The 72,089-nt window shown below is 42.1% G+C and overlaps 1 protein-coding gene across 1 annotated transcript; it reads right to left on the minus strand.

Annotated features, from left to right (window-relative positions):
* Positions 1 to 14,591: 14,591 nt before the first annotated feature.
* Positions 14,592 to 41,480, minus strand: LOC135516911 (protein CutA homolog). The gene is made up of 6 exons (XM_064940979.1): positions 41,376 to 41,480; positions 35,182 to 35,330; positions 23,901 to 23,960; positions 15,228 to 15,273; positions 15,065 to 15,114; positions 14,592 to 14,925 (listed from the first exon to the last, which is right to left on the minus strand). Exons 1-6 carry the CDS (start codon positions 41,478 to 41,480, stop codon positions 14,823 to 14,825), a joined length of 513 nt encoding a protein of 170 aa, XP_064797051.1. The 3' UTR covers positions 14,592 to 14,822.
* Positions 41,481 to 72,089: the final 30,609 nt, after the last annotated feature.

The following is a 72,089-nucleotide window of genomic DNA, read 5'->3' on the forward strand; positions in this document are numbered from 1 at the left end:
GCTGGTTTCCTGGATGCCGTTTCATCTTGGTTTTGCCTGTAGCTCCCGTTCTAGGGCACGCACAGAGAATATCTTTGCAGTTCTGGAAACGTCAGAGTGTTTTCTTTCCAAAGCTATCAATTATATGCATAGTCGAGCATCTTTTTGTCACAAAATATTGAGCTTATAACGGGCACGTCTTTTTATCCAAAAATGAAATAGCACCCCCATAGCATCAAGAGGTTATTGTAGAGCTGGGTAGTATGAAAGACATTACATTAATATTAAGCCAGACAGTTAATTAAAGACTTATCTTTAAGATGGCAGGTAGATCTGTGTCTCCATGTGTGATTGTATGCACTGATGCCCCGTGTGATTTTCTCCAGCCACGAATGTCCCAGTAGTGATGGATAGTCTCCTTTCACACGCAGAGTGGCAACTTTTCAGTTTGCCCGTTCAACGGAACTCTGACCCCAGTGATGTCTCCCAGCAACAGATTCACCTGGATAAGTCTTCAACATGATATGTGCTGGCTGAAGTGGAAGGAGTTTCAATGTCTTTTTGTAGACTGTGTCTGACATAAGAGATACAGCTGCCCTATGTCAAACTCCATACGCACCGGCTGCCCCCTAGCAAGGTGCAGCTCCCCAGCTACAGTCAGTATATCCAGTGTGACTTCCTCGTCTGAGTAACTCACATCTGTGTTCTCCTGCTCAAGAGCATGAACACTTCTATTTTCCTTTCATTGGAATGTCTCTTTCTTTTTTTGTTGAGTCATTTACGTTTTCTCTGAGTTATTTTTGTTTCTGCAGGCTCGTTTGACGTGGCCCTTTAACCACGGGCTCAGCAATCCATGTCCTTATACCAGCATGTTACCTAATGTCCCGCTTTGCCACAGCGGAAGCATGAGCCTTGATTTCCCCGTCTCTGATTTTCAGTTGCAACTCTGCACTCGTCCTGACAAACCCAACTGCTGAGCCTCTTCAGCAGCTAGTTCCATGGACATACTGACTTCAATAGCCTTTGCTAAGGTCAGATTACTTTCAGTCAATAGTCTTTTTTGTGTAGCTTCACTCCAGAGCCTACATACTAGACTGTCTCTAATGGTGTCATTTAGAACATCATGAAACTCCCAGTGCTCTGATAGTTTATTTAATGCAGTTTCAAACATTGTCACTGATTCTCCCTCTTCCTGATTTCTTCCATGAAACCTAAACCTTTCAGCAATAACTAGTGGTTTTGGTGAAAAGTGTCCTTTCAGTATTTCCACAATATCCCCATATATCTTATTACCTGGCCTGTCTGTCTGTAGAAGGCTGCGTAGTAAATTAAATGTCTTTAGCCCCATTACACAAAAAAATGTAGGCACACTTTAGTCCTCATATGTCATATGCAAGAACAACATTTTCAAACTGTTTCCATCTTCTGTAACCTCCTTAGACATCTACCAACATACTAGCCCAACACATGATACATTTCTGAAATCCTCAAGTTGTTTCCTAATCACACACAAAACACATTTTTACATCATATTTACATTTACATTTAAGTCATTTGGTAGACGCTCTTATCCAGAGCGACTTACAAATTGGTGAATTCACCTTATGACATCCAGTGGAACAGCCACTTTACAATAGTGCATCTAAATCATTTAAGGGGGGTGAGAAGGACTACTTTATCCTATCCTAGGTATTCCTTAAAGAGGTGGGGTTTCAGGTGTCTCCGGAAGGTGGTGATTGACTCCGCTGTCCTGGCGTCGTGAGGGAGTTTGTTCCACCATTGGGGGGCCAGAGCAGCGAACAGTTTTGACTGGGCTGAGCGGGAAACCCATCATATTCACAGGAGTCAAAACCATATTTTTGTTGGCATTTGGTAGAGTGGGACAGCAGGTTAGATGAAATGAGACATCTTTATTATAGACCCAATTGTACCCCGATGACAATGAAAATGTGGGATTAGGGAACATCTGTGGATTTCGGAAATGTATCATGTGTTGGGCCAATATGTTGGATAGATGTTACAAGAGGTTACAGAAGACAGAAATGCAAAAGGTCTCCCACTTTTTCTGAATTCACTCAAATAACAGTACTAATAACAGTACTACAAGGAAAACATGTGCAGGATATAGTATTACATTAACCAGAGCCCTGCCTAACGTAAGTACAGGGGGCCCTAATGTAAACTGGATCTCTTTCCTCCATTGGAAAAGTCTATAATAAGACTGTCCCACTTTAGCTAATATATGCTGTCCTACTGTATCACTTTAGGTAACTATGGTTGGTAAAGTGGGACAACAACAAAACATTTCTGAATTACACAATTTAGACAATGTTGACAACCTTTTTATGTATTTTGATGCACGAGTATATAGTGTGCATATAGCAATTTGGCACAGTGCATTATTTATGACAGTTTTATTACCTTAACATCAAAACCTAAAGAAAAGGCTAAGCTTGAGAGATAGCATATTTATTTAATTTCATTTACGATTTTCATAAATAGTTAACATTACGTTACGCTAATGAGCTTGAGGCTATAACTGGATACAGGTTTTTTTCATAGCCAAACGTGAACAAAACGGAGCGATTTGTCCTACACAAATAATATTTTTTGAAAAACTGAACATTTGCTATCTAACTGAGAGTCTCCTCATTGAAAACATCTGAAGTTCTTCAAAGGTAAATGATTTTATTTGAATTCTTTTCTTGTTTCTGTGAAAATGTTGCTGGCTGAATTCTAGGCTTATAGCTATGCTAGCTATCAATACTCTTACACAAATGCTTGTTTAGCTATGGTTGAAAAGCATATTTTGAAAATCTGAGATGACAGTGTTGTTAACAAAAGTCTAAGCTTGAGAGCAAATATATTTATTTAATTTCATTTGTGATTTTCATGAATAGTTAATGTTGCATTATGCTAATGAGCTTGAGGCTATAAATAGGATCCTGGATCCGGGATTGCACGACGCAAGAAGTTAAAAAAAGCTGTGTGCTTCGGGGGGTGAGCATCTTGTTTGAAGCTTGCTCTGCCCCCCTTTAAGATATCTCAACAATGAAGTGATGTGATTTTTATCATGTGGAGACCAACCAGATTTTTGTTTTGAGAGCCCATGCTCTTACAATGGAAAGTATAGGGGCATATCCAAATCCAGCTTCCAGATTGTAATTCCTATGGCTTCCACTAGATGTCAACAGTCTTTGTTCAAGGTTTCAGGCTTGTTTCTTCCAAAATGAAGAAGAATAAGGAGTTTTAGTACTGTGATACATACTTGGAAATTCTTGAATGTGCACACGCGCGACGAAGAATAATAAATTAAATAAATATCCTTTCCCTTAATCACTGTATATTCCACCCTTTTTAATGATGTTGTTTTCTGCTCTGATGTCAATCTGAAATCCTTTTCTGCTGTCCATGACGATGCTAACTCTCTCTCCTAGATAGCTCGACTAGACACTTGCCTCTGCAATACACTATGCTAACTTCACCCTATTCACTTTCTACGTCTTCCACTAGATGTCATCATTCAGTAGAAAGTGTAATGGAGCATTTGCTGTGAACTTTGACCTAATGGAAAGGAAAGTATTTGGTGTCGCAAAAGGATGCCATTTTGTTGAGGTGCGTTTGCCTTTGAGTGATTCGGCTGTTCCAATCAGCCCCAGATGAAAACGAATGATCCGGTTGGAATGCTATTGGATATATATGATTATAACATCCTGAAGATTGATTCTGCACTTAGTTTGACCAGTTTCTTCGACCTGTAATATGTCATTTGGAAGTTTTGATGCAAAGTTATCCTGGACCAGAAGTCATTTTTTGGGCATTTGAGCTGAAAGTGGTAGCAAATGCTGCTACTTGGACACTAGAATTGAACATTATGAAACAAAACGATTGATTGTTGAACTAGGACTCCTTGCACTACATTCTGATGAAAGATCATCAAAGGTAAGGGAATATTTATGTTGTAATTTTGTATTACTGTTGACTCCAACAAGGCGGAGAAATGTTGTTACGTCTGAGCGCCGTCTCAGATTATTGCAATGTTAGGCTTTTTCCGTAACGTTAAAAAAAATGTGACACAGCGGTTGCATTAAGAACCAGTGTATCTTTAATTATATGTAGAACATGTATCTTTAGTCAAAGTTTATGATGAGTATTTCTGTTATCTGGCTATATAATTCCTCCGGATATTTTGGAGGATTTTCTGAACATGGCGTCAATGTAAACCGAGATTTATGGATATAAAATGCATATTATCGAACAAAACATAAATGTACTGTGTAACATGTCATATGACTGTCATCTGATGAAGATTTTCAAGAGGTTAGTGATTGATTTTTTTTATCCTGCTTTTGTGACTTATCTTTTGCTGGAAAAAATGGCTACGTTTTTTTCTTTGGTTTGGTGGTGGCCTAACATAAATAGATGTTGTGTTTTCGCCGTAAAACATTTTACAAATCTGACACGCTGGGTAGATGAACAAGGTGTTTATCTTTCATTTGAGGTATTGGACTTGTTAATGTGTGGAGGTTAAATATTTCTAAAGAATATTTTTGCATTCCCTGCGCCACCTTTTCAGCTGAACGGGGGGGGGGGGGTGTAGTTCCCGTAGGGGATCCCATCGCCTTAACAAGTTTTAAGTCATACCACAGATTCTCAATTGGATTGAGGTCTAGGCTTTGACTCGGCCATTCCAAGACATTTTCATGTTTCCCCTTAAACCACTCGTGTTGCTTTAGCAGTATGTTTAGGGTCATTGTCCTGCTGGAAGGTGAAACTCTGTTCCAGTCTCAAATCTCTGGAAGACTGAAACAGGTTTCCCTTAAGAATTTCACTGTATGTAGCGCCATCTATTGTTCCTTCAATTCTGACCAGTTTCCCAGTCCCTGCCGATAAAAAACATGCTGCCACCACCATGCTTCACTGTGGGGATGAGATTCTCGGGGTGATGAAAGGTGTTGGATTTGCGCCAGTCATAGCGTTTTCCTTGATGGCCAAGAAGCTCAATTTAGTCTCATTTGACCAGAGTAACTTCTTCCAAATGTTTGGGGAGTCTCCCACATGCCTTTTGGCAAACACCAAACATGTTTGGTGTTTACGCAGTGGCTTTTTTTGCCACTCTTCCATAAAGCCCAGCTCTGTGGAGTGTACGGCTTAAAGTGGTCCTATGGACAGATACTCCAATCTCCGCTTTGGAGCTTTGCAGCTCCTTCAAGGTCATCTTTGGTCTCTTTCTTGACTTTCTGATTAATGCCCTCCTTGCCTGGTCCGTGAGTTTTGGTGGGTGGCCCTCTCTTGGCAGGTTTGTTGTGGTGCCATATTCTTTTCATTTTTAATAATGAATTAAATGGTGCTCTGTTTGATGTTCAAAGTTTCTGATATTTTTTATAACCCAACCCTGATCTCTACTTCTCCACAACTTCGTCCCTGACCTGTTTGGAGAGCTCCTTGGTCTTCATGGTGCCAATTGCTTGGCGGTGCCCCTTGCTTGAGGGGGGGCAGCAGACTCTGGGGCCTTTCAAAACAGGTGTATATGTACTGAGATCAAGTGACAGATCATGTGACACTTAGATTGAATTTATTTAACTAATTATGTGACTTTTGAAGGTAACTGGTTGCACCAGATCTTATTTAGGGGCTTCAAAGCAAAGGGGGTGAATACATACGTACACAGTTTTTTCAGTTTAAAAAAAAAAAGTTTGATTTTTTTTTTCCCCATTTCACTTCACCAATTTGGACTATTTTGTCTATGTCCATTATATGAAATCCAAATAAAAATCTATTTCAATTACAGGTTGCAATGCAACAAAATAGGAAAAATGCCAAAGGGGATGATTACTTTAGCAAGGCACTGTAAAAACCTGACTTCTTCCGGAAAGAAAATTTCCTGTAGGTTGAAGACTTACTCGTCACTCATCTTTTGTCATATCTTGTGGGTTTCATAATCACGTCTTTATAACAATGGAATAATGATGAGACAGGAGAAATTAATCAGTTCAACCATTTATCTGGAACATGCTCATCTTAACACATGCAAAACTCCATGATGCTTTGTGACTCAACCCCAATAGTAGGAACTAGCACCAAATGCCCAGCTTCCTGAATCCCATCACCTATATGTATGAAAAGTACCTTGAGGGGGCAAGAAAAATAACACTAAATAAAATTATAATTATTGATGATGTTGATGATGTTACTGTCTGATGATGAAAAATATGATGTTGATTACGTTTACTTTTTAACATTACTTTTTGAAATCATTTGGCAGGTGACTGTTGTGGACGTAATTATTGATGATGTTGCTGTCTGATTATTTAGAAAATCTGATGTTGATTTACTGTTACTGTTGTTATCATTAGGCAGGTGACTGTTGTGGACACTGTTGGCTGGAGTGATTTTTCTGTGCAAGACACTGAGCAGCAGGAGATCAGGAGATGTGCTGAGCTTGCCCCAGACGCTGTGTTGCTGGTGATCCCTGCAGACCTAGTACCTGCGCTCAGTGGACCAACACCAGAGAGACACCATAGTGCTCTTCACTTTTAGAGACTTTCTACAACACCAGATCATAGAGCAACATAGAGGAGTTCTTGTGGAGGTTTGTTAGCATGTGGGAACAGGAACCATGCTTGTTACAAAAAGAGGAAAGGGGGTGAAGGACAAGTAGAATAACTATTGGAGAAGATCGACAACATGTTGTCAGAGACCAGCGCCGGGCATTCTGTGGTGATGGGAGACATTTCTCAGGTGCTGGAAGAGACACAACAAGAAGAAGAAGAGGCTGAAGTTATCCAGAAACAATCAGTAACACTCTTTAGGTGTGAGTACATTTTCTCACCAACTCAGTGGCCTTGTGGTTAGTGTCCGCCGGCCTTACGCAATGCTTACATTTTCTGACACACTACTGTTGCACTTAAGTGAAATATTAATATTTTTACAAGATAATTTTATCAGAACTCTTATCGGCAGGTCTCAGCAAACTGTTCATCACTAACAAAGAGGAATGTCCTAAAATGTTGACATTGATACAACCTTTTAGACTGAAAAGACACATTCTCATTACAGGTGCAGCTCAGCTGCTCTCAGAGTTGAGGATGGTGCTTCTGGGGGAGGAGGGGGGTGGAATGCTGTCAAGAGCTCTACAGGAAACACCATCCTGGGCATAAATGCATTTGGGCAGTGGACCACCAAGCACCAGAAGGCACAGGCTGAGGTGGTAGGAAGGAGAGTGGTGGTGGTAGACACTTCTGGCTGACAAAAGAATTCCACAGCTTTCTCACCTGAGCAAGATATTGTGGACTGGGTTTGTCAGTGTCCCCCAAACCTCATGCTCTCCTCCTGGTCATTAACGTGTTCATCATTCACAGACCCCCAGTGGAGTTCTGTGGAGCGACGAATGGGGCTACTAGGGAAGACCATGGTGCTGTTCACTGGAGCAGACATACTGCAGGGCACAATCATAGAGTAAAATAAAAACGCATTCAAAATCTTTTAAGAAATTGTGGGAACAGATATCACATTTTCAACTGTAGGAACAGGGGGAATAGCTCTCAGGTCAAAGAGCTACTGGAGGATACCGAGAAGATGGTCCTGAAAACATTGAAATATTCTGCCTCCTCTCTTTTCTGCCACAATGTTAGATTGTCTATCTTCTTCAGCAGCTCTTTGACTTGGGAGTAGTCTTCAAACATCTTCTTGCTGAAAACATGGTACCTGTCTCCACATCTACCAACAAGCCATTAGAGATCTTCACCCGTTTTCAATGTGCTCCTCTATAGTTTTGTCTCCCAGCTGATCCCTGCTGGTGAAGAGAACTATGTTGTTTATCCACACATTCTCTGTGAGGCAGGCAAGTTGCTCCTCTATTGCAGCTCTTTGTGTCTCTGTGACAGGACTTCTTAAGTCAACAACATTAAGGAATGTGTGGGGCCCAGGGCCACAGAGACACACTTCTATCTCTGATGTGATCAGTTCTGGGCTCTTGGTGAAAGCAGAAGGATAAGTGTGCAGTGAATTCTAAAAGATGAAAAGCCGAAATTAGTGTAACGTCCTGGCATTTAAAGCATACTCGATTTTCAAATTTCACATGCTATAAAACATTCAATTTTTGCATACCAAAAATGCCTACTATTTAGAATGCAAGTATGGGTATTCGGACGTGGCCATTATCTTTTTTCACCAAGAACATTATTTGAAGATAAATAACCATAGACACTCCAGTATTTCACATTTAAAAAACAGTAAGATATTTCCCTACTAATTATTAATTTGTATACTCAACTAAATACTATATACTTTACATATACTCTTGTGTACTATAGTTTTTAAACACTATGATTTGTCCCTTGAAGCTAATGTCACCCACTATATTGCACTTTTCAGTGGACGGAGATACTCCAGCCTCCTCAGAAGGACATCAGAAGGCCAAACCGGAGAAAACAGCAGGGAGATCACCACTTGGTCCACTTGGTGGACAATCTTCAATGGGGTCAGAGTACAGGAGTGAGATATAGGAGTAGAAACATTTAGGAGTGGGAGAGAGAGAAATGAGGAGCTGGAATGAGAGTTGTCATCAAATATAGCAGTGAGTTTTTGAGGTCATGTTGAGAACAGAGAGCTTACTGGAGTTGTGACTTGAAAAACTACTATCACCAGTATTAATATCATGTTCTTTGTTATTGTCAATGTCATTGGTCACCATACTGTTACTGGTTTAATATAGTGGCTCTATATGTCCTGTAAATATTGATTTCACTCAATGAATTTATTTGGAGGATAAATAATACACTGAGTTAGGAACACCTTCCTAATATTGAGTTGCACCACCTTTTGCAACCAGAACAGCCTCAATATGTCGGGGCATGGATCTACAAGGTGTCGAAAGCGTTGAAACAGGGAGGCTGGCCCAAATTGACTCCAATGCTTCCCACAATTGTGTGAAGTTGTCGGGATGTCCTTTGGGTGGTGGACCATTCTTGATACACATGGGAAACTGTTGAGCATGAAAAACCCAGCAGTATTGCAGTTCTTGACACACTCAAACCGGTGAGCTTGGCACCTACTACCATACCCTTTTCAAAGGCACTTAAATCTTTTGTCTTGCCCATTCACCCTATGAATGGCACATAATCACAATCCATGTCTCAATTGTCTCAAGGCTTAAAAATACTTCTTTAACCTGTCTCTTCCCCTTCATCTACACTTATTGAAGTGTATTTAACAAGTGACATCAATAAGGGATCATAGATTTCACCTGGTCAGTCATGGAAAGAACAGGTGTTCATAATGTTTTGTATACCCTGTGTATGTTTCTGTGAGGAAAAAGCTATATTCTATTAACCTATGTATTCAGTTATTATTCTGACAATTTTTTATTATTAATCTACAGCAAAACTAAAAGCATTTTCAAACCCAAACTTACTTCTTTACAAAAACTTTTCTCCCAAGCTTAGTATGGTGATTTGATGTTCATATAGAGCTTGCCAGCTTGTAGTCCTAGAAAACAGAAATCAGTTAGCATTTTATACATCTAGTTAGTAAAAGGATTTTGGAATAAACTCAGAAAATAAGGTCTGAGGTTAAAACCGGCTTGGGAAATCTTGTATGTTTTGTTCTATGAGATAATATCAGTCAGTTAACATGACCTTTATGAATTTTGAAGCTTTAGTGTGATTTATGTGCTTGTTTTGATTTACATAAATGCTTAGAAATTCCCAGTAGGTGACATTAGTTGATGAAGATAGAACAAAATGTATAATAAGATCTCCTAAGCCTGTGTTTTTTATATATCCTATTTTCGCCATTTATCCAAAACCCCTAAAAAAAATACCCATAGGCTTTGGCCAACGTGCCATAGCGGAGTTAGCCGCTATTAGTGCCTACCAAAAGAAGCCATTACTATTGCTCTCTATTGTGGTCCCATGTGGCTCAGTTGGTAGAGCATGGCATGTGCAACACCAGAGCTGTGTTCAAATACTCACACTATCCACACTAACCGTACTATTTGTGATGTGAATTTAGTATATAGTATGCTTATTGGTCATAGTATTGATATAGTTAGTATGTCAAAAATTCCCAGATGTCGTACTAAATTTGCCAAAATATGAAGTATACACGAGGAGGACACTATTTCTGTACTTTAGGGACCATAATGCAATTCTTCAGGAATTGGGCTTGGCGTCAAATCGTTTTCAGATTTGAAGAAAACAGCTAAAAATATGCAACTGAAGTCCAACGATAGCTGATACAATTTCATTGCTTTAACTACTATTTATGACAAATGTTAACAAAATGTTGAGCAATGTAATAAACTTTTCAAATAAATTAACACACACGTTATGTTGGCTGACAATTTGTTAGCTACTCTGTCCTTATGGCATATCATTACAGCAGTATGTACAGGTATGTTAGCTAATCACCTTACGTTAGTTGTTATGTATGGGCTATCTAACTAACTACCCAACGTTTTTGATTATTCCAGTCATTCTTAGCTTAGCTAAATGATATAGTCATTGTGCGTTCTCAATGGATGTTCGGAAGCTTTCATAAATTTGCTCTGGCTACCGATTTTGATTTCAGAGCCCTCATGCAGTGTTGCCAACTAATTTTCAGGGTAAATTGCTAGAGGCAGATTGATTTGTTGCTAAATTACGTTGTGATGTCATTGCGTGATAACGTAAAACTGTGTCATTACGTAGAATACACAATAACGTTACTCAAATTGACTGGCCATCACCACGAAAAATATGATTTGACATTTGTTCAGGTACAGACTCCCACTCTTTTCTGTTCTTCTGGCTGTACAAATTTGATTGAGACATGTTGTAAGTTATGTTCAAGATCAAACATTCGTGACAAACTATATTCATTGGGTTTGGCTCGTCAAACCTGTACTACTGCTGCTGCAGTCAGCCAACAATGATTTGCAATTTTCTGAAATTGCTGCTGGCCTGCTGCTGCCTGTGCACGTGCTGAGCGCCTGCTGCTGACGTCACTCACAATGCACTTTTGGAGCCAGGCACGTGTGTTGTGACTGAATGTGTGACAGAGAAAATCGTTTTTGTGTCATTTAGAGGGAAAATGCATGCATTTTAGCCACTTTTCAAAAGTTGCTAAAAGTTCAAAATACATTTTTAAAAGTAGCTAAATGTTGCTAGGTGCTGTTTGAAAAGTAGTCTGAAAAGGGTAGTCTGAAAAGTTGCTAAATCTAGCAACACAATTGTTAAATTGGCATCACTGCACTCATGTGAGCACAGAATACTGCACAGAATAATGAATTTGGCCGGTGTCAGATAGTCAGTGAAAAATAGTTTTTAAATTGTTGCCAGTAACACAGTTAATCACCAACGCTCTAGATAACATGAAAACTGCCTACCCTGCTCTGCTAGGGCGAGTAAAATGGTCAGAGTGATCACTCTCATTTGTGTCTGGAAGTGGCTAGCAAGCTAGCAACGTTAGCTTGGGTGCTTGACTGCCGTTGTAAGGTCAGAATGCTCAAATCAACCCTACTCCTCCGCCCGAGCCTAACGCTCTTTACAAACCGACAATCTGACAATGCACTGAATGTATGAGCGCACTCTGGCAACACATCCGAAGTCAGAAAATGTCTAACTAGTAATTTGTTTATGCTAACTAGCTAGCAAGAGGTTGCATAGCAACAGCATCAACTTCCGGTAGTCCGGAGAAGAGCTAGACGCTCAACTGAAAGGATACTGTTCCGTTTACAGAACACTAAAATTAACTAATAGTATATAGTATACAATATGTTAGTACAGTTATTCGAACACAGCTCAGGGTTGAGCTCAATTTCCGGGGGTGACCACTATGAAAAAAAAAACACAGAAATGTGTATTCTACTATTGTAAGTTGCTCTGGATAACAGCGTCTGCTAAATGACAACAAATGTAAAAATCTCTTAGGCAATATACCACTTAAACTAGAATAATATGTGAAGTGTTAGAAGTCCAAAGTTATTTGATGTGTGTGATGAGTACCCTACAGTAGCAGTGCCCTCTAATGGCATTGCAATATTACTGCAGCACTTGACAATTTCAAAATAGTGGCTGTAGTGTCCCCATCTAACCTACAAAACCCAGTCAGTCACTCATTCACGGACATAAATCAGTTAGGACATACTGACCCCTTCCACATCCATCTGCTGACCTTTGGGGTAAAGTGGATTATTGGTAAATCCACAGGAACAAAACCTTGCTTAGCAATGTCGGCATTTCCTTTGTGAGGCCTTGATGCCAGAATTGGGGACTAACCCCCATTCTAACTTCAGCGAGGTAAGCGAGTATGGCTGCATCAAATTATAGAATGGTTTAACCAGCATTGGTATGTAAGTCTCAGAGGAAGCAAACAAAACTTCCTCTGACAATTGTACCATGATAAGTCAATCCCCTCAGACTGGGCCTGTTTGAGAAAAACGTTCAGTCAGTCAGTGTACAATATATGTGTGTGTGTGTCTATAAACCAGAGCTCAGTACCATATCCAATGTAAACAGTGACAAGACTGCTTAAATGTGTGTTACCCAGTCCCTGCTTTCACCAGGCCCGAGTCCGTTTGGTACCTGAACAGCTGGATCTTTATTCTCTGTGCTCTATGTACCCAGGGGGATGTGTTTGATGTGGACACAGCTTCCTCTCTGGATCTAAGAGCCACAGATCACTGGCTAAAGATGCATAAACACAACAAACTACAGTATACATTGAATTTGAGTGGTAGTGCATGCTCCTAATCTCTTCTTCACGTAAATCAAAAAAAACTGAAAATATGGATAGGGTATATGAATGTGGAAATAGATTAAATATTTGTCTTTCAATAAACATTCTCTTTAAAAAAAATATGAACTGTAAAAGCTCCCACCCCTCCATCAAATTCAGACTTGTACGTGGTACGTACAACGTATACAGTTGAAGTCGGAAGTTTACATAAACTAGTTTTAATGACTCCAACCTAAGTGTTTCAACCACTCCACAAATGTCTTGTTTACAAACTATAGTTTTGGCAAGTCGGTTAGGACATCTACTTTGTGCATGACAATTTTTTCCCAAAATTGTTTACAGATTATTTCATTTATAATCCACTGTATCACCATTACAGTGGGTCCGAGGTTTACATACACTAAGTTGACTGTGCCTTTAAACAGCTTGGAAAATTCCAGAAAATGATGTCATGGCTTTAGAAGCTTCTGATAGGCTAATTGACATAATTTGAGTCAATTGGAGCTGTACCTGTGGATGTATTTCAAGGCCAACCTTCAAACGGAGTGCCTCTTTGCTTGACATCATGGGAAAATCAAAAGAAATCAGCCAAGACCTCATAAAAAAAATTGTAGACCTCCACAAGTCTGGTTCATCCTTGGGAGCAATTTCCAAATGCCTGAAGGTACCACGTTCATCTGTACAAACAATAGTACGCAAGTATAAACACCATGGGACCATGCAGCCATCATACCACTCAGGAAGGAGACACGTTCTGTCTCCTAGAGATGAACGTACTTTGGTGTCAAAGTGCAAATCAATCCCAGAACAACAGCAAAGGGCCTTGTGAAGATGCTGGAGGAAACAGGTACAAACGTTTCTATTTCCACAGTAAAATGAGTCCTATATCACATTAACTGAAAGGCCTATCAGCAAGGAAGAAGCCACTGCCCCAAAAAACTATGATTTGCAACTGCACATGGGGACAAAGATCATACTTTTCACATGGGGACAAAAAAAAACTGTTAGGCCATAATGACCATTGTTATGTTTGGGAGAAAAGAGGAGGCCTGCAAGCCGAAGAACACCATCCAACCACGAAGCCCGGGGATGGCAGCATCATGTCGTGGGGGTGCTTTGCTGCAGGAGGGATTGGTTCACTTCACAAAATAGATGGCATCATGAGGCGGAAAAATTGTGGAAATATCGAAGCAAAATTTAAAGGCGACGCTACCAAATACTAATTGAGTTTATGTAAACTACTGACCCACTGGGAATGTGATGAAAGAAATAAAAGCTGAAATAAATAATTCTCTCTACTATTATTCTGACATTTCACATTCTTAAAATAAAGTGGTGATCCTAACTGACCTTAGACAGGGAATTTTTACATGGATTAAATGTCAGGAATTGTGAAAAACAGAGTTTAAATGTATTTGGTTAAGGTGTATGTAAACTTCCGATTTAAACTGTATGTATCACCTTAAGGAATAAGGAACGTATTTGTGCCATCATATATTACAAAAAGTTATCCTTAGAACACAAATCTCAAACAGTGTTCAAGATTCCCTCTCAAAATGCAGTGCAATCAACTTTTTGGTTCACAGTGAAACTGTAAACAGGGGTGCTCTGTCATCTAGAGAGAAACCAGATAAGTAAAAGGAATGTGATTTAATCTAACATGAATCTGATGTTTTAGGAATACAATGCAATAAATTATTTTAAATAAACAGTCTAATGTAACTAATACCTTGAATCAACACTGAATATTATTATTTAATGTTTAATGTTTTTTCGAGATAATTATCTGCAGATCTGGAGCTACAAACTCTTTCAGCTCTGACAAAATGACATTGAAAGTTAGAGGTCATGTCAAGCTCGGAATTTCAATGGCAACAACAGAACCTGTATAAAACAGAGCCAAAACAACGGAGTCAATATCAATGTCATGGTGGGAAGAGCTAAACATATAGCATCTGTGGATCAAGTTCAAAAGCAAGAGTTTGAACTTGGAACCCCTCAAGCCAATCCAAAGCTTGCTGGTTCCCAGCCAATCGCTGTTGCCTTACTCTCCAGTAAACCAATAGATTGGAGATTCACGTCCAATAAGATCACAAGTCATTGAGAATATTCTCCCTCATTGGTCAGTCGTCAGGAACAGCCTCATCCACCCACTTCAAATAGGGCAGGCTCCCGTCCTCCACAGGGAAACTAAGCACCTCTGGAGTCTCATAGGGATGCACAGACCTGGGGAGGAGCAACAACACATACATTATGTAGCAGGTGCCTAAGTTGGCTTTGCTACTGCCTTCCTGAGACCTGAAGTTCTGTTTCCCGAGACCCAACTGCTTGGGATAATTTCTATAAAAAAACTAATGTAACTTACTTGACATAGTCTATGAGCCTTTGGGTCTTCGAGGTCCTCGTCTTCACCAACTACAATGCAGAAAAATCCGAGCTATTACTCTGGAAAGTTGGTTTCAACAACCAGTGTAATACTGAACGACCGGCCAGAGACATGAAAGCATAGCTATACTAAATAACTTTACCATCAGAATTTCCGTCGCATCTTGAATCTCCCCTTTCCAGTAATACCTATGGGACAAAAATAAAAACCCTTTGGGACATTCACAGTAGTAAACTGTACATGGGTTGTTCAATGAAACGAGTGCCTTTGACATTATAAGTAGATATTGAGCGCAAATATTGAATTTTAAACGCATGTTTTATTAAATGATGTGCCCTTTAATATAGACCACATGGAACATTCAATAAAATGCAGTATTTTGACATGTCCCTCTGTGACTTCTAGGAGGATTTTAACTCACTTAACCCCAACATTTATCCAAGTTTACACCATCATTGTAGTTATTTTGTTCCTTTGACAGTCATTTCTGAAGATTATTATTCATTTCATGTGATTCATAAAAAACAACAACAAAAAAACATGGCCCTCATTTTAAGGTTGACCCTGCTATATGAACTGTTATGTGAAATCATAGTGTAAAGCAGGTGAGCTGGTTTTACTCTTTCTGACCATTTTTTGGTGTTTTGTGGTGGGAAAATGAGCAGGTCAAGCATAACACATTAACCCTATTACACCTAGATAGACAGGCTACAGACACAGCAAACCTTCTTGCCACAGCTCGCATTGATGTGCCATCCTGGATGAGCTGCACTATATGAGCCACTTGTGTGGGTTGTAGACTCCATCTCATGCTACCACTAGAGTGAAAGCACTGCCAGCATTCAAAAGTGACCAAAACATCAGCCAGGAAGCATAGGAACTGAGAAGTGGTCTGTAGTTATCACCTGCAGAACCACTTCTTTATTGGGGGTGTCTTGCTAATTGCCTATAATTTCCACCTGTTGTCTATTCCATTTGCACAACAGCATGTTGAAATTTTTTGTCAATCAGTGTTGCTTCCAAAGTGGACAGTTTGTTTTCACAGAAGTGTGATTGACTTGGAGTTACATTGTGTTGTTTAAGTGTTCCCATTATTTTTTTGAGCAGTGTAATTTGGAATTTTTGTCTGCGTTGTTATGACCGCTCTTTACGGTGGATTCCTGGGCATAACGCACCAAACTAACGGAGGTATTTGGATATAAAAAATATCTTTATGGAACAAAATGAACATTTGTTGTTTCGAGCAGACCACCATAGTCCCTGTGCCCAAGAACACAAAGGCAACCTGCCAAAATGACTACAGACCTGTAGCGCTCACGTCCATAGCCATGGAGTGCTTGAAAGGTTGGTAATGCCTCACATCAACACCATTATCCCAGAAACCCTAGACCCACTCCAATTTGCACACCGCCCAAACAGATCCTCAGATGATGCAATCTCTTTTTTCACCTTTATTTAACCAGGTAGGCTAGTTGAGAACAAGTTCTCATTTGCAACTGCGACCTGCCCAAGATAAAGCTTAGCAGTGTGAACAGACAACACAGAGTTACACGTGGAGTAAACAATTAACAAGTCAATAACACAGTACAAAAAAAGGCGAGTCTATATACATTGTGTGCAAAAGGCATGAGGAGGTAGGCGAATAATTAAAATTTGCAGATTAGCACTGGAATGATAAATGATCAGATGGTCATGTACAGGTAGAGATACTGGTGTGCAAAAGAGCAGAAAAGTAAATAAATAAAAACAGTGTGGGGATGAGGTAGGTGAAAATGGGTGGGCTATTTACCAATAGACTATGTACAGTTGCAGCGATCGGTTAGCTGCTCAGATAGCACATGTTTGAAGTTGGTGAGGGAGATAAAAGTCTCCAACTTCAGGGATTTTGCAATTCGTTCCAGTCACAGGCAGCAGAGTACTGGAACGAAAGGCGGCCAAATGAGGTGTTGGCTTTAGGGATGATCAGTGAGATACACCTGCTGGAGCGCGTGCTACGGATGGGTGTTGCCATCGTGACCAGTGAATTGAGATAAGGCGGAGCTTTACCTAGCATGGACTTGTAGATGACCTGGAGCCAGTGGGTCTGGCGACGAATATGTAGCGAGGGCCAGCCGACTAGAGCATAAAAGTCGCAGTGGTGGGTGGTATAAGGTGCTTTAGTGACAAAACGGATGGCACTGTGATAAACTGCATCCAGTTTGCTGAGTAGAGTGTTGGAGGCAATTTTGTAGATGACATCGCCGAAGTCGAGGATCGGTATGATAGTCAGTTTTACTAGGGTAAGTTTGGCGGCGTGAGTGAAGGAGGCTTTGTTGCGGAATAGAAAGCCGACTCTTGATTTGATTTTCGATTGGAGATGTTTGATATGAGTCTGGAAGGAGAGTTTACAGTCTAGCCAGACACCTAGGTACTTATAGGTGTCCACATATTCAAGGTCAGAACCATCCAGGGTGCTGATGCTCGTCGGGCATGCGGGTGCAGGCAGCGATCAGTTGAAAAGCATGCATTTGGTTTTACTAGTGTTTAAGAGCAGTTGGAGGCCACGGAAGGAGTGTTGTATGGCATTGAAGCTTGTTTGGAGGTTAGATAGCACAGTATCCAAGGACAGGACGGAAGTATATAGAATGGTGTCGTCTGCGTAGAGGTGGATCAGGGAATCGCCCGCAGCAAGAGCAACATCATTGATATATACAGAGAAAAGAGTCGGCCCGAGAATTGAACCCTGTGGTACCCCCATAGAGACTGCCAGAGGACCGGACAGCATGCCCTCCGATTTGACACACTGAACTCTGTCTGCAAAGTAATTGGTGAACCAGGCAAGGCAGTCATCCGAAAAACCGAGGCTACTAAGTCTGCCGATAACAATATGGTGATTGACAGAGTCGAAAGCCTTGGCAAGGTCGATGAAGACGGCTGCACAGTACTGTCTTTTACCGATGGCGGTTATGATATCGTTTAGTACCTTGAGTGTGGCTGAGGTGCACCCGTGACCGGCTCGGAAACCAGATTGCACAGCGGAGAAGGTACGGTGGGATTCGAGATGGTCAGTGACCTGTTTGTTGACTTGGCTTTCGAAGACCTTAGATAGGCAGGGCAGGATGGATATAGGTCTGTAACAGTTTGGGTCCAGGGTGTCTCCCCTTTGAAGAGGGGGATGACTGCAGCAGCTTTCCAATCCTTGGGGATCTCAGACGATATGAAAGAGAGGTTGAACAGGCTGGTAATAGGGGTTGCGACAATGGCGGCGGATAGTTTCAGAAATAGAGGGTCCAGATTGTCAAGCCCAGCTGATTTGTACGGGTCCAGGTTTTGCAGCTCTTTCAGAACATCTGCTATCTGGATTTGGGTAAAGGAGAACCTGGAAGGGCTTGGGCGAGAAGCTGCGGTGGGGGCGGAGCTGTTGGCCGAGGTTGGAGTAGCCAGGCGGAAGGCATGGCCAGCCGTTGAGAAATGCTTGTTGAAGTTTTCGATAATCATGGATTTATCGGTGGTGACCGTGTTACCTAGCCTCAGTGCAGTGGGCAGCTGGGAGGAGGTGCTCTTGTTCTCCATGGACTTCACAGTGTCCCAGAACTTTTTGGAGTTGGAGCTACAGGATGCAAACTTCTGCCTGAAGAAGCTGGCCTTAGCTTTCCTGACTGACTGAGTGTATTGGTTCCTGACTGCCCTGAACAGTTGCATATCGCGGGGACTAGTTGATGCTATTGCAGTCCGCCACAGGATGTTTTTGTGCTGGTCGAGGGCAGTCAGGTCTGGAGTGAACCAAGGGCTGTATCTGTTCTTGGTTCTGCATTTTTTGAACGGAGCATGCTTATCTAAAATGGTGAGGAAGTTACTTTTAAAGAATGACCAGGCATCCTCAACTGACGGGGTGAGGTCAATGTCCTTCCAGGATACCCTGGGCAGGTCAATTAGGAAGGCCTGCTCACAGAAATGTTTTAGGGAGCGTTTGACAGTGATGAGGGGTGGTCGTTTGACTGCGGCTCCGTAGCGGATACAGGCAATGAGGCAGTGATCGCTGAGATCCTGGTTGAAGACAGCAGAGGTGTATCTGGAGGGCCAGTTGGTCCGGATGACGTCTATGAGGGTGCCCTTGTTTACAGAGTTAGGGTTGTACCTGGTGGGTTCCTTGATGATTTGTGTGAGATTGAGGGCATCTAGCTTAGATTGTAGGACTGCCGGGGTGTTAAGCATATCCCAGTTTAGGTCTCCTAAAAGAACAAACTCTGAAGCTAGATGGGGGGCGATCAATTCACAAATGGTGTCCAGGGCACAGCTGGGAGCTGAGGAGGGTCGGTAGCAGGCGGCAACAGTGAGAGACTTATTTCTGAAGAGAGTAATTTTCAGAATTAGTAGTTCGAACTGTTTGGGTATGGACCTGGAAAGTATGACATTACTTTGCAGGCTATCTCTGCAGTAGACTGCAACTCCTCCCCCTTTGGTAGTTCTATCTTGACGGAAGATGTTATAGTTGGGTATGGAAATCTCCGAATTTTTGGTGGCCTTCCTGAGCCAGGACTCAGACACGGCAAGGACATCAGGGTTAGCAGAGTGTGCTAAAGCGGTGAGTAAAACAAACTTAGGGAGGAGGCTTCTGATGTTGACATGCATGAAACCAAGGCTTTTTCGATCACAGAAGTCAACAAATGAGGGTGCCTGGGGACATGCAGGGCCTGGGTTTACCTCCACATCACCCGCAGAACAGAGAAGGAGTAGTATGAGGGTGCGGCTAAAGGCTATCAAAACTGGTCGCCTAGCATTGGGGACAGAGAATAAGAGGAGCAGGTTTCTGGGCATGGTAGAATATATTCAGGGCATAATGCGCAGACAGGGGTATGGTGGGGTGCGGGTACAGCGGAGGTAAGCCCAGGCACTTGGTGATGATGAGAGAGGTTGTATCTCTGGACATGCTAGTTGTAATGGGTGAGGTCACCGCATGTGTGGGAGGTGGGACAAAGGAGATATCAGGGGTATGAAGAGTGGAACTAGGCGCTCCATTGTGAACTAAAACAATGATAACTAACCTGAACAACAGTATACAAGGCATATTGACATTTGAGAGAGACATACAGCGAGGCATACAGTAATCACAGGTGTTGAATTGGGAAAGCTAGCTAAAACAGTAGGTAAGATAACAACAGCTAATCAGCTAGCACAACAACAGCAGGTAAAATGGCGTTGACTAGGCAACGGGGCCGACAGATAAAACATAAACGAGCAGAATGAGGTACCGTGATTAATGGACAGTCCAGCGTGCATCAGCTATGTAGCCAAGTGATCAGTGTCCAGGGGGCAGGGAAGCTGGATTAGTGAGTGTTATCCAGGTTAAAAAAACTAACAATGACTAAATAGCTTGTAGCTAGTTAGCTATTTAGCTTCTGGAGGTTCTTGAGTGTGTTCTAAAAATTAAAAATAGCGATTCCGTATCACATTGGGTGAGGCAGGTTACCGGAAGGTATAAACAAATTAAAAATCGGAAAGAGATAAGAGAGTAAATATGGGTCCAGTGAGTGTTTGGGACGAGGCGATTCAGACGGTTAGCAGGCCTGTGCTAACAAGCTATCAGTTAGTAGGCCGGGGCTAAACAAGGTAGCAGTTAGCAGGCCGAAATAGCAAGCAAGGAGATAGCAAGGGCTAGAGTTAGCCTTTGGGGGACGTCGCGATGGGGTGAGTCTGTTTATTCCTCTTCATGCGGTGACATCGATAGACCGGTCGTGAGTCCGGGTAATTGTAGCCCAGGAGTATGCTACGGTGGTAGGTATTGTAGCCCAGCAGTAATCGTCCGGGGTTGCGGTTTAGCTAAATAACTAGTTGTGAAGATCCAGATGTTCCGTTTGCGGCGGGAATCCGGGGATAAAAAATAAAAAAATAAATAGGTCCGTTATGCTCTGGTTAGAGTCGCGTTGTTCGAACTGGCGAGAGCTTTCCGAGCTAAAGGTTAGCTGATGACCGGTTAGCTGAAGACAGCTAGCATAGCTGGTAGTTAGCTGGCTAGCTTCAGTTGAGGGGTTCCAGTTCCGAAGTAAATATAAATACTAAATACTTTAGGAAAAAAAGAAAAATGGCTACGTTGGGTGAGGCGGGTTGAAGGAAAGTATTTGGAAGCTGAGGTTTAGCAAAATGTTTTAAAAGATATGTGAAGAAAAAATATGTAAAAACGAAAAAAGACGAAATATACACGGGACAAGGGACACGACACGTCTTACTGCTACGCCATCTTGGACGTCTTTAGCACTCCACACTACCCTTTCCCACCTGGACAAAAGGAACACTTATGTGAGAATGATATTCATTGACTACAGCTCAGCGTTCAACACCATAGTACCCTCAAAGCTCATCACTAAGCTAAGGATCCTGGGACTAAACACCTCCCTCTGCAATTGGATCCTGGACTTCCTGACGGGCCGCCCTCAGGTAGTAAAGGTAGGTAGCAACACATCTGCCACGCTGATCCTCAACACTGGAGCTCCACAGGGGTGCGTGCTCAGTCCCCTCCTGTACTCCCTGTTCACCCATGACTGCATGGCCAGGCACGACTCCAACACCATCATTAAGTTTGCAGATGACACAACAGTGGTAGGCCTGATCACAGACAATGATGAGACAACCTATAGGGAGGAGGTCAGAGACCTGGCCGTGTGGTGCCAGAATATCAACCTATCCCTCAACGTAACTAAGACTAAGGAGATGATTGTGGACTACAGGAAAGGGAGGACCGAGCATGCCCCCATTCTCATCGACTGGGCTGTAGTCGAGCAGGGGTTAGGGTTAGGGTTACAGTTTAAGTTAGGGTAAAGGTAAGGGGTTAGGTTTAGGGTTACAGTTTAAGTTAGGGTAAAGGTAAGGGGCTAGGTTTAGGGTTAGGGTTACAGTTTGGGTTAGAGTAAAGGTAAGGGGTTGGGTAACAGTTACCTTTACTCTAACCCAAACTAACAGTAACTGTAACTCTAACCCTAAACCTAAAACTGTAACTGTAACACTAACCCTAAACCTACTTACCTTTACCCTAACCCAAACTGCAACAGTAAGTGGTTAGGTTTAGGTTTAGGTTTACAGTTAGTGTTACAGTTTGGGTTAGAGTAAAGGTAAGGGGTTAGTGTTAGGGTTACAGTTTGGGTTAGGGTAAAGGTAAGGGGTTAGGTTTAGGGTTACAGTTTGGGTTAGGGTAAAGGTAAGGGGTTAGGTTTAGGGTAAAGGTAAGGGGTTAGGTTTAGGGTTAGTGTTATAGTTTGGGTTAGAGTAAAGGTAAGGGGTTAGGTTTAGGGTTACAGTTTGGGTTACAGTTTGGGTTAGAGTAAAGGTAAGGGGTTAGTGTTAGGGTTATAGTTTGGGTTAGAGTAAAGGTAAGGGGTTAGTGTTAGGGTTATAGTTTGGGTTAGGGTAAAGGTAAGGGGTTAGGTTTAGGGTAAAGGTAAGGGGTTAGGTTTAGGGTTAGTGTTATAGTTTGGGTTAGAGTAAAGGTAAGGGGTTAGGTTTAGGGTTACAGTTTGGGTTACAGTTTGGGTTAGAGTAAAGGTAAGGGGTTAGTGTTAGGGTTATAGTTTGGGTTAGAGTAAAGGTAAGGGGTTAGGGTTACAGTTTGGGTTACAGTTTGGGCTAGAGTAAAGGTAAGGGGTTAGGTTTAGGGTTAGTGTTACAGTTTGGGTTAGAGTAAAGGTAAGGGTTGGGGTGAGGGTTACAGTTAGTGTTACAGTTTGGGTTACAGTAAATGTAAGGGGTTTGGGTTAGGGTAACAGTTTGGGTTACAGTTTGGCTTAGAGTAAAGGTTAGGGGTTAGGGTTAGAGTAACAGTTTGGGTTACAGTTTGGCTTAGAGTAAAGATTAGGGGTTAGGGTTAGGGTAACAGTTTGGATTACAGTTTGGGTTAGAGTAAAGGTAAGGGGTTAGTGTTAGGGTTAGGGTAACAGTTTGGGTTCGGGTAAAGGTAAGGGTTTAGGTTTAGGGTTAGTGTTACTGTTTGGGTTAGAGTAAAGGTAAGGGTTAGGGTGAGGGTTACAGTTTGGGTTACAGTAAATGTAAGGGGTTTGGGTTAGGGTAACAGTTTGGGTTACAGTTTGGCTTAGAGTAAAGGATAGGGGTTAGGGTTAGGGTAACAGTTTGGGTTACAGTTTGGCTTAGAGTAAAAGTTAGGGGTTAGGGTTAGAGTAACAGTTTGGGTTACAGTTTGGCTTAGAGTAAAGGTTAGGGTAACAGTTTGGGTTACAGTTTGGGTTAGAGTAAAGGTAAGGGGTTAGTGTTAGGGTTAGGGTAACAGTTTGGGTTCGGGTAAAGGTAAGGTTTTAGGTTTAGGGTTAGTGTTACAGTTTGGGTTAGAGTAAAGGTAAGGGTTAGGGTGAGGGTTACAGTTAGTGTTACAGTTTGGGTTACAGTAAATGTAAGGGGTTTGGGTTAGGGTAACATTTTGGGTTACAGTTTAGCTTAGAGAAAAAAGGTTAGGGGTTAGGGTTAGGGTAACAGGGTAAGTGCAGCGTTTCCCCTTTTTGGTCCTGAGGAACGAGTTTGGAAAACCCTGGGTTAGTGGTTAGGTTTAGGGTTAAGGTTTAGGGTTAAGGTTGTGTGTGTGTGTGTGTGTGTGTGTGTGTGTGTGTGTGTGTGTGTGTGTGTGTGTGTGTGTGTGTGTGTGTGTGTGTGTGTGTGTGTGTGTGTGTGTGTGAGTCAGTTGGTAGAGAATGGTGCTTGTAATTCCAGGATTAGCTTCCCTAGGGGCAACCAGTACGGAAAATGTATGTAGTCACTACTGTAAGTCGCCCTGGATAAGAGTATCTGCGAAAATTGAAAACTTTGTGTGAACCAGACTGACACTGGCAGTACTTACATGGTGGAGGTCCTGGGCAGAATATTGATGCATGCTGCCATCCTCCTCTCCATAATGGCTCTGTTGGAGAGAAGAAGACGAAAGGGAGGAGAGGAGAGAGACAGCAACAATTATTTTATCATTCAGTTATTTTGCAGATGTGTTGTTATTATAAAGAATATTTGGCCTATTTAGTATATGGCCCAGGGCCGTACTCAGAGCTTTCAGGGGACACATGCTGAAACTGTACAAATGAATATCTCGAAATTCACAGCATACCAACAACTGCTTCTGTAGCAAAAATGTTACCATTTTTGAGAATAGGCCTTTTTAATTCTGCAACAGCACACTCACTCATCACAAATTGTAAGCAAGCTAGTTACAGTGCCTCCGAAAGACATGATTGACATCGGTGTAACGGCTTTCCTCTTCCTCTCCTGAAGAGGAGTAGCAAGCATCGGACGAATACACAGTGTGGTAAGTGTTCATCTTGGTTTTTAATAAGAAAACTGAACACAGTAAACAACAATGTGAAAAAACAAAACCGAAACAGTTCCGTGTGGAAACTGACACGGAAAATAAATCACCCACAACTCAAAAGTGAAACCAGGCTACAATCAGGGACAACGATTGACAGCTGCCTCTGATTGAGATCCATACCAGACCAAAAACAGAAATCACAAAACATAGAAAAAGGAACATAGACAACCCACCCTACTCACGCCCTGACCATTCTAAAACAAAGACATAGTAACAGAACTAAGGTCAGAACGTGACAATCGGGAAAAGATGGTGAGTTATCAATTGATCATTCATATTGATGTAAATCTGCTAGTTAGCTTGCTCAATTTGTTTTTTATAATTGTGATTTATCGCCAATGCTCTTAAATAATAACTTCATAATATACACTGAACAACATCCAACAATTTCAAATATTTTACTGACTTACAGTTCATATAAGGAAATCAGTCAAGTGAAATAAATGCATCAGGCTCTATTCTATACATTTCACATGACTGGGAATACACATATACATATCTTGGTCAAAGATACCTTAAAAAAAGTAGGGGTGTGGATGAGAACCTTTCAGTGTCTGGTGTGACCACAATTTTCTTCATGCAGCACGACATATCTCCTTCTCATAGAGTTGATCAGGCTGTCGATTGTGCCCTGTGGAATGTTGTCCCACTCCTCTTCAATGGCTGTGCGAAGTTGCTGGATATTGGCAGAAACTGGAACACGGTGCCGTACATGTCGATCCAGAGCATCCCAAACACGCTTAATGGGTGACATGTCTGATGAGTATGCAGACCATGGAAAAACTTGGACATTTTCAGCTTCCAGGATTTCTGTACGGATCCTTGTGACATTGGGCCATGCATTATCATGCTGAAACAGGAAGTGATGCCGGCGGATGAATGGATGAATGGATGAATGGCATGACCGTGGGCCTCAGGATCTCGAGTATTTCTGTTGAAATGACGTGGCTATACAAAATCACTTGATGTTTTTGGAACTAGTGAATCTAATACGCCAATGTAAACTCCGATTTTTTTAAATATAAATATGAATTTATCAAACAAAACATGCATGTATTGTGGAACATGAAGTCCTATGAGTGTCATCTGATGAAGATAATTCAAGGTTAGTGATTAATTTTATCTCTATTTCTGCTTTTTGTGAATGCTATATTTCGCTGGAAAATGGCTGTGCTTATTGTGGTTTGGTGGAGACCGAGCATAATTGTTTGTAGTGCTTTTGCTGAAAAACATATTTAAAATGGGACACTTTGGTGGGATTAACAACAAGATTACCCTTAAAATTATATAAGACACATGTATGTTTTAGGAATTGTAATTATGAGATTTCTGTGGTTTGAATTTGGCGCCCTCTATTTTCACTGGTAGTCGTCATATCGATCCCGTTAGCAGGATTGCAGCCATAATTAAGGAGATACATACAGTTTTTAATTTTAATTTAGCAAGTCAGTGAAGAACAAATTCTTATTTTCAATGACGGCCTAGGAACAGCGGGTTAACTGCCTGTTCAGGGGCAGAACGACAGATTTGTACCTTGTCAGCTCGGGGGATTGAACTTGCAACCTTCCGGTTACTAGTCCAACACTCTAACCACAAGGCTACCCAGTTGAAGTCGGAGGTTTACCTTTGGCAAGTACATTTATACTCAGTTTTTCACAATTCCTGACATTTAATCCGAGTAAAAATGCCCTGGTTTAGGTCAGTTAGGATCACCACTTTATTTTAAGAATGTGAAGTCAATAATAGTAGGGAGAATGATTTATTTCAGCTTTTATTTCTTTCATCACATTCCCAGTGGGTCAGTAGTTTACATACACTTAATTAGTATTTGGTAGCATTGCCTTTAAATTGTTTAACGTGGGTCAAACATGTCGGGTAGCCTTCCACAAGCTTCCCACAGTAAGTTGGGTGAATTTTGGCCCATTCCTTCTGACAGAGCTGATGTAACTGAATCAGGTTTGTAGGCCTCCTTGCTCGCACACGCTTTTTCAGTTCTGCCCACAAATGTTCTATAGAATTGAGGTCAGGGCTTTGTAATGGCCACTCCAATAATTGTCCTTAAGCCATTTGCCACAACTTTGGAAGTATGCTTTGGGTCATTGTCCATTTGCGACCAAGCTTTAACTTACTGACTGATATCTTGAGATGTTGCTTCAATATACTCACATAATGTTCCTCCCTCATGTTGCCATCTATTTTGTGAAGTGCACCAGTCCCTCCTGCAGCAAAGCACCCCCACAACATGATGCTGCCACCCCTGGGCTTCACGGTTGGGATGGTGTTCTTCCGCTTGCAAGCCTCCCCATTTTTCCTCCAAACATAATGATGGTCATTATGGCCAAACAATTCTATTTGTGTTTCATCAGACCAGAGGACATTTCTCCAAAAAGTACGATCTTTTTCCCCATGTGCAGTTGCAAACTATAGTCTGGCTTTTTTTATGGTGTTTTGGAGCAGTGGCTTCTTCCTTGCTGGGTGGCCTTTCAGGTTATGTCGACAGTACTTGTTTTACTGTGGATATAGCTACTTTTGTACCTGTTTCCTCCTGCATCTTCACAAGGTCCTTTGCTGTTATTCTGGTATTGATTTGCACTTTTCGCACCAAAGTACGTTAATCTCTAGGAGACAGAATGTGTCTCCTTCCTGAGCAGTATGACGACTGCGTGGTCCCATGGTGTTGCGTACTATTGTTTGTACAGATGAACGTGGTACCTTCTGGCGTTTGGAAATTGCTCCCAAGGATGAACCAGACTTGTGGAGGTTTACAATTGTTTTTCTGAGGTCTTGGTTGATTTATTTTGATTTTCCCATGATGTCAAGCAAAGAGGTACTGAGTTTGAAGGTAGGCCTTGAAATACATCCACAGGTACACCTCCAATCGGCTGAAATTATGTCAAGCTTCTAAAGCCATGACATAATTTTTGGGCATTTTCCAAGCTGTTGAAAGGCACAGTCATCTTAGTGTATGTAAACTTCTGACCCACTGGAATTGTGATACAGTGAATTATAAGTGAAATAATCTGTCGGTGAACAATTGTTGGAAAAATGACTTGTGTTCATGCACAAAGTAGATGTCCTAACCGACTTGCCAAAACTATAGTTTGTTAATTAACAAGAAATTTGTGGAGTGGTTGAAAAATGAGTTTTAATGACTCCAACCTAAGTGTATGTCAAATGTACATGTAAACTACCGTTCAAAAGTTTGGGGTCACTTTGAAATGTCCTTGTTTTGTCCATTAAAATAACATCAAATTGATCAGAAATACATTGTTAAATGATGTACTATAAATGACTGTTGTAGCTGGAAACAGAATATCTACATAGGCGTACAGAGGCCCATTATCAGCAATCATCCCTTCTGTGTTCCAGTGCCACGTTGTGTTAGCTAATCCAAGTTGATCATTTTAAAGGTCAAATTGGTCATTAGAAAACCATTTTGTAATTATGTTAGCACAGCTGTAAACTGTTATTCTAATTAAAGAAGCAATAAAACGGGCCTTTAGACTAGTTGAGTATCTGGAGCATCAGCATTTGTGAGTTCGATTACAGGCTCAAAATGGCCAGAAACAAAGTCTTTCTTCTGAAACAAAATCTTTCTTCTTCAGTCTATTCTTGTTCTGAGAAATTAAGTCTATTCTCTGTGAGAAATTGACAAAAAACTGAAGATCTCGTATAACGCTGTATACTACTCACCTTCACAGAACAGCGCAAACTGGCTCTAAGCAGAATGGACAGAGGAGTGGTAGGCCTGTTGCACAATTGAGCAAGAGGACAAGTACATTAAAGTGTCTAGTTTGAGAAACAGATATCTCACAAGTCCTCAACTGGCAGCTTCATTAAATAGTACCCGCAAAACACCAGTCTCAACGTCAACAGTGAAGAGGCGACTCCTGCTGGCCTTCTAGGCAGAGTTGCAAAGAAAAAGCCATATCTCAGACATCTAACCAACATTCTGAATGCACAGGGGGGAAAGCAGATCAAAATCCACGGCCAGTCCATTCAACTCGTCCAGGACCTGTCTGCTAGGCTTATGAAAAACAACGCAAGAAATACATTCCGATCAGACAGTCATTGGAGGGAAAAGGAATCAAATCTTAACTCTGCTTCCTGACAATGGTGTGGGTATGGAAGGGAACAAAAATGATGGAATTCACAAGCGCTGATGAAGACCTAATCAAGCTTCAACTGGCAGATTCAATAAATAGTACCCGCACAACACCATTCTCAATGTCAACAGTGAAGAGGTGTCTCCAGGATGCTGGTCTTCCAGGCAGTTGCAAAGAAAAAGCCATTTCTCTGTCCAGTGTCTGTGTTCTTTTGCCCATCGTAATATTTGTATTTTATTTGCCAGTCTGAGATATGGCTTTTTCTTTGTAACTCTGCCTTGAAGGACAGCATCCTGGAATCGCCTGTGTGTTTTTTTCTTTACATTGGATAAAAGTAGATACTCAGAGCTAGAAAATTGTATGTCATACAGTACAGTTAAGGGACAATGAGAAAGTAATTCTGCTTTTAAAGTTGATAAACTTGTCACCTCACCTTTGAGAAAATGGCCCTTGAATGTTTTGGTAAACCTACTGGAGCACTCTTCTTTGTTTACACCCATTCAGCGTCTTTCACATCTTCTTGAACCTTAGCCCCAACCCACCCATCTCTTTAACGATTCACGTGAGGTCATTTACTAAACAACCAAAGTTTCAAGACTAAAGGCTGGTTTATACTACGTTTATCGACAGTTGTCGCAGTGACATCATGAATAGTATATTGTCTTCCAAAATCAAACTTTGTTAACGTCGTTGTCATTATAAAAAAGTGCAAACACAAACTACAGGCTGCATGACATCAGCAACTTGGTGGTCCAAAATAGCTTATCTAGTGTATTTTAACACCAATAAACCCACCTGTTTAAAAATTAATTTAGTATATGTCAATCTAGCAAACCAGACAACTAAAAGTAACTTTCTTAACAATGTTTTGGTTAGTTTCAAGCTTGTTGGCTAGATAGCTAATGTTAAGCAAACTGGCTAGCCAATTCAAATAATGATCATATCCTGTAGCTGACAACATCTTCACTTTTGCTCATTTGTCTTCATTATTACAGGAAAATTAGCTTACAACAAGATCATTATTTACAAGTTAATGGCGAGCCAATTACAGAAAATTGCTTATGGTTGTGAGTGTGACAAAATAAAAGCAGGGCATTCTACCTGAGAATATTAGAACTTGGACAATGACTCACTGGCCTAACATTATATACTAATTTGACTTTGTTGTGATGTTCTTCACATTATCATCTCTCGTAAACACATACTATATAAAATCAAATCAAAGTGTATTTGTTTACATGCACAGGATACATAAGGTGTAGTGAAATGGTTACTTGCATAGTGGAGTCTTTTGTTTGGACATGTAGCTAGCTAGCTAAACAATGAACCATAATCCCAACTCATAACATTACTACCCTGAATCTGCAGATAGCTAACCAACCAGGAAAGGATTACCAACACATGCTGAACAGCTCATGTTATAGACATAAGCATGCTACATGGCAGACCAATATGAACTCATCTCTCGACATGTCCAGCCAATCCATTATCTCAGCCAATCAGCTTGCAGGAAGGTTCCTGTCTCTTTCCGTGGCTAAATCAACTAGACTCATAATTTAACAGTTTTATTCGTATTTACAGATGGCATAGAAGTTTGTTATTAAGGTATATGAAAGTTCACATGTTCCAGTAGGCATTCCTGCCCAAAAATGAAGTATACGTTCAAATGGCTCTGCTGAGAAGTATTAACGTGTGACACATGCCTACTTTCCGAAAACAGTTCCTTTAAGGGGCATCTATTTTTAATGACTTCTCAATGACCTGAAAAAGATCATCTATTTACGTCAACATTTTTTTATTCAAATTTAGTCTATTGCAAGAGTTATATTAAATTCTGTTTTTATTGTCAATGCAACCAAATATCAACATTTGAAGGAGATGTACCTTCTGCTTGGATAGTTCCATCTGTGCCACTGACTTAGTCTGGCTTTATTTCCAGCTTGTCTACAAATATGTTGGATTCACATCTCCATCTCAGGCAAAAATGTAAAGAATAGGGGCAATGTTGTTTCACCTAATGCCTGTTTACCTGAGGCTGATGCCACCAGGTGTTTGTACGCGTGTACACATGTATATACACACACTCACATTCAAACGCACACACGTGCACATACACGGACACACACACACACACATATACAGTGGGGGAAAAAGGTATGTAGTCAGCCACCAATTGTGCAAGTTCTCCCACTTAAAAAGATAGGCCTGTAATTTTCATCATAGGTACACTTCAACTATAACAGACAAAATGAGGGGGGAAAGATCAAGAAAATCACATTGTAGGATTTTTAATGAATTTATTTGCAAATTATGGTGGAAAATAAGTATTTGGTCACCTACAAACAAGCATGATTTCTGGCTCTCACAGACTTGTAACTTCTTCCTTAAGAGGCTCCTCTGTCCTCCACTCGTTACCTGACAGTCACACTCCAAACACCTCTATGGCCAAGACCAAAGAGCTGTCAAAGGACACCAGAAATAAAATTGTAGACCTGTACCAGGCTGGGAAGACTGAATCTGCAATAGATAAGCAGCTTGGTTTGAAGAAATCAACTGTGGGAGCAATTATTAGGAAATGAAAGACATACAAGACCACTGATAATCCCTCGATCTGGGGCTCCACGCAAGATCTCACCCCGTGGGGTCAAAATGATCACAAGAACGGTGAGCAAAAATCCCAGAACCACACGGGGGGACCTAGTGAATGACCTGCAGAGAGCTGGCACCAAAGTAACAAAGCCTACCATCAGCAAGGGCATTGAAGATGAAACGTGGCTGGGTCTTTCAGCATGACAATGATCCCAAACACACCGCCCGGGCAACGAAGGAGTGGCTTCATAAGAAGCATTTCAAGGTCCTGGAGTGGCCTAGCCAGTCTCCAGATCTCAACTAAATAGAAAATCTTTGGAGGGAGTTGAAAGTCCGTGTTGCCCAGCAACAGCCCCAAAACGCCACTTCTCTAGAGGAGATCTGCATGGAGGAATGGGCCAAAATACCAGCAACAGTGTGTGAAAACCTTGTATAGACTTACAGAAAACGTTTGACCTCTGTCATTGCCAACAAAGGGTATATAACAAAGTATTGAGAAACTTTTGTTATTGAACAAATACTTATTTTACACCATAATTTGCAAATAGATTCAGTTAGATTAAATACATTAAATCCTACAATGTGATTTAAAAAAAAAACGAATTTTGTCTGTCATAGTTGAAGTGTACCTATGATGAAAATTACAGGCCTCTCTCATCCTTTTAAGTGGGATAACTTGCACAATTGGTGGCTGACTAAATACTTTTTTGCCCCACTGTATGTAAATAGTGCCATACATGCACTCAAAAGTATTCAGGGTGCCATGCTGTTAGGATTTTTGTTGTACTTGATGTTTGTGTTTGTTAGTTTCTTTTTTTCTCTTTTGTTCCTTTTGATGGTTGTTTGTGCATTGGGGGACAGGGGGATGGGTGCGTGGAGGGTAGGGATTGGAATGATTTTATTCTATTCTATTATGACTTTTCTTTATCTCGAGGGTTGGGACTGGGGGGGGTCTCGGATGGTTGAGGGGCAGCTCTCAGGAAACTTTGGGGGGGATTTTAGAGGGCTGGTCGCCTGGGGGTTGGGAGCTTGGGTTGGTGGCTGATAAGTCACTGGTTCAGGTCCCCTTTTTTTGACCTTGTTGGAGATCTGTTGACGTGCCCTTGAGCTGGACGTTGACCCTGGTTTCTTCTGTGGGTCATTCTGGATGGGAGTCTGTTAGACGACTGAATGTAATGTTGAGCGGCTTCACTGCAGTTGAATTGTATATGTTTTAACATAACATATTTTTTAAGTTAAATAATAAGAAAATCAAATCAAACTACTGCGGCGAGAGAGATGTATTTACATAGCAATTCAGTTGAGCATTTCCTGTTGACATATCAGTGCAACATAACACTCAAGTGTTTTAGTACTATATCTCTTGACACAATGATGAAAATAATCATGGCCTCTAAACCTTCAAGCTGCATACTGGACCCTATTACAACTAAACTACTGAAAGAGCTGCTGCATGTGCTTGGCCCTCCTATGTTGAACATAATAAACGTCTCTCTATCCACCGAATGTGTACCAAACTGCTTCTGCTCCACTTTCAACTGTTCTGCCTGCGGCTATGGAATCCTGACCTGTTCACCGGGTGTGCTACCTATCCCAGACCTATTATTTGACCACGCTGGTCATTTATGAACATTTGAACATCTTGGCCATGTTCTGTTGTAATCTCCACAGCCAGAAGAGGACAGGCCACCCCTCATAGCCTGGTTCCTCTCTAGGTTTCTTCCTAGGTTTTTGGCCTTTCTAGGGAGTTTTTCCTAGCCAACGTGCTTCAACACCTGCATTGCTTGCTGTTTGTTGTTTGAGGCTGGATTTCTGTACAGCACTTTGAGATATCAGCGGATGTACGAAGGGCTATATCAATACATTTGCTTTGATTTAATGTGTGACCTAGGTTATTCAGATTTTTTTAATGAAGCCCACATACTGTATTCTCAACAATTTGACAATTACATTTATTTTCCACAGTCTAGCCAAATATGGAAGGTTTGTTTCAATCTGGTAATGTTAAAAATATATTTGAACTAATTTCACTTCTGCAGAAAGTGTCTCACTGCCCTCACATTTGACCATTTCCTTATTTCTTTCCTCTGAAATGGTATAATTGTTAAAGAGAGATTACCTCTTTTTAATAAGTATCTGGTGAGTGGCAGAATGAGTCAGAAATGATGTTGTAGCTTAGCTGAGAATGTCTCCTTGAGAAAAATTGTTGTTCTGATACTCTCACTCTGAAAGTTTTAAAGGTGCACTATGCAGGAATCGCTCCGCCATTTCCTGATTGCTAAAATTCGAAATGTTCAGTTTATGTGTCAAAACAAGCAAGCATAGTGTAGAGAATCATTGTACCATCTATCCCACTGTGAAATATATATATTTTTAAATATATATATAGCATTTTCAGCTGTTTGAAGCTGGTGTACAAAATCAAAAGTAAAAGATGCAAATAAACTCAACTTAAGAAAGGGACACAAAGAATAATCACACATTGAATAGATCTACCGCTTTGTTAGATTTGCTTTCAATGAGAATGACAGATCTAAACATTTTTGTGTGAATTTGATCGGGTCGCCCAGAAAGTTACGTATTGCAGCTTTAAATATATATCTATAAATGTTATATTAATTTCAGTTTGTCTACAAATGAATAGTGGATATGTTGGATTTGCATCTCTATCTCAACCAAAACTCAAGGTTAAAGAATAGGACTAAATTAATTCAAATTTCTGAAGAATGGAAGTTAGGTGATGCAACAGGACAACAACTTAGAAGTAAATTAACAACAGAATGGCTTGAACAGAAGAAAATGCGCCTTCTGGAGTCGCCCAGTCAGTCCTGACCTCAACCCAATTGAGATGCTGTGGCATGACCTCAAGAGAGCAGTTCACACCAGGCAGGCATCCCAAGAATATTGTGGAACTGAAATAGTTTTGTATAGAGGATTGATCAAAAATTGCTCCTCACCGTTGTGCAGGTCTGATCCGCAACTACAGAAAACGTTTGGTTGAGGTTATTGCTGCCAAAGGAGGGTCAACATGTTTTTAAATCCAAGGGTTCACATACTTTTCCAACCTGCACTGTGAATGTTTACATGTTGTGTTCAATAAAGACATGTACAATTATAATTGTTTGTGTGTTATTAGTTTAAGCAGACTGTGTTTGTCTATTGTTGTGACTTAGATGAAGATCAGATAAAATGTTATGACCAATTTATGCAGATATCCAGGTAATTCGAAAGGGTTCACATACTTTTCATTCCCACTATGTACTGTAAATATGTTGTTTTTTTGTTGTTGAATCCTGGGTTGAATTAAAATAATAGCTGTATACTTATGCTAAAATGTTTATTATATTCTATTGAGCCATTTACTTTATATTCTTGTCTTTTATAATTTATTATTGTTGTTGCTTTTTTGAGAAGGAACCTGCAAGGAAGCATTTCGTTGGACTGTAATAATGAATAAATAAGTAGTAATTTTTATTAATTTATTATATTATTTAGTGAGACACACATTTAGTGAGACACACACAGACGAAACATAATTTTCCTCCCATCTAAATGATTCTGTCCTAAAATAGTTATTCAACACTGCCGTGCTGCTCAGCCTCTCTAACCACTAACTCAATATCTAGGTTGAAGGTTCCCAGGTTAGGACAAGCTAATAATTCCACGAGGAAGCTTTTGAAAATAAACAGATTCATGGAACCAGCACCAACTAGCATCGCTGGTCCCATTGTTGAGAATTCTTCCTCATTTATGCAATGCATTATGGGATATTAGAATCTTCTTGTTTTAACCTCTGTTATCTTCAACCTAGCTCATTCTCAGAAAATGCTCTAACCCTATCTCTACCTCATCAAAAAATGACAGTGTTTGAGTGATCCTGTTTCACACAGTCGAAGTTGCATTCAAGGGTTTTCCCCTCATTTTGTTTGGGTGCATGATGTTGTTAGGTAAACACAACCATCACATTGATTGACCTAGAAGCATTTCACCACTGTGTGTAGTTTGTGTGTGGTGGGGTAGTATTGTTTAGTTACAGTGTGATAGTGGTAGGCTGGACTGTAGCCTACCGGCCGATGTCCTTGGCTGTCTGTTCGTTGGGGCAGTTGACGAGGAGAACAGAGTGGTGTCCAGGTAGATAGCTCCCTGTAAAGGAAGAATGGAGCTTTCCACCCAGGAACCTCAGCATGGGATACATAGACATGGTCAACACCATTCCCTGGAGAAGAGGGAGAAGGAGGAACAGCAACATAATTCATTTCCCACCCACCTTGTGATCAGAATTTTTGTATTTAACCTTTATTTAACCCGGCAAGTCAATTAAGAACAAATTCTTATTTGCAATGTCAGCCTGAAAAGAGGCAAACGGCCTCCTGTGGGGACGGGGGACAAAAACAACAACAAACAATGTCAAACAAAATGGACAACACAGACAGAAGACACTGGCAACAGCACAAATACAACAGCAACAAACAGTGTCAAACAAAATGGACAACACAGACAGAAGACACTGGCAACAGCACAAATACAACAGCAACAAACAGTGTCAAACAAAATGGACAACACAGACAGAAGACACTGGCAACAGCACAAATACAACAACAACAAACAATGTCAAACAAAATGGACAACACAGACAGAAGACACTGGCAACAGCACAAATACAACAAACAACAAACAATGTCAAACAAAATGGACAGCACACAGACAGAATGACAATGGACAACAGCACAAATACAACAGCAAATACAACAAACAATGTCAAACAAAATGGACAACACAGACAGAAGACACTGGCAACAGCACAAATACAACAGCAACAAACAATGTCAAACAAAATGGACAACACAGACAGAAGACACTGGCAACAGCACAAATACAACAGCAACAAACAATGTCAAACAAAATGGACAACACAGACAGAAGACACTCAAACACAAATACAACAGCAACAAACAATGTCAAACAAAATGGACAACACAGACAGAAGACACTGGCAACAGCACAAATACAACAGCAACAAACAATGTCAAACAAAATGGACAACACAGACAGAAGACACTGGCAACAGCACAAATACAACAGCAACAAACAATGTCAAACAAAATGGTCAAACAAAATGGACGACACAGACAGAAGACACTGGCAACAGCACAAATACAACAGCAACAAACAATGTCAAACAAAATGGACAACACAGACAGAAGACACTGGCAACAGCACAAAATGGACAACACAGACAGAAGACAACAGCAACAAACAATGTCAAACAAAATGGACAACACAGACAGAAGACACTGGCAACAGCACAAATACAACAGCAACAAACAATGTCAAACAAAATGGACAACACAGACAGAAGACACTGGCAACAGCACAAATACAACAGCAACAAACAATGTCAAACAAAATGGACAACACAGACAGAAGACACTGGCAACAGCACAAATACAACAGCAACAAACAATGTCAAACAAAATGGACAACACAGACAGAAGACACTGGCAACAGCACAAATACAACAGCAACAAACAATGTCAAACAAAATGGACAACACAGACAGAAGACACTGGCAACAGCACAAATACAACAGCAACAAACAATGTCAAACAAAATGGACAACACAGACAGAAGACACTGGCAACAGCACAAATACAACAGCAACAAACAATGTCAAACAAAATGGACAACACAGACAGAAGACACTGGCAACAGCACAAATACAACAGCAACAAACAATGTCAAACAAAATGGACAACACAGACAGAAGACACTGGCAACAGCACAAATACAACAGCAACAAACAATGTCAAACAAAATGGACAACACAGACAGAAGACACTGGCAACAGCACAAATACAACAGCAACAAACAATGTCAAACAAAAAACACAGACAGAAGACACTCAAACAATGTCAAACAAAATGGACAAAATGGCACAAATACAACACAACAAACAATGTCAAACAAAATGGACAACACAGACAGGACACTGGCAACAGCACAAATACAACAGCAACAAACAATGTCAAACAAAATGGACAACACAGACAGAAGACACTGGCAACAGCACAAATACAACAGCAACAAACAATGTCAAACAAAATGGACAACACAGACAGAAGACACTGGCAACAGCACAAATACAACAGCAACAAACAATGTCAAACAAAATGGACAACACAGACAGAAGACACTGGCAACAGCACAAATACAACAGCAACAAACGTCAAACAAAATGGACAACACAGACAGAAGACACTGGCAACAGCACAAATACAACAGCAACAAACAATGTCAAACAAAATGGACAACACAGACAGAAGACACTGGCAACAGCACAAATACAACAGCAACAAACAATGTCAAACAAAATGGACAACACAGACAGAAGACACTGGCAACAGCACAAATACAACAGCAACAAACAATGTCAAACAAAATGGACAAACAGACAGAAGACACTGGCAACAAACAAATACAACAGCAACAAACAATGTCAAACAAAATGGACAACACAGACAGAAGACACTGGCAACAGCACAAATACAACAGCAACAAACAATGTCAAACAAAATGGACAACAGAAGACAGCAACAGCACAAATACAACAGCAACAAACAATGTCAAACAAAATGGACAACACAGACAGAAGACACTGGCAACAGCACAAATACAACAGCAACAAACAATGTCAAACAAAATGGACAACACAGACAGAAGACACTGGCAACAGCACAAATACAACAGCAACAAACAATGTCAAACAAAATGGACAACACAGACAGAAGACACTGGCAACAGCACAAATACAACAGCAACAAACAATGTCAAACAAAATGGACAACACAGACAGAAGACACTGGCAACAGCACAAATACAACAGCAACAAACAATGTCAAACAAAATGGACAACACAGACAGAAGACACTGGCAACAGCACAAATACAACAGCAACAAACAATGTCAAACAAAATGGACAACACAGACAGAAGACACTGGCAACAGCACAAATACAACAGCAACAAACAATGTCAAACAAAATGGACAACACAGACAGAAGACACTGGCAACAGCACAAATACAACAGCAACAAACAATGTCAAACAAAATGGACAACACAGACAGAAGACACTGGCAACAGCACAAATACAACAGCAACAAACAATGTCAAACAAAATGGACAACACAGACAGAAGACACTGGCAACAGCACAAATACAACAGCAACAAACAATGTCAAACAAAATGGACAACAAACAGAAATGCAACAGCACAAAACAACAGCAACAAACAGAAGACAGACAGAAGACACTGGCAACAGCACAAATACAACAGCAACAAACAATGTCAAACAAAATGGACAACACAGACAGAAGACACTGGCAACAGCACAAATACAACAGCAACAAACAATGTCAAACAAAATGGACAACACAGACAGAAGACACTGGCAACAGCACAAATACAACAGCAACAAACAATGTCAAACAAAATGGACAACACAGACAGAAGACACTGGCAACAGCACAAATACAACAGCAACAAACAATGTCAAACAAAATGGACAACACAGACAGAAGACACTGGCAACAGCACAAATACAACAGCAAACAAACAGTGTCAAACAAAATGGACAACACAGACAGAAGACACTGGCAACAGCACAAATACAACAGCAACAAACAATGTCAAACAAAATGGACAACACAGACAGAAGACACTGGCAACAGCACAAATACAACAGCAACAAACAATGTCAAACAAAATGGACAACACAGACAGAAGACACTGGCAACAGCACAAATACAACAGCAACAAACAATGTCAAACAAAATGGACAACACAGACAGAAGACACTGGCAACAGCACAAATACAACAGCAACAAACAATGTCAAACAAAATGGACAACACAGACAGAAGACACTGGCAACAGCACAAATACAACAGCAACAAACAATGTCAAACAAAATGGACAACACAGACAGAAGACACTGGCAACAGCACAAATACAACAGCAACAAACAATGTCAAACAAAATGGACAACACAGACAGAAGACACTGGCAACAGCACTACAACAGCAAACAAACAGTGCAAACAAACAACACACAACAAACAATGTCAAACAAAATGGACAACACAGACAGAAGACACTGGCAACAGCACAAATACAACAGCAACAAACAATGTCAAACAAAATGGACAACACAGACAGAAGACACTGGCAACAGCACAAATACAACAGCAACAAACAATGTCAAACAAAATGGACAACACAGACAGAAGACACTGGCAACAGCACAAATACAACAGCAACAAACAATGTCAAACAAAATGGACAACACAGACAGAAGACACTGGCAACAGCACAAATACAACAGCAACAAACAATGTCAAACAAAATGGACAACACAGACAGAAGACACTGGCAACAGCACAAATACAACAGCAACAAACAATGTCAAACAAAATGGACAACACAGACAGAAGACACTGGCAACAGCACAAATACAACAGCAACAAACAATGTCAAACAAAATGGACAACACAGACAGAAGACACTGGCAACAGCACAAATACAACAGCAACAAACAATGTCAAACAAAATGGACAACACAGACAGAAGACACTGGACACAAATACAACAGCAACAAACAATGTCAAACAAAATGGACAACACAGACAGAAGACACTGGCAACAGCACAAATACAACAGCAACAAACAATGTCAAACAAAATGGACAACACAGACAGAAGACACTGGCAACAGCACAAATACAACAGCAACAAACAATGTCAAACAAAATGGACAACACAGACAGAAGACACTGGCAACAGCACAAATACAACAACAAACAAACAATGTCAAACAAAATGGACAACACAGACAGAAGACACTGGTAACAGCACAAATACAACAGCAACAAACAATGTCAAACAAAATGGACAACACAGACAGAAGACACTGGCAACAGCACAAATACAACAACAACAAACAATGTCAAACAAAATGGACAACACAGACAGAAGACACTGGCAACAGCACAAATACAACAACAACAAACAATGTCAAACAAAATGGACAACACAGACAGAAGACACTGGCAACAGCACAAATACAACAACAACAAACAATGTCAAACAAAATGGACAACACAGACAGAAGACACTGGCAACAGCACAAATACAACAGCAAACAAACAGTGGATGTTTGTGTGAAGTATAACAACATGCTTCCTTACATAAGGCAATACAAACTCTTGACATAGGGTGACAACTACAAACAACCACGTCTCAAAAACCTATTCATCTGTGTGTCCTTTGAACTCCTCCAGGGACACCAGGTCCTGGGGTTTTAGGGAATTCCAAGACCAGGGGGCTGAGTAATGACAGGAGCTTTTTCCATGCTCGGTTCCAATGTTCGGGACCGTTAGCATAAAACAAGATTGAGATCTAAGCATGTATGTGTTTTCATTTCGAGCCAGAAGAGAGGATAGATAAAATGGCACTTTTCATAGAAGGCCTTAAAAGTAACAATGTACTGATTGATGGCATGCCACTTATGCCACATAACAAGTGTAATGCTTTCACATATCACTCCAGGTAGAACAAATTGTCCTTAAAAGACAGATCTAGGATCAGATACCCTACCTTTGACCCTGCTTCAGTTGTTAGGCTATTGGGCAAAATCCCCCCTATTATAATCACATCTCTGAGTTGAGGTCACTTCAGGGCAAGTTGTGGAAGGAGTCAGGACATGGTCCCTGATGGTAATTCATTGGTCAGTGAACAATGCCAGATATTATCCCTGCTGTCCCATCAGAATGCTGTGTCCTGGCTTAATCTTGGTGACTCTCTGTTCTCTATCCTCTTATTATTGTGCTCCCACAGCTGAATGGCTAGTTGGAACAGACAGAGGCCAATTTATAATCCTCTCTCTGTCGCTGCAGCCTCTCTCTGTCTCTCTGCAAGCAGCATGGCATGAGATGGAGTGATTGGCATTTGACTAAGTAACAAAGTGACCACTCCCCCCAAAAAACATCTGTCAATAATTGTTTAGTACAAGAGAAGCATTTCACTTTAATAAAATAAATCTTTGACTATTTGGGGAGGGGTTTTCCCCCAGTTATTGTATTGTTATAGGTAACTGATGTTACATAGACATTTGTGAATTATTGCAACAAAACTGCATTCAAAAACATTATTAATTTGCCATCTGGATACATTTCTATAATTGTATTCAACAAAAATAATGAACTTACCATACAGATCACGAACAATCCAAAACGACAGAGAGTTTGAGCTAGGGACTGCTTGTGATATCGCGGGGACAGGAAGTCCATTTTACTTCCAGCAACAAACGTCATTCCGACCAAGAGTTATTCAGACTGTCAGGCCCGGGTTTGAGAGGGAGAGAACAGATGGCGTCTTGTGCGCTCAACTTGAACTGTAGAGGGTGGAGAGGATCTATAAGAAGCTATGCGCTTATACCCTTACCAATAAAGGTCTCGCTTCATAGTCCGTTGCCCATTTCTTGTGAATAATAGTCTATTTTTAATGTGCTAAATCTGCAAAGGTGAACTTTTCTGCTGGTGAAGCCACATTGTTGTGGATAGATAAGTGCAGTGACAGGTAGGTTGGATAGGACGGTCAACGACAGCACAGGAATCCGTGCTTGTCATTGGACGTTTGACACTTCCTGATACACCAGCGTCCAACTAAACACCGGCATTGAACATAGGGCACCACCCCCGAACCCTGGCCGTAAGCGGCTTTCAGTCCCTAATAACCATAAGTGCTTTTCACTGGATGAGAGGTAGAGGCTAGAGAGGTAGGCCTCTGTTGTGTGCAGATTAAAAATAAACTGTTTTATTTTAGTGGGTGAGTTAATACTGTGGGGGGTAGTCTTTTTGCCCGAGATGCAGATGGCTATATCGTTCTGCTAATACAGGACTATTAAAGGCCCAGTGCATTAATTTGGTGAAAAAATACTGTAGTTTTAAAAAGTATTATAATTTATTTTATTATTATTATTCAGATTTTACAGGAGTGCTGCAGCACCCTCAACACCCCTACTTCCCGCAGCTATGCCCGCTCATTTGAAAGGAACAATTGAGTAGATCTGCAAAAATAAATAGACCTATGATAAGACATTTCCATTTATCTGTTCAGAAAACTGCATCAAAACCACAACACAACCATGGTTGAGTTTATTGAACAAGCAATTTATCATCATAAAATACAGAAATGACATGCCCTAAACATATTGCTACACAGTAACTCACCCGTTGTATCATTGTAACAAAGAGAGTCACACACAGAGAATACATCAATGTTAATTTAAGGAACATGTTTTCCTTTTCAGACAATGCTGTTGTTCCTTTATTAATCAAGACAATACTGGCTTTGTCCCAAATGGCACCCTATTCCCTAATGGCATTTGTCAGAAGTTATGCACCATAAAGAGAATAGGGTGCAATTTAGGACAGAAACACTGTCTTCATATAACCCTCAGAGAGGAGGCACATTTGGGGCATGGTCATTTGGGGCATGGTCATTTGGGGCATGGTCATTTGGGGCATGGTCATTTGGGGCATGGTCATTTGGGGCATGGTCATTTGGGGCATGGTCATTTGGGGCATGAATCAAGGAATTTGACTGGGCCCTTTTACTGCACAAACACAGATATTGTAACTAAGATCCTACTGGAAGATGAAAGGTTTACACCAAACACTGTCTGTGGTGTGATAGTGCACAGTCGGTTGTTACAAACTGACTCCAATAATTCTATGACTAGGCCTATATGCCATTGTTATTGTGTTATGCAGCCGTTATGACAGTGATACAAAACCAGAGAAGATGATAAGCAAAAGGTGTAACAGCTTTCGTCTGGTGGAAGAGAAGCGGACCAAAATGCAGCGTGGTATTTTTGATACATGTTTAATAACGACGAAAAAAAAAACACGAACAATACAAAAACAACAAACGGAACATGAAAACCTGGTGACAATCTGGTGACAACAAACAGAGACAGGAACAATCAGCCACGAAACACTCAAAGAATATGGCTGCCTAAATATGGTTCCCAATCAGAGACAACAATAATCACCAGCCTCTGATTGAGAACCGCCTCAGGCAGCCATAGACTATGCTAGACACCCCCAAGACAAAACACACCACAAAAAACCCATGTCACACCCTGGCCTGACCAAATAAATGCAGACAAACACAATATACTTCAACCAGAGCGTGACAGAACCCCCCCCCCCTACGGTGCGGACTCCCGGACGCACATCAAAACAATAGGGAAGGGTCCGGGTGGGCGTCTGTCCATGGTGGCGGCTCCGGCGCGGGACGTAGACCCCACCGCCGACCATGGCCTAGTAGTCCTCACCCAGAACCCCACTGGACTGAGGGGCAGCTCGGGACTGAGGGGAAGCCCGGCACTGAGAGGAAGCTCAGCACTGAGAGGAAGCTCAGGAAGGTAGTTGGATCCGGCAGATCCTGGCTGACTGGCGGGTCTGGAAGAGTCTGGCTGACTGGCGGGTCTGGAAGAGTCTGGCTGACTGGCGGATCCTGGCAGACTGGCGGATCCTGGCTGCTCCATGCAGACTGGCGGATCCTGGCTGCTCCATGCAGACTGGCGGCCCTGGCTGCTCCATGCAGACTGGCGGACCTGGCTGCTCCATGCAGACTGGCGGCCCTGGCTGCTCCATGCAGACTGGCGGCCCTGGCTGCTCCATGCAGACTGGCGGCCCTGGCTGCTCCATGCAGACTGGCGGCCCTGGCTGCTCCATGCAGACTGGCGGCCCTGGCTGCTCCATGCAGACTGGCGGCCCTGGCTGCTCCATGCAGACTGGCGGCCCTGGCTGCTCCATGCAGACTGGCGGCCTTGGCTGCTCCATGCAGACTGGCGGCCCTGGCTGCTCCATGCAGACTGACAGCTCTGGCTGCTCCATGCATACTGGCAGCTCTGGCTGCTCCATGCATACTGGCAGCTCTGGCTGCTCCAAACAGGCAGGAGACTCCGGCAGCGCTGTAGAGGCGGAAGACTCTGGCAGCGCTAAACAGGCGGGAGACTCCAGCAGCGCAGTAGAGGAGGAAGGCTCTGGCTGCGCTGAACAGGCGGGAGACTCTGGCAGCGCTGTAGAGGAGGAAGGCTCGTGCAGCGCTGAACAGGCAGGAGACTCCAGCAGCGCAGGAGAGGAGGAAAGCTCCGGCAGCGCTGGAGAGGCAAGGCGCACTGTAGGCCTGATGCGTGGTGCTGGCACTGGTGGTACTGGGCCGAGGACACGCACAGGAAGCCAGGTGCGGGGAGCTGCCACCGGAGGGCTGGTGTGTGGAGGTGGCACAGGATGGGCTAGACCGTGAAGGCGTACTGGAGATCTTGAGAGCAGTGCTGGCTCAGGACGTGCAAGGCTAGGGAGGTGCACAGGAGGCCTGGTGCGTGAGGCTGGCACCATCTTCACCAGCCGACTAACACGCACCTCAGGACGAGTATGGAGCGCTGACCCAGGTGCCATAAAATCCCCGACACACTCCGTCGGGCGAATTCCATGCAAAAAGCACCAACACAGCAACTCCCTCATTTCTCTCTCCTCCAATTTCCCCATTAACTCCTTCACAGTCTCTGCTTCGCTCACCTCCAACACCGGCTCTGGTCTCCTCCTTGGCTCCTCACGATAAACAGGGAGAGTTGGCTCAGGTCTGACTCCTGACTCTGCCACACTCTCCCTGAGCCCCCCACCAAGAAATTTTTGGGGCTGACTCTCGGGCTTCCATCAGCGTCGCCGTGCTGCCTCCTCATACCGGCGCCTCTCTGCTTTTACCGCCTCCAGTTCTTCATTTGGGGCGGCAATATTCTCCAGGCTGAGCCCAGGGTCCTTCTCCGTCCAATTCGTCCTCCCATGTCCATTCCTCTCTTTGTTGCTCCTGCTGTTGCTGTTGCCTGTTACCATGCCGCTTGGTCCCGTTGTGGTGGGTGATTCTGTAACGGCTTTCGTCTGGTAGAAGAGAAGCGAACCAAAATGCAGCGTGGTATTTTTGATACATGTTTAATGACGACGAAAAAAACACGAACAATACAAAAACAACAAACGGAACGTGAAAACCTATACAGCCTATCTGGTGACAACAAACACAGAGACAGGAACAATCACCCACGAAACACTCAAAGAATATGGCTGCCTAAATATGGTTCCCAATCAGAGACAACGATAATCACCTGCCTCTGATTGAGAACTGCCTCAGGCAGCCATAGACTATGCTAGACACCCCCAAGACAAAACACACCACAAAAAAACCATGTCACACCCTGGCCTGACCAAATAAATGCAGACAAACACAATATACTTCGACCAGGGCGTGACAAAAGGATAATAAACAGCTCCACAATTTCCCCTGGTTGAGTTATAGTTGATAGCAGACAGTCAACTGACTTCTGCTTTTCAGGAGAATGAACCAGAACCAAACACCCGTCACAAAGGGTCTCTAGAAGAGATACAGTTTGTCAAATTGATGGCTAAAATATATTTATAAAAATTGCATTTTAGCTCACCCTAACCCTAAATATTTTTCTAACTTTAACCTAATTTTTACATTGGTTGTATCCCTTCTGTACAAAACTGTCTCAAAGCCTGACGTCAAATCTGTGGTGCCAGAATGCAGAGTAGCCACTAGATGGCGGTGTGGGTTCACATATATTCTCCTTCAGTCTAATCCTGCCTCCCAACGTAAAAACCTGACATTCAGGGTACTCAATCCCCATTTCAAAACAGGCAATAACCGGAATATATTGTAACGAAACAAGGCTTGTTCCAAGAATGAAAGTAGTGTGACTCATCCGTCCTATTCAATCTCCCTCCCCACCCCTGTGCTTGTGTATGCATGTGTGTTTGGCTGGCTGTCTCATCCTGCTAGGGGGCAGATCAGAGAGTTCACAGCAGGGTGCGCCATCAAGGCCACAGCCCCCAGAACAAACCAATTCACTTTCCCTCTCAGCCGACTCACAGGCTTCATTTGAGAGGCCTGTCAGAAAGCTCAGCCACTTAAGCCAGTGTTCCGCAACATGAAAGAGGATGACCGAAATAGAGGGATGGGTGGGTAAAAAAGAGATAAAGGGAGAAAAGGGAATTAGGGAGAGAGGCGTTTGATCTACTCGTTCTGGGGCGTAGCTTGGGGGGAGGGGTTATGTTCACTCCGTTTATGGTCCCTTGAAATGTGCCATTCAACAAATAATTTGTATATATTTATGTTTTTGTGTTTTTCATCTGATTTACCAGCAGACTTAAAGTGGAATGTGGAGAGGCAGATAAAGAGGCCACAGGTCTAAACATACAAGTGAGGAATAAGTTAAAGAAAGAAGAGGGGGCTGAGGGAGGAGGGGAAAAAGTGAGAGGATTGACAAAGGAGAGGAGAATAGAGAAGCAAAATAAAGACAGTCGGGAGTCAAGGCAAAGGAGGGCTGAGAAAGCGAGAAAGAAGAGAGAAAATAAAGGAATCATGAAAAAAGCAGAAGAACAGTCAGAGGAGACAGGGTGAATAGTAAGACCGATGTAGAATCTTTCAATAATTTAATCTCCTCCCTCTGTGTGTAGGTTGAGGAAGGGATGGTAGGGTTGGAAGGGGGAGTGGTAGGGGGTCAAGTGGGACCTAACAAAGGGACTCCCCAGTAGTGATTAGAGATTAAGTAAAAGGAGTCTTCTCCTCCCCATGGAGAGGCAGGCAGGGAGTTGTTTTTCTCATCACTACTCTGACCCCATACTCTGACTCTAACCACCTCTGAACCACCACCAACGTCCTGTTGGACAGAGTGAGTGAGCCATCCATCATGTTATTCCTGTGTTGGGTTGGTTCCAGCCTTGCTGCCTATACTGCTTCAGATGACTCAACCACAGCCACAACAACCACTGACTGACTGGCTGTGACAATAACAGTGACAATAATGCCACTGCTCTGTGCAATGACCACCAGCATATTCAATGACATTCCTCCTCAACCCTGCATACATTTGGTAGACCATTTCTTCTTTTGATAATCAACAATTGAATTTGTGCATTTTCATGTCATGTCATCTATTTGGTGACCACAACTACCATCCTTTAAAAAACCACATCCTTCCTGCTATAATTGCCACCTTTCAAAAATATATATATAAAAACTCCCACTGTTTGGTTGAGTGGTGCCAGGACAATAACCTCTCCCTCAACATCAACAACATGAAGGAGCTGATTGTGGACTTAAGGAGACAGCAAAGAGAGCACACCCCCATCCACATCGACAGGGCCTCAGTGGAGAGAGTGAAACAGCTTCAAGTTCCAACCTGAAATGGCATATCCACACAGATAGCGTGGCGAAGAAGGCGCAACAACTCCTCTTCAACCTCAGGATGCTTAGGAAATTTGTCTTGGCCCATCAATGCCTGGTACGGCAGTTGTACTGTCTGCGACCGCAGGGCTCTCCAGAAGGGGGTGCATTCAGCCCTACACATCACCTGCATCACAGGAAGGCCAAGAAGATTGTCAAGGACCTCTAGAAACCTGAGCTACGGCCTCTTAACCCCGCTACCATCTAGAAGGCAGAGACAGTACAGGTGCATCAAAGCTGGGACCGAGAGACTGAAAAACAGCTTTTATCTCCAGGCCACGAGCCCAGTACCCTGCCCTGAACGTAGTCACTGTCACTAGCCGGCTACCACCCGGTTCTCTGCCCTGCACCTTAGAGACTGCTGTCTTACGTGCATAGTCATGGAACACTGGTCACTTTAATAATAGAACACTGGATATTTTAATAATGGAACACTGGTCACGTTAATAATGTTTACGTACAGTTTTACTCCCTTCATATGTGTATATAATGTATTATAAACTGAGTGGTTCGTGCCCTGAATGCTGATTGGCTGACAGCCTTGGTATATCAGACCATGTATCACGGGTATGACTAAACACTTATTTTGACTTCTCTAATTGCATTGGTAACCAATTTATAATAGCAACAAGGCACCTCTGGGGTTGTGGTATATGACCAAGATATCACGACTAAGGGCCGTGTCCAGGCAAGCCGCGTTGCATCGTTAGCCATGGTGTAGTGGCCACATACCACACCCCCTCGGGCCATATTGCTTCATTCTAGTCATGGCTCATCCTATATACTGTAACTAGTGCTGTACACACCTTTCCTATTCATATACTGTCCACACACACACACACACACACACACACACACACATATATATATGCATACACAGTGCCCTCTAAATGTATTCAGACCCCATGACTTTTTCCACATTTTGTTACATTACAGCCTTATTCTAAAATGGTTAACATTATTGTTTCCTTCAATCTACACACAATACCCCATAATGACAAAGAGAAAACAGATTTTTCGAAATGTTTGCATAATGTCAGAGCAAAAACCAAGCCATGATGTTGAAGGAATTGTCTCTAGAGACAGGGTTGTGTCAAAGCACAGATCTGGGGAAGGGTAGCAAAAAGGGGAAGGGTAGCAAAAAGATTCACCTTCCAACAGGACAATGACCTTAAGCACACAGCCAAGACAAGGCAGGAGTGGCTTCGGGACAAGTCTCCGAATGTCCTTGATTGGCCCAGCCAAAACCCAGACTTGAACCCGATCGAACATATCTGGAGAGACCTGAAAATAGCTGTGCAGAGGTCTGCAGAGAAGAATGGGAGAAACTCCCCAAATACAAGCTTGTAGCATTATACCCAAGAAGACTTGAGGCTGTAATCGCTGCAAAAGGTGCTTCAAAAAGTACTGAGTAAAGAGTCTGAATTCTTATGTAAATGTGATATTTCAGTTTATTTTATACATTTGCAGAAATGTTTAAAAAAAACGGTGTTTGCTTTGTCATTATGGTATATTGTGTGTAGAATGAGGGAAAAAATTATATACATAGTATAAGGCTGTAACGTAACAAAATGTGAAAAAAGTAAAGAGGTATGAATACTTTTCGAATGCAGGCAATACATGCAGCATCAACATTATCAAGAAAACAGCTGAATTCTTTAACCCTGGGGCGCGGCAATCTGAACCCCGCACTTTTCAATATTTACATCAACAAATTGGCCACTATTCTAGAAAAATCCTCAGCCTCTGGTGTTCGTCTCCACAATTCAGAGGTTAAATGCCTGCACTTTGCAGACCTGGGCTCTGGCAGAAAATCCCAAAAAGACAAAATAATGATTTTATATTGAGTACTGCAAACACTACACTTACTTAGGTTTAAAAATAAGCTTGACTGGACATCTAAATGAGGCAGTGAATGAACTCAGAGAGAAAGCATTAAGGGCATTCTACGCCAGAAAAAATGTATTCAAATTGAAATTTTTACATTTGGCTGAAACTAATTGAATGTGTCAATGAACTAATTGCACTTTATGGCTACGAGGTGTAGGGTCCTTTTGCAAAACAAGCTTTCGCCCAATGGGACAAATACCCAAATGAAATCCTGCATGCAGATTTCTGTAAGATTCTCCTACATGTCCAGAATAAAACTACACACAAGGCATGCAGGGCAGAATTCGGACAATATCCACAAAAACTAAACTAAAAAAAGAGCATTTAAGTTTTGGAAACATCTAAAATACATTGACCCCCTCTAATATCATTGCCAAGCCCTGCAATGCCAATGCAAAGAAAAGAGTCCCCTCATCCAGGCGGCCCAAGGCTGAGTTCACAAACTTGTTCTACTAAGACACACAAGTCTCAGGACCGGAACATCCAATCATTCTGAATAAACCAAATTACAACACAGTCAAAACAAAACTAAATTACATATTGGGAAACACAAGAACAAGCACAAAAGCAAAATGCACTGCTATCTGACCCTAAATTGTAACAGCCGTTGTTGGTGGAAGAAGAGGACCAATGCGCAGCGTTGTAAGTGTCCATATTGATAATTGATTATCATGAACACAAAACAAAATAATGAGAACGAAACGAAACAGTCCTGAACGGTGAATAAAAAAACACTGAACAGAAAAGAATCAACCCACAACTCATAGGTGAAACCAGGCTACTTAATAATCACCCACAACTCATAGGTGAAACCAGGCTACTTAATAATCACCCACAACTCATAGGTGAAACCAGGCTACTTAATAATCACCCACAACTCATAGGTGAAACCAGGCTACTTAATAATCAACCCACAACTCATAGGTGAAACCAGGCTACTTAATAATCACCCACAACTCATAGGTGAAACCAGGCTACTTAATAATCAACCCACAACTCATAGGTGAAACCAGGCTACTTAATAATCAACCCACAACTCATAGGTGAAACCAGGCTACTTAATAATCAACCCACAACTCATAGGTGAAACCAGGCTACTTAATAATCACCCACAACTCATAGGTGAAACCAGGCTACTTAATAATCACCCACAACTCATAGGTGAAACCAGGCTACTTAATAATCAACCCACAACTCATAGGTGAAACCAGGCTATTTAATAATCACCCACAACTCATAGGTGAAACCAGGCTACTTAATAATCACCCACAACTCATAGGTGAAACCAGGCTACTTAATAATCACCAGGCTACTTAATAATCACAACTCATAGGTGAAACCAGGCTACTTAATAATCACCCACAACTCATAGGTGAAACCAGGCTACTTAATAATCACCCACAACTCATAGGTGAAACCAGGCTACTTAATAATCACCCACAACTCATAGGTGAAACCAGGCTACTTAATAATCACCCACAACTCATAGGTGAAACCAGGCTACTTAATAATCACCCACAACTCATAGGTGAAACCAGGCTACTTAATAATCACCCACAACTCATAGGTGAAATCAGGCTACTTAATAATCAACCCACAACTCATAGGTGAAACCAGGCTACTTAATTATCAACCCACAACTCATAGGTGAAACCAGGCTACTTAATAATCAACCCACAACTCATAGGTGAAACCAGGCTACTTAATAATCACCCACAACTCATAGGTGAAACCAGGCTACTTAATAATCACCCACAACTCATAGGTGAAACCAGGCTACTTAATAATCACCCACAACTCATAGGTGAAACCAGGCTACTTAATAATCACCCACAACTCATAGGTGAAACCAGGCTACTTAATAATCACCCACAACTCATAGGTGAAACCAGGCTACTTAATAATCAACCCACAACTCATAGGTGAAACCAGGCTACTTAATAATCAACCCACCACTCAAAGGTGAAACCAGGCTACTTAAGTATGGTTCTCAATCAGGGACAACGATTGACAGCTGCCTCTGATTGAGAACCATACCAGGCCAAACACAGAAATACCAAATCATAGAAAAAAGAACAGACTTCCCACCCCAACTCACGCCCTGACCATACTAAAACAAAGACAAAACAAAGGAACTAAGGTCAGAACGTGACATAAATTGACTGTACACCACGACAAGCTATTTGACCATGGTTACTGATCAACACTTTTTAAAAACCTTGGCAAAGTACAGGCTCAGTGAGTACAGCCTTGCCATTGCGAAGGGTACAAACAAGAAAACCTGGCTCCCTGTAGAGGAAAAGCTGTGTAACCACTGCACCACAGCAGATCCCAAGACAGAGCTGCATTTCTTGACAAAATGTAAAAAATAGAAATCCATTTAGAGTGTAATTTCCCCAAATTTGAAACCCTTATTCAAGGTTTCAAAGACTTATCTGATGAGGATAGGCTACCCGTCCTGTTGGGGGAAGACGCAGAGAGCTGTGGGTTGGCAGAGCACTACATTGCTGCCTGCCATAAGATGAGAGACAGTGTCTGACAGACCAACCAACCTGCATATGTCCTCTATGACTGTTATTGTTATTGTCCATGATATGGTTATTGTTGTTACTGATTTTCCCATTGACAATCTTGATTATTATTGTTTTAATTATGTTAATTTTGTAAATTAATCACTTAATCTCCAAAGTAGGCTTTGGCAATATGTATACTGAACAGAAATATAAATTACATGAAAACATTTAAGGTTACTGAGTTACAGTTCATATGAGAAAATCAGTCAATTGAAATTCATTAGGCCCTAATATATGGATCTCACATGACTGGGCATGAGGGCATAGGCCCACCAACTGGGGAGCCAGGTCCAGCCAATCAGAATTTCCTCGACAAAAGGGCTTTATTACAGACATAACTACTCCTCAGTTTCATCAGCTGTCCGGGTGGCTGGTCTCAGACGACTCCGCAGGTGAAGAAGCCTGATGTGGAGGTCCTGGCCTGGTGTGGTTACACGTGGTCTGCGGTCGTCAAGCCTGTTGGACGTATGGGATAGCTCCAGTCATCTGACAGCAGCACAGAAGGGTTGACGCTGTTCAATACAACCACCTTGACACATCCACATAGACAAGGCTGTCACAACACAACCACCCTCACACATCCAGTTTGACAATGCTGTGTCACAACACATCCACTCTGACACATCCACATAGACAATGCTGTGTCACAACACAACCATAGAAAAAATGAAGGAACGTAGAGAAGTGACTCATGGCACACACACAGAGACAGACAGACAGCCAGACAGACACGCATACATGTGCACCTACATGGACATGTGCAAACACACACACAGACAAACACAAGCATGCACGCAGGCAGGCAAGCACACGCACTCACATTTTTTTCTTTGGGATCTCTTGTTGTCCAGTATGACTTCCCTCCAGGTATCACAAGTCTGGGTAGTGGATATAGCTGGCCATGGGTCTGGAGATGATTAAATAGACCAATCCGTGTCACAGTGGGGCAGGGATGGTTCATCTTGTGGCCAGAGCTTGTTGTTACTGACACACACACACACACACACACTGATGATGGAGATTTTATCTGTCAGTCAGTCCGGTTCAGGACGCACACTAAAAATTCTCCAAGGCAAAAAAAAAACACCTTGCAGCAAAGTCATGAACAGAAAGAAAATCAATCCACTCATTGACTTACTGTCCCCTTCAAATCCAACTTTGAGCCATATTCATGACTGTGTGTGTGTGTGTGCAGGTGCATGTGTTGCTGCTGCTAATGTGTGTGTGAGTCTGTGTGTGTGTTTGCGCACATATATGATATGTGTGCCCCCTCTGGATGCGTCAGAGTGTGAGATGATGTAAATGAGTTTCATTAAAGCCAGGGGCCTCAGGCTTACCCGGGGCCAAGCCTCTCTCTACGTGATCAACAACCTATTACCTATTACCTTTCATCACCCCACGTCTCACCCAATGACTCAGCTCATTCACCCAGACACACGTTGACCACCTCTTCTTATCTCTCTCTGCTCTCCTGCCCTCGGTCTCTCTATGTCCTCCTCTCCCACCTCTTCACAAACAAACACGAGCCCCGTTTCCTGTTTTAATTGTCCCCTAAGTGGCCCCTGTGCTGGTGGTTTATTATGCAGCCTCTCTCTGCCAGGGAGCTGATTACCTTTCTATCCCAAATGGCACCCTATTCCCTTATAAGGCACTAATTCTGACCAGAGCCGTATGGGCCCTGTTCAAAAGTAGTGCACTATATAGGGAATAGGGTGCCATTTGGGACTGAGTCTTCTATCGCTGTGAGCAATTAAACCAGCACACCTACCGCTCAGAATGAAGAACCAGAGAGAGGAGGGAGAGTAGGATGGAGGGGGGAGAGAAGGGGAGATAAAGGAGATAGAGAGGGGATAAAAAGGAGAGATGAAGAGAGAGTGAGGGGGGAGAGAAAAATATAAATTGAGAAGATAGATCAATAGAGTGGTCATTCCACAAAATGAGTCCCTTTGGGTGGTGTAACTTGGTGAAAAAAACTGTTTGATTTCATCAAATTTTTATATTTTGTCATGAAGAGCACAACTTCATAAAAAACATGTTTGCCCATCTCAAGTGGTAAATAAACAAAAGTACTACAGTAAGTGCCAATTGAGTGCTAAATAAAGTAACAGGATTGACCGTAACAAGGTTCACAATTTCATCCTCAACCAGCCATAAATCACCTCGTGACAGGGGGAATGGAAGTTTGTTGTGTGCAACAGAGAGGGGCACTTGAATGCACACTTCACCCAAAACATTTAATTGGAAAAGAAAATCTAACGCGTCTATCTATGGGTAACAGAGTTAAAGTGTTATGCGCGATCATGGAGGTGCTGCTCAGTTTACCACAAAACACCAGAAAAATTGCCAAAAAGAGTGTAACCAGCTTACCTGTTTTTACACTATGACTTGACTATTAGATGTTCAATCTTTCTTTTGGAAATATTTTAAAAGGAATAGTTTCACCATATTATTATGAGAGTTCAGTTTACGTAACAGGGTTGACCTTTTTCTTCCTTAAAATGAAACACTAATCACTGGAAATAAATACTCATCTTTAGAAATGACTTTGTTGAAACAACCGGATAACTAGGGCTTTAAATCTAGGAGTTAAGTGGAATAAAATCTTCCTAGATGTCACAGAGTACACAGGGACATGTCAAAATGCTGAGGTTTGGCACTACAGCAAGTCTTTATTCATATAAAGAAATCAGATTTATTTAATTTTTTCATGTGGTCTATATTAAATGCCACTTCCTTTAATATAACAGCCTTTTAAAAAATGTCTATATAAAATATCAGAGGGATGCAAAATACAAATATTTTCATGGAACAACCCATAGAGTGGAGAGAGAGAGAGAGAGAGAAGAGGGCAGGGAGAGATGAGGGAGCTTTTTTTAATGGTTATTCAAAGGGAAATCAATGCTAATGATTGGGACTGTTCATGCTGCTTGGTGACAAGGAAACAACCCCCAGAGAACGCAAGGTGCCGAGGTGTGTGTGTAGTATGTGTGTGTGTGTGTGATTCCAACTCAGTTACTGATAAGGCGAGTAGCCAGAAAGGAGAATGGACAACGTGACCCATTGAGCCCTGGTCACAATTAAAGATTTGGCTATTGATTATGAACCTAGCAGCAGTGGACTGACGACAAAACGTTCACTAAAGATGTCCTCCCTACTTCCTTATCATGCACAGTAGTTCCAAAACACTCACTAAGCAACAGAGCTGAGGTCTAATACAGGTATACCTGTATTTGTTTTCTCTCAAATAGTTTGAGCGCCTGGATCAATCAAATAGTTTGAGCGCCTGGATCAATCAAATATTTTGAGCGCCTGGATCAATCAAATTCTTTGAGCGCCTGGATCAATCAAATTCTTTGAGCGCCTGGATCAATCAAATTCTTTGAGCGCCTGGATCAATCAAATTCTTTGAGCGCCTGGATCAATCAAATACTTTGAGCGCCTGGATCAATCAAATACTTTGAGCGCCTGGATCAATCAAATATTTTGAGCGCCTGGATCAATCAAATATTTTGAGCGCCTGGATCAATCAAATTCTTTGAGCGCCTGGATCAATCAAATTCTTTGAGCGCCTGGATCAATCAAATTCTTTGAGCGCCTGGATCAATCAAATTCTTTGAGCGCCTGGATCAATCAAGCGAAGCTCAAGTGTTTGATCTGCTTTTACCTTGTGAGCCATAGGCCATGTGGGCAGATCTGGTTAACTTACAGGCCCTAGTGTTATTGCGATAAAACAGCCTTGTGTTGGATAGATGTAGATTTAGCTGGGGCTCTCTCAGCTCTGTCATGCCCTGCGTCCTCTATTGAGGTACCCATCCAGCGGTTATAGGGGGCCATTGACATAGTAAGAGAAATATCAACTCTCCCCATGGCACTTTTCTCCAGAGGGACTTTGGTTTTAGATGCCCATTGTAATAGCACAATCATAGTCTGGTGTGGTTTTAATGATGATTACAAATAGTTTTAAATGAACAGCTATCAGGTGTTTAAATACGCAGAGGGGCTGTTTTCTGTTTTCTGCTATGATAAAGCTAATTACAGTGGGAAGGTGTGCGAGAAAACAGCTACAAAGTGTGGTCTCCTGTGGAAAGAGATCCACCATTTTGTGGGTTTGCAGAATAAATATGTTTACTCTAGCTGTTTACCTCCATGTGGTACTAGCTGCTGCCTGGCTGCAACGCTCCCCAGCACCAGACTCAGCCTAGTGATAGACAAAGGGGGTGGGGGACAAAGCAGGAAATTGTTGAAAAGGAGTGTGGTGGAGATCAAATGCTTTTATTTCTGTTGTTCCGGGAAGAATGGGCCTCTTTCTCTGAGTCCTCTGGGAGTGGTGCTCCAGATTCCAAATATTTCATTTTTTTTCCCACTCGTGGTCCTTTGAAATATTTAGTGATTTTGCTAGCTATCTCCCCACAGTACACACACACACACGCAGGTACACACGCAAACATGTACAAACAGTTAAGCCATGTGTGCTACCTTTTCAAAGCATTCAACATGTGGACTTGGACAGGCTGTCTCCCAGACCAGACAATTTCAGATCTCACCATAACTCTCATCCCAAGGGAGTCCTTCCCAGAACCCTCAACTCTACCCTTCATTCCCCTTCACCGTATCCCCCCCCCCCTCCCCCCATCACCACCAGCACCACTACAGCTCCCTCTCTTCTCTATTCTCCACTTTCATCTAAAGAGGTGAGGAGCGGGAACAGAGTTGCTGCCTTCAGATCATTAAATGCTTGCAGGCTTTTACAGGAAAGCCGATGGATTAGCTGTTATTGGGGAAAATGTCAGAGGGGCCAGACTGCAGTCACCCAAATACACTTCCAGAACAAACACTTCAAGGTAAAGTTCAAAGCAAATTGAATCAAAAGAACATTGACCTACTGCTGTTGTTGCTGAGAGACAGAAAGTATTACAACGCAAAGTAGTGTTAAACGAGAGAGAGAGAGAAACAACACGTTATACAAGAAAACGACAGATCCTGACATAGCTGTTTGTTACAGTGTTATATACAGTACACACACCATCACAGAGACCCTTTCACTCACTGCCTACAGCATGTTATAAAAGATCACAACAGGTCAAGTCTGATATGTTGAATGTGTTGTATACAGTTCACACACCATCATAGGGACTCATTAACTCAATGTCTCACACTTACCACAGCCTCCAAGAATAACCCTGCAATCAGTAGCAACCCACACTGACAGGCATATGCAGCCGGTTGTATTAGTAACCCTAACGCATGTCTTGTTATCCATAAAGACGAGAGAGGGGAATAGACCAAGCAGATTGTCTGGGAGAAAGAGAGAGAGGACGCCACAAACACAACACCATCACACACCCCGAGACACAGAGACGTGTTCACAGTTTTCACATCAACAACTAACAGCACTCCAATTCCACTCAATTGGCCTTAATTTCCTGGTTCGGAACCAGGGAAACTGTGTGTTGGCTATGCCAGCTGTATGTACGGTAGGATATATAGATTGTGCCTGTTGAGATTTCATGTACTATAAATTGTGACGACATGATGAATAATTCTATGTCCCAAATATCTGCTGGGATCTATGCCAATTTGGGGGAATATGATATTTGGTGCTGTTGCTATGAGAGTACAGTTTTCCTAAAGTATATAACATGGTCTTGTCTTTAGCTAGACTTCCTTCTCTACCTTCCCACTTGCAGTAAATCAAGATTAAATATGCCAATGTGTGACATTAATTTAGCCAGACATTATGAGCAAACTTAATTCTTAAGTCGGGGTTGAATACATCAATATGTGATCTCACTTCCTGCTGAGTCGGTGGTGAGCAACATCCTCCTGACAGACCATTTACTTGATCACTGAATCGAGAGTCGAGTATCACAATCGATTCACAGCTCACTGGCCGAGAAGCTACCTTAATCTTCCAATATTGAAGGTGTAATTCTTCCAGAAACCCTGTAAGTTGTGTTGTTCGATATCCCCTTTTTCTTCCCTTTTCAGAGGGGTAGAGGAGATGGAGACCATTGTACTTGCCAACGGAGAAGCAAGAGGAGCTGCCCCTCCACACCTTCAGGAAATGTTCAAACCCTACACCCCAACCCGAGTACTCTGAACTGCCACCTCTGGTCTCTTGGCCCTCCCACTCCTATGCCCAGCCCAGTCAAAGCTCTTCTCTGTTCTGGCACCCAAATGGTGGAACCAACCTCCCCCTGAAGCTAGGACAGCAGAGCCCCTGCACATCTTCTGAAGACATCTGAAACCCCACCTCTTCAAATAGTATCTTAAGAAATCCCACAGCACCCTTGTATGTGGTTGTCCCACCTATCTATCTTAAGATGAATGCACTGTCTGTAAGGGGCTCTGAATAAGAGCGTCTGCTGAATGACTAACATGTAAATGCAGTGAAAGAAGAAGAAGAGTATGTTTTGGAAACTGAAACTACTGCCTCTGAGGCTGGAAGAGATTCAAATACTCTGATACAATGTAGCAATGAAACATGCTAGTTTCATTTCATATCAATGTTGAGTAACCATATATACAGCAGGTCGATATTCTATTAAATTGAACTAAATGTTTTCTCTCTCGCCAGGCATTCATACACTCCAAATGATTCAGATTCTGCTGTCTATTTAAAGCAGTAGTCGTGTGGCACTGAACTGTATCTAATGTGGTATTAGGTAAGCTATGTTCTCTGAAAGCAGATAGATCCATTAAGTTAACAGCTCGTCAGAGAGCATTTCTTGAAAAAAAATCTGATTACATTCTTATGATAAACAGAAGGGGAGAGAGAGAAGAAGAAGGTGAGCTAAGAAGGTGAGAGAAGGTGAGAGAAGGTGAGAACAGCAGCAGAAGAAGCAGCAGACAGAGACAGAGAGAACTTAACAGAGAGAGAGAGCAATAAAGAGATAGAAAGCTGAGAGTTTGGGATAACGATTTCTACTGTAAGTCAGAGGCATTCTGTTGTTGTCCTCTCCATTGTTTTTCCTAGTAGTGATCTGCCATGGCCCTGTGGTCTGTCTCAGTCTCTATCACAAAGAAGACAGACGAGCTGCTCACTGCTCTGCTCTTTCCAAAGCTCTCTCCTCTGTCTCCCTACAGACTCAACATGGCTCACTGTCACAGAGCTGCAGGAGCTTAAATGAAGACACACACACCAATGGACCACTTTCACACACACACACACACACACACACACACACACACACACACAATCTTGCTTCTACCAACACACGCTTGGGCACATCACACACAAACACACGTGCGTTGTTTATGAAGCATGTGACAAATAACATTTTATTGTAAGGTATTACTGGAGCCTATATACTGAGACAGTGTGACATTACTTCAACACAACAGAGTGGACTGGAGAAGAAACACCAGTGACACATACTGTACATTCCACTCTCACTATCAATCATATTTAACTCTGATCACTATCAAGGGTTATTAATGCCTTAAATAATAAGGCTTTAATGAACTAAATGACAATATAAAAGAGTAATGACACAGTCTTGTACAGCAGCGTGGTAGGCTATGGGCTATGGTACCCGTCTGAAGAATGAGTCATATAGTGTTTCTGCTCTGGACTCCTGAGGGATACCATAAGATGGCCCCATTACTTTTGGTGCCACATACAGATGGAGGATCTAAATTGTGAGCAAGTTTTCTAAAGCAGGAAGATAGTCCTGCAGCAACAGAAAATGTGAATTATTATGTAGATTATAATTAATGGACATTTATGTAGGGGTTAATACATTTGTATGTGGAAATTACCAACTTCAGTAGCCTTTTTAAACTTCAAATACACTACACATTTTACAATTCTTGAGTCCTAAATGGCACCCTATTCCCTATGGGGTAGTGCACTTCATAGGGAATTCAGTGAAAATATTGAAACGCCTGATCGAGATCTATAGAGGTTTAATAGTGAAAAGGAAGCCTATTTATTTAACTAATCTGTAAGAATTTGCTAGTGAGGACAAATCCTATTCTCGTCTCCTCCACAGCTTTTCCTCACCTGTCATTCATTCTCTCGTTTCACACACTTCTAACCATATGATATTTTGCTGACTGCAGTGGCCGTGGCAATAACACAATATCAACTGGACTTTAACCTCTCCCGTAGGTGCACTATGCATTGAAAATCAATGTCTGTAACAATGAAAAATTGCTACTTCCATTCTATTCTCAGAGTATTTCCTGTAAGAGGGGCCCAGTGGCCATACAGTATATGAAGAGCCATATACCAATATACTAACGTTAACCCTAAGAATTACGATAAATACACACGTTACTGTGTGGACAGAGAGCAATGTTTGTAACGATCGTTGTTGGAAGGATGGTCGGACCAAGATGCAGCATGGGGTAGGTTAATCATTTTTATGTATGATAACTGGCACAAAACAAGAAGGAGTAACAAACGGAATGTACAGATTTGTAAGGCTAAAAAGCAACAAGACAAAATTAAGATCCCACAAACAACAGGTGGGAAAAAGGCTGCCTAAATATGATCCCCAATCAAAGACAACAATAGACAGCTGCCTCTGATTGGGAACCATACCAGGCCAACATAGAAAAGAAAAAACTAGACTAGTCACACCAAGACCTAACCAAAATAAAGAAAGAAAAGGTTCTCTAAGGTCAGGGCGTGACAATGTTAGCCAACAATGTTAGCCAACCTGAGGGCCAAAACCTGTGTGTGTGTGTGTGTATTTTTCTAAAATATGTTTACCTTTATTTAACTAGGCAAGTCAGTTAAGAACAAATTCCTATGCTCAATGACAGCCTAGGAACAGTGGGTTAACTGCTTGTTCAGGGGCAGAACGACAGATTTGTACCTTCAGCTCAGGGGTTTGAACTTGCAACCTTCCGGTTACTAGTCCAACGCTCTAACCACTAGGCTACCCTGCCGCCCTGCTGTGTGTGTGTGTGTGTGTGTGTGTGTGTGTGTGTGTGTGTGTGTGTGTGTGTGTGTGTGTGTGTGTGTGTGTGTGTGTGTGTGTGTGTGTGTGTGTGTGTGTGTGTGTGTGTGTGTGTGTGTGTGTGTGTGTGTGTGTGTGTGTGTGTGTGTGTGTGTGTGTGTGTGTGCGTGCGTGCGTGCGTGCGTGCGTGCGTGCGTGCGTGCGTGCGTGCGTGCGTGCGTGCGTGCGTGCGTGCGTGCGTGCGTGCGTGCGTGCGTGCGTGCGTGTGTGTGTCAGTGCCAGGATCTACAAGCACTGGGCACAATTTATTTATAATTGTTTTATTTTATAGCATTACTTCTGACACACAGAGACTGCAATACATTACATTACATTTGCCATCAATTTCAAAATTACAGCTGGCTCCCTGTGCTGTTCCTATAATATGCATTTATGTGCAGAGAATAAAACATATGGTGATCTGTAGAAAAAAGGAAAAAGGGGAGGACAACCAGCCTCCAAGGGCATCCCTCCAACAATATTATTAGTTTTAGATTAAAAAACACAAACGCTACCCATGAGGCAAAGCAAAGCAACAGTTATTCTGTGACATTTCAGGGATTGGGGGGGGGGGGGGGGGTACGCTGCACAGTGATAAGCCATTAAACTGCTCCACACAAACAATACTACTTTCAAAATAATCAGCATCAGTGAATACATTTCTCCTCACCATTACCAGTGTAAGCATACATACTATACTGAAGATGTTTAGGGTAAATCCAGGTGAAGGCTATGATCCCTTATGTCACTTGTTGAATCCACTTCAATCAGTGTAGATGAAGGGGAGACAGGTTAAAGAAGGATTTTTAAGCTTTGAGACAATTGAGACATGTATTGTGTATGTGTGCCATTCAGAGGGTGAAAGGGCAAGACAAAGGATTGAAGTGCCTTTGACCAGGGTATGGTAGTAGGTGCCAGGCGCACAGGTTTGTGTCAAGAACTGCAATGCTGCTAGATTTTTTACGCTCAACAGTTTCCCATGTGTATCAAGAATGGTCCACCACTTAAATTACATCAAGCCAAGTTGACAACTGTGGGAAAATATGGAGACAACATGTACCAGCATCCCTGTGGAATGCTTTCAACACCTTGTGGAGTCCATGCACAACGAATTGATTCCTGCTATGAGGGAAAAGGGGGGTGCAACTCAATGTTAGGAAGGTGTTCCGAATGTTTTGTACACACAGTGTAGTTGCTGTTTTTCTCCAGGCTATTGTTGAATGCATAAAGGCGTCAGTGGTTACAAACAGAGCATAGGGAATTCCACACAATAATCGCAGGCACCAAGACACAGACAGAACATGACCTCTGTGTGACTTCTGCGTGGTTGTGAACCATGACTTTAGGGTGAAAACCAACATCCTTTAACCCTGAGGAGGTACAGAGCAATGGTTCTCAGTACCGCCCTCTCTGTCACAAATCCCCCCCGCGCCTCTATCTCTCCTCTCATTTGAACTCTGCAGGTTCAGTTTTACACACATAATAAGACAACACGATAAACAATATAAATAATATACTCAACTAGAAAACAAAGAAAAAAAGAAAATAAGAATATCTATACTATACTTTAGACATGTTAAACACACTGGGCAGACGGGTACAGAGGTTAAAGGGCAATCTGTAGTTAACAGACGCCGGATAGGGGAGGAGAAATGCAACCACTCACACTCACAGACAGTCATGGCCATAGACTGACCATCCGCTGGACCAGAATTAGAGGTTAGAAGATTTGTTTTGTCAAATAAAATGGAGCTCAAGCATCATAAAACAATTTGAAGTTCCTGTGTGTATTATTTTTTTTAAATTCTAATTTCAGAGAGCACATCACATCTCCCACCTAATATTTATAAGATGGGGGAGCTGCCATCTTCCAGTTCTGTAGTATTAGCCGTCTAGCTAAAAGAGTTGTATAAGCAACAGTGTTTGACTGGATTCTTGATAGGGGGGTACCCATGGGCAGTACTCCAAAAAGGGCTGTAAGGGGAGACGGATCTATAACAGTACCATGTATATCAGAGAAACATTTAAATATTAATTCCCAGAAACTATACAGTTTATGACAGTCCCAAAACATATGACATAGTGTTGCTGGTTCCATTTTACATCGAACAAAAGTAGGATTAAAATCAGATAATATTTTTCAGTTTGGCCCCACAGCAGTGGATACAATGAACCACCTTGAATTGAATGAGTCTGTGTCTTGTGCTAAAAGAGCACGATTCCCAGGTGTCATCCCAAGTTCCTCCCCCAAATCCTTTTCCCATCGAGTCTTTGAAGGCAACCAATAAGGGTTCTGTAAGTCATTAATGATTGCACTCTTGGGAAGTTTGTTTAGCTCTAAGATGCTCTCTATAGCTGTACTCGCAGGCCTATTGGGAAATGCAGGTGAAGCTCTAACAAAGTTGTTTAGCTCTAACAAAGTTCCTAGTCTGGAGATAGCGGAAGAAGTGGGATTGGGGAAGGTTGAACTTTCCTGTAACTGAGCAAAAGAGAAAAATGTATAATTGAAAAATAGTTGGACTGGTGAGGAGAGGCCCAGTGAGTACCAAATGCCAAACATCTAGAGTGGACTTGATCCAGTAGGATCAGTCTGCAGCCAGTACAGAAGGGCTCTAAGATTTGCAGCCCAATAGTATGTCTGAAAATGTGGTAGAGCTAAACCACCCAATGACCGAGGCTTCTGTACATGTTGTTTTGAACCAATCTGTGGTACCTTGCCATCCCACATAAAATGACCCAGTCAATTAAAAAAAGATTTTGGAATAAAAATGGCTAAACATTGAAATAAAAATAATAAATTGGGCAACACATTCATTTTAATGACATTAATCCTTCCAATAACAGAAAGAGGTAGACACTTCCAAAAAGTAAAACATTGTTTCAAATTGTCTGCTAGAACAAACAAAATAAAATGTAATTTGTCAAATGCGCCAAACACAACCTTACAGTGAAATGTTTACTTACAAGCCCTTAAACAGCAATGCAGTTATAAGAAAACAAGTGTTAAGAAAGTATTTACTAAAATAACCTGAAGTAAAAACTATATATATTTTTATATCAACTCAGCAAAAAAAAATGTCCTCTCACTGTCAACTGCATTCATTTTCAGCAAACTTAACATGTGTAAATATTTGTATGAACATAACAAGATTCAACAATTGAGACATAACTGAACAAGTTCCACAGACAACTGACTAACTAACATGGATTAATGTGTCCCTAAACAAAGGGAGGGTCAAAATCAAAAGCAACAGTCAGTAGATGGTGTGGCCACCAGCTGAATTAAGTACTGCAGAGCATCTCATCCTCATGGACTGCACCAGATTGCCAGTTATTGTTGTGAGGTGTTACCCCACTCTTCCACCAAGGCACCTGCAAGTTCCCAGACATTTCTGGGGGGAATGGCCCTAGCCCTCACCCTCCGATCCAACAGGTCCCAGACGTGCTTAATGGGATTGAGATCCGGGCTCTTCGCTGGCCATGGCAGAACACTGACATTTCTGTCTTGCAGGAAATCACACACAGAACGAGCATTATGGCTGGTGGCATTGTCATCTGCGTTGAGATTGCCTGCAATGACAGCAAGCTCAGTCTGATGATGCTGTGACACACCGCCCCAGACCATGATGGACCCTCCACCTCCAAATCGATCCCGTTCCGAAGTACAGCCCTCGGTCTAACGCTCATTCCTTTGACGATAAACGCAAATCCGACCATCACCCTTGGTGAGACAAAATCGTGACTCATCAGTGAAGAGCACTTTTTGACAGTCCTGCATGGTCCAGCGATGGTGGGTTTGAGAACGATCAGCTGTCCGTCCTGCCTCCCTGTAGCGCTGTCTTCTGCGTCTCACAGTATGGACATTGCAATTTATTGCCCTGGCCACATCTGCAGTCCTTGTGCCTCCTTGCAGCATACGTAAGGCACATACACGCAGATGAGCAGGGACCCTGGGCATCTTTCTTATGGTGTTTTACAGAGTCAGCAGAAAGGCCTCTTTAGTGTCCTAATTTTCCATAACTGTGATCTTAATTGCCTACCGTCTGTAAGCGGTTAGTGTCTTGACGACCATTCCACAGGTCCATGTTTATTAAATATTTATGGTTCATTGAACAAGCATTGGAAACAGTGTTTAAACCCTTTACAGTGAAGATCTGCGAAGTTATTTGGATTTTTATGACTCATCTTTGAAAGACAGGGTCCTGAAAAAGGGAAGTTTCTTTTTTTGCTGAGTTTATTAAGGCACTCTGCAAATAATCGAGACAGGACTGGGCAAAGCAGACCAGAAAACATCCTGTAAAATTTGTTTGGAAAACCGTCCGGACCGTCTTACCATTTTTCATTGCGGACACTGCAGCAATCTCTTCAGGTGTAAATTCTTCTTCTAAACTGTCATGCGAGTCTGTATCAATTGAAGGCATATTCAGACCATCAAAGAATGAATCAATTAGCAAAGGGTTTTGAGGAGATTGAGGTGTATAGTACAGAGTACAATTGTTTGAATTGATCATTGATCTCTTTATGTATAACTGTGGTAGCACCAGACAGGGTCCTTATTTGTGGGATTAAACGTGAGGCGTTTAACTGTGCAAGGAGTTTACTGGCCTTGTCACCTTGTTCATCCACTCTGTGTCGAGCTCATAAGAGTAATTGTTCAGTTTGTCTGGTAGAGAGCTCGTCAAATTCCAATTGTAATGGCTGGTGTTCTTTATATAGATCAGAGGAAGGATCTGTAGTATACTTCTCCTCCAATGTAGCTATGGCTTCGCTCAGGTCTCGAAGCCGCTGAGAGCGAGCTTTGTTTTGTTGGCTGTATAAGAAATAATTTGGCCAAGTAGGTAAGCTTTGAGGGACTCCCATATGGAAGAGCAGGACATACCAGGGGTTGAATTAATTTCTAGGAATTAGGTGATTTCAGAATAAATGAAATTGACAAACTCCTTATCTGAGAGTAAAATGGTGTTAAGACACCATTGATAACACATAGGAGGTTGCTGGGGAAACTCTAGCTCAAGCACTAATGGTGAATGGTCAGAAATAATAATACTATCATACCTCTGAAGGTTAGGCAGAAGTTTTATGTCCAAAAATAAGTAATCAATGCGGGAGTATGTTTGAAGAATACGAGGAAAAAATAAATACTGTCCATCTGTAGGGTGTAGGAAACGCCAGGCCTCACAGATATGCAATCTTTTCTGCAGAAAAGATTGCATAAGTAGGGCACATTTAGAACGGCCGTTAGTTCTTCATGAGGACTTGTCAAGAACTGGATATATTGTACAGTTGAAACCCCCCCCCCCCCCTAAAATCATTGAATGGGAATCTAAATATGGTATAGCAGATACAAAGGTAGAAAGGAAACTTGTATCATCCCAATTGTGAGCAAAACCAAAACAAGAGGGGAAGAGGCCAGTTTACCAGTTACTATGATGTCCCTTAGGCTCAGAATAACCTCAGAAGCTACAAAGGGAGTAGATGTATCAAACAAAATGGCAGCACATCTTGATTTACTACGAAAACTAGAGTGGAACATTCTTTTGTAGAAATGCAAACTTTGTGTTCAACCCTTTAAATCTGTCAGCAGCATCTTACGTTTCACAGTGTTGTTAGGAAGTTCAAGATTGGTCGCAAATGGGTCTTCTAAATGGACAATGACCCCAAGCATACTTCCAAAGTTGTGGCAAAATGGCTTAAGGACAACAAAGTCGAGGTATTGGAGTGGCCATCAAAGCCCTTACCTCAATCCTATTAAATTATTAAAATGTCAGGAATTGTGAAAAACAGAGTTTAAATGTATTTGGCTAAGGTCTACAGTATGTAAACTTCCGACTTCAACTGTATGTAAACAAACTCAATAGGTTGATGAGACAGCATGGAAACAAACACATTACGTAAACCCTTACAAAAATGTTATACAAATGACTGAATGTTTTTAAGGCAAGCACATTAGATGAACAAAACATTCGATCACATCAAAAAAGCCTAAGTGGGTTCGCCAACTGCCCAACTATACAGGAAGAGTACAGTTATAACTAAACATAGTTATACCACAGGAGGGGTAGTTACTTACAGTTAGAAAGCAACAGTTGCTGATCCATGAACAAGTTCAAGACTTCTTGATGTGGCGTTGAACGTGAGCCGTAGCCTACTCCAGAGATTCAATAGTTCAGTATTTTTCATGAGAAAGCCATAGACGGTCTGGAAATCGCAGTCCGTACTTCACACCTGGAAGGTCCCGTAGTAGTCGTTTGGCCTGTTAGATAGAGAAGCTCTGTCCTTGAAAGCTGAGTGGTATTGCGGGCTCATTGGAGAATCTCCATGTTCTCATGGAAAAAGTGCACTCGAAGAATGATGTCATGGCGCCTCTCACAGTCCCGGTGCTTTGGGCGCAGTGACCGGGGGGCACGATCAAATCAAATCACATTTTATTTGTCACATGCTCCGAATACAACAGATGTAGACCTTACAATGAAATGCTTACTTACTTACAAATCAGGGGCTTCTCATCCATAGCGAGAACATCCTTCAGCAACCGACTCTGGGACGATACCAGTCTCAGGTTATTAGGGCGAGAAATTCCCTCTAAGCTCAAGCAGCCCAGAGGATCGATACAGCTCTCCTGTACCTTATTCAGATCCGCACGAAGGCATTTCACGTCAGCCTCCAGGGAGGCAGTCAGGTCGGAGACACTGGTAGCGGAGGGCTCCAGTGCTGCAATCTTCATGGTGTGCATCTCTGTTGTTGTTTTGAGTGATGTGATCGCTGGCATGTCTCGTTTCGCAGGATAGTTAAATCTACTTTTAAAGTATCAGAAACCTCTGATATTCGGGCCTCAATCTTAGCAACTACCTCCGTTTTCATTTCTACTGTCTCCGAGCGTTGTAGCTTGATGGCCTCGAGAATGTTCATTTCAGCGCCACGAGGCAAAGCCACACCCCCGGGTAAAGTGCTAGTCTCCCTCAGACTCAGGAGAGGGCGGTGATAAAAATGGGTCTTGTGTTTCGTTGACATTCTGACATTTAAAAGCAAAGTAGTCTTGGGTATTATGGAAAGGGATCACCAAACTAATATCTGAAAATAAATACGGTTTTGCTGCAAAATTCACATTAACTTTAAGAATACTGTGGGAGCCAACAAAAAACACGTCAGCCGCACATTGCGGGCCTCGCGGCGCCCTCTCTCACCCCCATATCTCCTTCACTCCCCCATCTCTCTTACTCTCTGCCTGCCAACATCTCTCTCTCTCTCTCTCTTTTGTTCTTGCTTTCCCTCCCGCTCTGCCTACCCCATCTCTCTCTCCACCTCTCTCTTTGTCTTTCTCTCTCCATACTCCCTCTCTCCATCTCTCAACTTCAAAGCCATTCATATCTCCCAGAATGCAGCTGTGTTTGGGCTAATTAAGGATTGATCGCTCGGCTCTCAAACCCCCCACATCCTGTATGTGAGCGGGGCCAGATGATTCCCCAGTGTGTGTGTGTGTGTGTGTGTGTATTCGTAAATCAGAGACGGCGTATTAAATATCATAAATAGATAATAACCCAACCAATATGGAAACCAGGGAGCCGCCTCCAAACTCCACACCACACACTGATTAAAAACAGGCTCAGCTAATTAGAGAAACCATATGTATGCACACAAACATACCAGATGAAAACATACACACACATATGCACCCATTTTCAAAACACACACAAAGCACTTAACTGTGGAGACAACCATCGTGCTACAACATAGCAGTTCTATGACCACAGTTACAGTATCACAATAAAGCTCAACGTCATTCAAAGCCAACAGGTGGAGAACTACATCTCCACTCTGACTACATCATCATCATCAGAGCCCCTGGCAGTGAGTCCTCATGTTGCCTCCCATGACCTCTTCATCACACAACTTAATGATTCACTCACTTTTATTAGCCAATGTCAAAGATGAATGAAAGGTGGATGCTAGGTGGTGGAGAGTGGTGAGAAGAGCACCTAGTGGCTGAAGGCCAGGGAAGGCACAGTAATAGAATAGTACAGATCTGCAATTAATAAAAGTGTTAATACAGTGTGCTGCTTGCAATTCGAATTGTATTCCTCCAATCATTTAGACACAGTGTAGTGGTCCTTTTGGTTCCCTTTGGTCACCCACTATGGTTCAGGAAACACGACCTTTCACCTGGGACTCCCGTTGTTTGGTAAGAGAGAGAGTGAGAGACTTTGTGATTAGGAAGAATATGGAAAAGCTATATGTAAGGGAACAGCTGGTTGAGTGTGTGTGTGTGTGTGTGTGTGTGTGTGTGTGTGTGTGTATGTGTGTGTGTGTGTGTGTGTGTGTGTGTGTGTGTGTGTGTGTGTGTGGAAAGTTAAGGAGACCATTTCCAATGCCACCCTCCATAGGGAATTCTCAACAGCATATGGCCAGATCATGTTTCTATGTATTAAAATCTGTTAATAAGCTGGAAATAACTGACGTGTGATGCCTGAATTTTCACACCGCAAGCTCTAATTAATCAGAATAAAATGAAGTTTGTTTCATTACAATGTTAATAAAACAAAGGGTGTTTTCAAATTAAATTTGGTTCCTTAGTTCGGGTTTCGAGGGAGCGTTTGAGATTTCTACAAAATACGTTAATAAGTCCTGAAAATAATCATTTCGGGATGCGATTTGCGAGACACACAACCTACATGACGTCATGTAAGCTAGCCTGTTTACAATGTGCAGAAAGTTCAATGCAATTTGAGCCGCTACTCACACAGGTCCAGGATTAGTTTCAGCCAGGGTTTGTTTGCGTTTCACAAATGCTTTATAGTGTGGATCATTAAACACTCCAGGACACAGATCATACAGGGATATGTGAAAGTGCCCTACTGTAATTGAGAAAGAGAGAGAGAAAGAAAGAGGGTGAGAGAGAAAGAAAGAAGGTGAGAAAGAAAGAAAGAAGGTGAGAGAGAAAGAAAGAGGGTGAGAGAAAGAGAGCGAGAGCTTGAGTTAAAAAAACAACATTATTTGGGTCTAGGAACACACAACACAAACACTCAAACAAAAACATGGTTAAACATCCATTAAAAACATGACACCAAACCTTCCTCCACAGTAACTAAACACAACAACCTCTGAATACCACATATGCTCAAAAACAGATCAATGTTGTTAACCAGTTTGTAATAAGAAAACTCAACCCTCAGTCTCGTTCCAACATCCCCTCCAGCATTCCCACCATATCCAGAGACCCCTGTCTCCAAATACTGTTCTTTCATATCTTCCAGATTGCTAATTTAGCTGCCCCTGACACAAAGTTAAGTAGGAGAACTACACCCCTTCAACCAAACCTGTACTTCGGCCCAAATATAAACTGTTGGGAAGAGAAAACCTCTCCCAGAGCCTAGAACCAACTGGTGATCAGGTCAATCATTCTAACCAACCTGGGACACTGTAAAAACAGATGTGCCAGAGTTTCAGACTCAGCACAGAATGGACACCCCTCCCCAACAGTAGGATCCAGGTGTAGCAGATGCATGCTGGTAGATATAGCTCCATGTCTTATCCTCCATTGGAGGTCAGCTGTCCTCTTATCAGTAGGCAGTTTATATAAAGACCGCCAATGGCCTTTTGGGGAGGCACCTGGACCAATCACACCCGCCCACCTCGTCAATTTTATCCATTCCAGGGTAGAAGCACGAGACACTATTACACATATTATGTACATGGCCTTCTTCCCCACCGCCTTGAACTCCCCCAGCTCCGGGGTATGGAAGGAAAGCAGCATCCCCACGCCCTCCTCTAATTCCCCCGCCGCAGCACTAATATTCAGCGCAGGGAACACATAATCCAGGCCCTTGTCCACCGATCAGAATTGGTTGTATCAGTCACATACTTCTGATGAAGTACTAGCAAGGAATCGCTGACCTCAGCCACCCCACACCTAACAGGCATGAATGTAGGTTTGCTGAACCCATAGCATGGGACTGGATGAAAAAAAGGCTCTTTGAAAATCCATATCCCTGGTGGCGTACAAGCCTTATGGGACATGTTGAAAACTCTCCAAGACTGCATAACATACTCATAGAATGGAGTCAAGCCAGACAAATCACCTTCCCCTCTAGCTTTAAGAGGAATAGGTGCTTGTTTAAGCCCAAACAGCCCACTCTCCACATCAATGTATAGGCTGTACTGACCCAGCTAGAAAAGTCACGGTACAACAGTCTCTGGGCTGCTTGAAGCCGGAAAGCAATGATTCTAAAATAAATGTCCACCAGGCCTTGCCCATTCTCGTTCAGTGGCAGGTACATGGACGCAGCTTAGATCCAATGTTGTCCAGACCAGAAGAAATTGACAAGGGTCCTTTGAACCTCCGGTAGCTGTAAAATCATTAGTCTGTGCCACAGGGTAGAAGCAGCTAGGTTATTGGCTACCAGCACCCTTCCCCAATAAGACAGCTGAGGTAGCACCCATTTCCACCTAGACAATCTGGCACACCTTCTCCCAGTTATTTTTTTGAAGGAGCGGACCTTATCTGAAGCTGACCTGCCCACAGCGATTCCCTCTTTTCCCAATTGACTCTAGCTGAGGAGGCCCCCTGATACAAATTCAGAGCGTTTGAGAGAACCTTAACATCCTCACCCCCTGTAATAAAAATGGTCCCATCATCTGCATATGCAGACGGTGCAATTGTGGGACCCTTCAAAACCCCTGGCACAAAGAAACTAGTAAGCCTCGCTCTTAAAAAATAAAGCATTGGTTCAATTGCCAGACAACAATAATAATAACTCTTCTGAAATTGAGCATCCCTGCCTAATACCCCTATGGATGGGACAGCTCAAACCACCCCCCACCTTCATCATACATGAGGCCCCAGCATACAGTAAACTCATCCGAGACAAGAAAAACCTCCCCAAACACAAAGGCTTTCACTGTTTTGAACAAGCACTGGTGGTCCACATGTTCAAACGCACATTCACATCAGACAGTTAACAAATGTCTTAAACATCTCTTATTAGAAACAAGTTTTCAACAATTGAGTGGCCAGGTACACAGTAAGCCTGGTCCATTTGGACCAACAGCCCCAGATATTCTTTCAACCTGTTTGAGAGAAACTTAGATATACAGTGGCTTGCAAAAGTATTCCCACCCCTTGGTGTTTTTCCTATTTTGTTCATTACAACCTGTAAATTAACTAGATTTTTATTTGGATGTCATGTAATGAACATACACAAAA

This window comes from Oncorhynchus masou, chromosome 28 (genome assembly GCF_036934945.1).
Source record: "Oncorhynchus masou masou isolate Uvic2021 chromosome 28, UVic_Omas_1.1, whole genome shotgun sequence".
Classification (NCBI taxonomy): domain Eukaryota; kingdom Metazoa; phylum Chordata; class Actinopteri; order Salmoniformes; family Salmonidae; genus Oncorhynchus; species Oncorhynchus masou.

Coding starts and splice junctions, on each gene's coding strand:
- LOC135516911 (XM_064940979.1), bottom strand. CDS start 41,480: ATGACGTTTGTTGCTGGAAGTAAAATGGACTTCCTGTCCCCGCGATAT. Junction 23,961..35,181: donor ACAGCCAAGGACATCGGCCG/GTAGGCTACAGT, acceptor TCTCTCCAACAG/AGCCATTATGGAGAGGAGGA. Junction 14,926..15,064: donor AGGCTCATAGACTATGTCAA/GTAAGTTACATT, acceptor GCTCCTCCCCAG/GTCTGTGCATCCCTATGAGA.